Below are 72,089 nucleotides of genomic sequence, written 5' to 3'. Positions count from 1 at the left end.
AAATTTTACAGACTCAAGACTTTATACATTGACCAAACCTGATTTGAACTTAGGGTCTTCTAAAATGTTACAATATCACTCCCTTAGGAACATTCGTCTTCGAACAGAGTCTAACTAGGTTGAAAAGAATGGGAAAAGATCTGCAACCTAATATTGACAGCTAAACACTGAAAACTGATGGAGTGATTGATTCCAAACTAAAACATGAAAATTGAACTGATGTCATGAACATGCATGCAAACTGAGACATGAGAGTAACTGGAATACATGAATCTAAATAGAATACTATGAAGGAACTATTACCTCCCATTAGAACTGAACTAGAAAAAAAGAGGTGGGGGTACTTAGCCATCATATCTGCTTCTGCTTTCTAAGTAGCTCCCTGAACTAACTGATTCCTCCAAAGGACTTTCACTGTAGTGACTTCCTTATTCCTCAACTTACGAACCTGTCGATCAAGAATCTCAATTGGGACCTCTTTGTAAGAGAGGCTTTATTTTACACGAACGCTCTCTAAAGGCAACACTGAAGTTGGATCACTAATGCCTTTCTTCAACAAGGACAGATGAAATACTGGATGCACTGATTCTAGCTTTGTGATAAAATCTAACTCATTAGTCACTTTCCCAAAATGTCTCAGAATCTGGTAAGGGCCTATATATGGGGACTGAGCTTTCCTTTCTTACAGAACCTTATCACCCCTTTATAGGTGATATTTTTAGATAAACCCAATCGTCACCAGCAAATTTAAGCTTCCTTCTCCTCACATTTGCATAGTATTTCTGTCTACTCTGGGTTGTTTTTAATCCTCCTCTAATAGATAGAACTTTTTCCATAGCCTCATGAACTGACCGAGCCCTATCAAAGCCACTTCACCAACCTCAAATCACCCTTCAAGAGACCTACACCTCCTACCATAAAGTGCCTCAAATTGAGCCATCTAAATACTGGAGTGGTAACTGTTATTATAAGCAAACTCAATCAAAGCCAAATGACCATCCCAATTACCTTTAAAGTCGATCACACAAGCTGTCAACATATCTTCCAATGTCTAATAGTCCATTTGTCCTAGCTATCTGTCTATGGGTGGAAATTTGTTCTAAACTTAATGTGATTACCAAGACCTTTTCGAAATGATCGCGAAAAACTGAGAGGTAAACTGAATACTCTTATTTGAGATAATGGATAATGGAACTCCATACAATCTAAACAAGTCCCAAATGTAAAGTCTAGCATAATCCTCGGCTGAATAGGAAGTATTAAAAATGAGGAAATATGTTGCCTTAGTCATTCAGTCTACAACCACCCATGTAGAATTATATTGTCGAACGCGTGTGAGGTAAACCTATGATGAATTCCAAAATCAAATCTTCCCACTTCCAAGTAAGAATACTGATATCTTGAGTCATACCTCCTAGTTTCTAATGCACAACCTTAAATTATTTGCAATTTGGATATTTAGCCCCAAATTCTGCAATATCTTTCTTCATTCTATTCTACCAATAGACTTTCCGCAAATCACGGTGCATTTTAGTGGCTCCTAGGTATATAAAATATTGAGGACTGTGAACTTCTAATAATATCCTTGTCTCAGATCATCATTTGAAATACATAGCCAATTCCAGTAATAAAGCACATCATCTGCCCATTAGGAGAAAGCCTTAAAAACCTTTTTAAGGATTGCTTCCTTCAACTCGACCAAGGTTGGGTCATCATTCTGCTTTTCCTTAACATCCATCACATAAGACGATTCTGAACCATTCTAGATGATAACTTCACTATCTGCTGAATCCACCAAATGAACTCCCAAATGAGTAAGTTTGTGAACATCTTGATCTAACTCTTTCTTCTCATCCTCAGTGTGAGCAACATTGTTCATAAACAACCTACTGAGAGCATCCCCACTAACATTGGCTTTACCAAGATGGTATAAGACACTCATGTCGTAATCCTTCAATAATTCAAGCCATCTCCACTGGCAAAGATCAACTCCCTCTAATTAACCATATGTCGTAGGCTCTTATGATATGTAAATACATCCATGTGAACACTATAAAAATAGTGCCTCCAAATCTTCAAGGCAAACACTACTACTACCAACTTAAGTTCGTGACACGGGTATTTCTTCTCATAAACTTTGAGTTGCGTGGAAATATAAGCTATGACCTTACCATGTTGCATTAACACACAACCTAGAGCAATTCTGGAGGCATCATAACACAACAAAAACCTATCTGAACCCTCTAGTAGAATCAAAAGTGGTGTCATTGTAAGTCGAGTTTTCAATTCTTGAAAACTTTTCTCACAAGCTTTGGACCACTGAAACTTGAATTTCTTCTGAGTCAATCTAGACAAAAGAGAAGCAATGGATGAAAATTGTTTAATAAACTATAGTAACCAGCTAAACCCAAGAAACTCCTGATTTCTAAAGGAGAAAGGGGTCTAGGTCAGTTCTTAACTGCTTCAGTCTCTTGAGGATCAACCTGAATGCCCTCTCTAGAAATTATACGGACAAGAAATTGTCACATCTCGAGCCTACACCTTGGACGTGGCCAGCACTTGGAAACTATTACTAGTCCCAAGGGAACCACTTGGCCTCGCTAACTCACTCAATGGAAGGCTCTAACTCATAAATAAGCTCACAGAAGCACAAAGAAACATTCAACTTAATACTCTTTAGCATAAATTATAAAGCAAAAATATATAATAATGTATGATACTTAACTCAATGTTTTCAAAATATACTCAAGGAAATAAATTGGACATTGTCTACTAGTCTATGAAGCTTCTAGAATACTGACTCTGAGATAGGTACTGAGACAGGCCCACGACTACCTTAAACTAATAATCAATAACTGAAAAGTAAAGACTCAAGAGCATCTCTGAATGCAAAGAGGTCTCACCAAAAGCTGGGTAGGGACTGATCTTCAATAGTGTATTGGTTGAGGATCTTTATCACCTATATGTGCATCATAAAATGATGCAGGTCGAAAAGCGTTAGTACATGGAATGTACGAGTATGTAAAATGGCAAAAGGAAACTTACTAAGGATACTCAACTCAAGAACTCAACTCTGAAAATAGCTCAACTCAAATAGTATGAAATACAATAAGAGACAATGCTTTAAAAGATATTAATGCTACTCAATGTATAAAATATAATAATTTACTTCTTGGGAAGTTTCTCTAACCGACAACCATAACTTATGAGCTACGTGATGACACAACAAATTTTTGTTGTTGCCATAGCCGTCCAATACCTTGCTAAGGTAAGGGACACAAACTCATCTCTGGATCCAATAAAGTTATCTTTTGGGACAATGAAGAGTCGAACGAATGAATGATACGATCCTATTCTACACTGGCTACATAGTTTATGGGGTTTGAGTTGCTCTATACTCTTACCCAAATCGGTGCTCAATACTACTCCCATAATATAATTAATTATGCTCATAATTCAATTGAGTGTATTTACTCAATTAGCTCAATTAGTCTCTTTTGGACTTAGCTCAAAACTCAACTCATCTCTTCTCTTTAAAATAAACATAAACTCAACCAATGAATGTATTTCAAAGAAGCATTTGACTTCTTAAATCAATCCCAAAATAGGTGTTTAAAAATATTCACATCATTTATACACAATAATTCTCATGCTCAAAATAGTGATTAAGAGACTTCTCAACTCATGCTCAAAATGATACATAAAAGACTACTCAAACTCAACTCAACTTCAAAATGATAAATGAAAGGCTTCTCAAATTCAACTCATGCTCAAGCTATGTTTCAATCAAATGATGAAAATAATTACTCATTCTTTAACTCAAATAATGCATAAAATAATAAATATAAAATTCAACTAGGGTTCATGTGAATGCAACCGTGAATCCCAAATCTCAAAACTCAACTCAAGAAACTCATCAATATATATTTGAATATACCCAAGAGCACAATGGAATTTAGATAGAAAACTCAAGAATTAGCATTATTGGAATTAAAAATTCAATCTTGAAACTCAACTTGATTATATAGAGATATAGGGCATGAGGACGAGCATAGTCTATCGTTATGATAGCCTTACATACATGGAATGAAGATTTCCGAAGTGAAAACTAAAGAGTAGGCTTGAAATCCTTGAACCCTAGCTTCTCCTCTTCTCTTTAGTTCTTACTCTCAAAAGTTTTGGGTGTTTAATGAGGAAAACACCCCTCTGGGTACTGATAAAGGACGAATTATAGTCGCAAAAGGTACTTTGTTAAGTTTGAAAAAGGTAAAAAAAGACCAAAACTCCCCTCATTAAAATAAAAGTCAGGCAAAAATAAGCTTTCAGGTCCCCAGATCCAATTTTCTGAATTTTTTCTTTCCCGTGACGCAGAGACATCGTGGACTTTACTGTCTAAAAATTTTCCCAATTCAAAATTACCTTTACAGGTCCGCGTCGTTGACTTGGTCCCCAGTTTGGATTTTCGCAAATATTTTACTTTGGATGGGGACTTGGTCCCAAATTCATTTTTTTCTAGATTTTTCTCTTTGTTCTTGGAATAATCTAAGTTAGAATAGTACGAGGTGTTACAAAAATGCTATTGACCTCGGTCGAAATTCACGCTTGATAAACTTAGCAAACAACCACAAATTCATAATGACCATATCGAGTCCTGAAAGCTATCTTCGGAATATTACATTCTCTGACTCTAAGGTGATGATAGCCTGATCTGAGGTTTATCTTAGAGAAAAAAATGGCGCACTAAAATTGGTCGAGCAAGTAATCAATCCTGGGGATATGATACTTATTCTTGATTGTGACCTTGTTCAACTGGAGGTAATCGATGCACATTCTAAAAGGGACATCTTTATTACGCACAAAGAGAACTAGAGCACCCTATGGAGAGATATTTTGTCTGATGAAACCTTTATCTAAAAGGTCCTTTAACTAATCCTTCAACTCTTTATGCTCAGTTGGAGCCATTCTCTAAGGAGGAATAGACATAGGCTAGGTATCTGGAAGAAGGTCTATGCCAAAGTCAATTTTCCTTTCGGGAGGGACTCCACAAAGATATTTAGGAAATATATCTGAAATTCATTTACTATTGGAACTGAATGAAGGGTTGCGATTTCAGAATTAGAATCCTTAACCCCGACTAGATGCTAGATGCAACTCTTAGAAATCATCTTCCTGGCCTTAAGGTAAGAAAAAAATCGACCTATAGTCGTTGAGGTACTACCCTTCTATTCTATGACTGGATCATTCAGAAACTGAAATTTTACGACTCTCGTTCTACATTCGACTGAGGCATAATAATATTATAAATAGTCCATGCCAAGAATGATATCAAAATCAAGCATGTCTAACTCTACTAGTTCATTTGAGGTAATTTACTAAAAGATAAAGATTGGACAATTTCTGTATACATGTTTACCTAAGAGTGATTTAATAACAAGAGTAGAGACTAAGAAAGGTTCTAACAAGATTTCGAGACTGATATTGAAATTTACTGCAACATAAGGAGTTACAAAGGAGAGTGTAACTCCTGGATCTAACAAAGCATAAATATCAAATTGAAAGACTCGTAATATACTATTGACTACGTCGAGAGAATCCCCCTATTCTTATCGAGTTTGAAGATCATAAAACCTGTCTTGTCATTGTTAGTCACTAGTACTAGATGAGGTACATTGCAGAGTCGGGCGACATGATGAAGTGTTAGGTTGAGTATGCTGGTGAACATCCATGCCCTTACCTATGGATGATGGGCAATCCCTTATTGTGTGACCTATCTTGCCACATTTAAAACATACACCACTACCAGCCATGCACTCTCCCGGATGATTCTTACCACACTTCTGACAGACCAAAAATGTGCAACCATTTGTGACACTATCATGAGAGTCTGGTGCCCTATCCTTGTTGTCTTTCCTGAACTTAGGCATCAGAGCACTAACAGAAGATATGGTCAGGCCTGAATATTTATGACAAAACTGAGAATGAATACCACCTCCTTGTTTCTAATAAGAGTAGTCCACATTATATGTTTGAGCTCTCTTGTAATCCCGAGCTCTTCGTAAGCTTTTCTTCCGCAATCTGTTGAGAATGAGTTATCAAGTGGGAGGTGTCCATCTTATTGATCAACATCACAGTCGTGCTTTTTTTCACCACAATCTCAGAAACACAAGAGACAAACTTACTCATGCAGGCACTAGAGTTGGCCACCATAGTCGAAGCATACTACAAGAGTTGAGTAAACTTCAAAGGGTACTCCTTCACAGTCATGTTACCTTACTTCAAGTTTATGAACTTTTGGACCTCGGCTTTCCTCAACTCTAGCGAAAAAAACAAGTCCAGAAAGGCAGCCTCAAACTTGTCCCAATCAATTGGGCCTGCATCTTTGACCCTATCATCCTTCCATTGTTTGTTCGAAATCTCAGCCATTCCCTTCAATTGATAGGCGACTAAATCAGCACTCTCGACTGGAGTGATACCCATGATCTCAATAATCTTTTGGATGCCCTTATAAACCCATGTGGATCCTCATCCACCTTTGAACCATAAAACTCTAGAGGGTTCATTCGAGTGAAGTACTAGACTCTAGTAGCTACTGTATTTTCATATAGGTTGACTGGGGACACAACCTATCGATTGGTCTTGGCAGTCATAGCTTGGTCTAGAACTTGAAAAATACCCCTAAACTAGACATGAGACACTTGCCCATTCAATAGGTCTGCTTGAGCTAGTGGTGCTTGTTGCTCTTTATTTTTGTTCCTTCTGATATAGGCACTTCTGTTAGGCATGTTGTTGTAAACGTCCAGAGCATGAGTTAGAAGGAGATTATGTAGAGTTGCACTCTATCGTATAACTGAGAGTATGAAATAAGTAAAGTATTTCTTAAAATGTTTCATAGCCTCTTATTCATAGACATGGCACACATCACATCCATGAATAAAACTTTGCTTAATGTGGATTTTAGATACCCTAAGACACTTAAACATAATTCTTTGATACTAAGTTTTTTATGACTTGAGACTACCCTGAGTCGCGACACGGTGCTTAGAGCCACAAGTGACCCCAATCTAACCTCGTGGTATGACCTGCGACTAAGATTAACAAAATCAACAAATGAATATAACTGAAATAAGGGAGATAACATGAATAGGTCTATTTAAACAAAACTAAAATAGGCAAATATCTGAGTAACACAAAAGAGGAATCTGGACCGACTGTTTGAAAAGTCTCTACTAAGACGAGTTGCTAGGACAAATTCCTAGATAACTCCAAATGTCTAAAACTAAAAGTAAATGTTGAAATCAAAGATAGAGGTCGACCCTGAATTGTGAGGACTCACCAACAAGCTAATTATGCTGATCAAAACTCATCCTAAGAGCAGCGTGAATGTTCAACATCGGTTACTACATTATCACACAATATAGATAAAAAGTATGCGATCAGTACTTTGAATGTACTGAGTATGAAAGGTAAAGCATAATAAATGTGGTAATTGTACATGCTAAACTGTAAAGTCATGTTGATGCAAAGATTAAGTAGCTTACATGAAAACTGAATAAAACTGTATTGAAATGACTGAATGCTTGATTATGCAATAGCTGGAAAAAATGACTATGAGAGATACTAAAACTTACATATAACCATGTGATCTACTGCATGGAGTTTGAGTATAATCTCCATCAAAAGAGACCAATGTACTTTACCAAGGTACATAGGTTGATCGGAGCTAATGTGAATCTACTAAGCTAATGTCTATAATGACTAAAGAGCTAGCCTGAATTGATTAAAAGGCCCTTAAAATCCTATGGTGTCATGTAGTTATGGAACCTAGAAATTGCTGCTAAAGGTTCACGAATGCTAAATAAAATTCTTCATCTCTAAATCCGCTGGGTGTTAAGTATAACTCCCATAAAAATATGCAATAACTATAGACAATAATTTGATAATACTGACTTATACTGGTAAATTGAAAATATTGAATAGCTTATGAATCACGATAAACTGATAATAATTGATATTAACTGAAAGACATTTTATATGAAAGTATCTAAAATCATGAAACGTGATAATCTGAAAACATGCTTTCTGAAATAACATAGTTCTAAGTCATGAAAATACTTGTATACTTGGAGGTTCATGAAAAATACCATTGAAAATATAAAATTATATCAAAATCATGCAATTGGAGGCTAATCATGAAAAGAAACTAATTCGCATCAAGAATCCATGGAAATCCTAGGTTTGGAGAATTTATAACTTGAAAATTTGATTTTTTTTGGGACTCAATGAGTAAAAGGGAACTCATTGATGAAATCCTACATACCTGGATTGAAGAACCCTAACTTAAATCCCATGAATGGAGACTTGAAGCTTGGAGCCCTAGCTTTTTCTTGAAAGGAAATTTGAGAGAGAAGAAACTTGATTTGGGACTTTGAGCATGTAAGGGAGGGTTTAAATCACTAAGAATCCTTTATTCATACTTAGAATAGTCCAAAACGACATAGTATAGGAATTAAAAGAGTGAAAAATGACAAAACAATTCTGTTTAAAAAGTTGTTGGCAGATTTAACGAGGGTCATCTATGGACTATAGTTCTATCTATGGACCATAGATCTCTGTTCATAGAAATCAGAGGGAGGACCTGAGTTTATGAAGTTTCAAACTATGAGACCAATCTACGACTTGTATTTTCTTTTACGATAGGAATTGTTTATCTGTAAAAGTCTGGGAAAATTCTGAGTTTCTATTTGGGTTATGAGTCCTAGCAACGATTCGTAAAATCTTCTACGATCCATTAAAACTTCTCGTTCTGTTCAACCAAAAATCCAACTCTCTGAAGTTGATCTATGAACATTGTCTATCACCTCTAAAAGAGTTTATGAGCCGTAAACCTAGCTCGTAAATCTAAGACCTATTTTCCTATTTCTAAAGTATCATCTATGGATCAACTCCACGAGCTGTACTTACATTTACGAACCATAAACCTTGTCCATAAATCCCAAAATTTTATACACTCAAGACCTCCTGCACTAACCAAACTTGATATGAACTTAGAGTGCTCTAGGTGTTACATGTAGGCTCGGGGCGTAACATATGTATAAAATAAATTGTAAAAATTATATATTTGATGTATAAATTGTAAAAATTATATATTTGATAATGGGTTGGTTTGGTCTCGAATTGACTTTTTTAAGTTCAAACCAAACCAACCAGAGTATAGTCAGTTTTTTTCCAATACCAAACCAAGTTTAACTAGACTACTAATCGGGTTTTTTTTCTCGATTTGATTTGATTGGTAGTTTTTTTCAGTTCAATTTTGCTTACCCCTAATTATAACTAAAATAATTTTGTATGTAACTTAACTAAAAAATCAAAGTTTAACTACACTACAATCTAACACTCTATAGGTGTAACTTGTATACACATCCACACAGGCTGACCCAATTTGGGAGTCAGTGACCCAATCCCACAACCCACTGCCCATAGATGTGAAAAATGAAGTCCCAAATCCAATTTCCAAATGTGAAAAAATTGAAATCCCTAGTCTCTCAACTCACCAAAAATTTACCCGATAAACTTGATTCACTAATCAAAAATCTCGAGAAAAATCAATCCAATTCTTAGACAACAAAAGAGAATACATGGGAGAAGGGGAAAATAGAGTTGTAAGTCATTTCTATTGATAACCACCAGTGTTCTGCCTGTAGCTGGTCTAAGACCTGATATTTATCTCGGAATGTCCATTTCTAACCCAATCTTGATTGATTTTGGTGTTTTGAGCTTAAATGAAACTCTGTCTTTGATGCTATTTTCTTTGATCTTTCAATTCTCAATTTTGTTTTTTATATCACTATTATTTTGAGTAGAATAAACAGTAGTGATGCTTTGAATCCTCTTGAAAACCTATCTATGGTGGTCTCGAAATTTTCAGGGCAAATTTCACCCTTTTCTACTTTTATAGAAGAGTGGTAGCGCTGGGTATCAACATGTCTATTTTTAGTCATTAACTATTTAGTTTGAGGACATTTTTGTCATAATAATATTGGCTAATTCAATGTGGCTTCCATTTCCTTACCCACCGCATAGGGTTCTCCATTCAACGTGGCTTCAATTCCACATTATTTTCCTTTTCCTTCTTCATTGATCTTAAAATTGATCTTACAATCTTTAGGCCAGTTATACTCTCATATTAAATTATAGAAGAGTGGGTAGTGCTGGGTATCAACATGCCTGTTTTTAATTATTAAATATTTAGGTTGAGGACATTTTAATCATAATAATATTGGTTAATTCAACGTGGCTTCCATTTCCTTGTCCACCGCATGGGGTTCTCCATTCAACGTGGCTTTAATTCTACACTTTTTTTCCTTTTCCTTCTTCATTGATCTTAAAATTGATCTTACAATCTTTAGGCCAGTTATGCTCTCATCTTTTTTTCTACTATTATAGAAGAGTGGATAGTGCTGGGTATCAACATGTCTGATTTTAGTCATTAAATATTTAGTTTGAGGACATTTTAGTCATAACAATATTGGTTAATTCAACGTGGCTTCCATTCCCTTGCCCACCGCATAGGGTTCTCCATTCAACGTGGCTTTAATTCCACACTTTTTTTCCTTTTCCTTCTTCATTGATCTTAAAATTGATCTTACAATCTTTAGGCCAGTTATACTCTCATATTAAATTATAGAAGAGTGGGTAGTGCTGGGTATCAACATGCCTGTTTTTAATCATTAAATATTTAGGTTGAGGACATTTTAATCATAACAATATTGGTTAATTCAACGTGGCTTCCATTTCCTTGTCCACCGCATGGGGTTCTCCATTCAACGTGGCTTTAATTCTACACTTTTTTTCCTTTTCCTTCTTCATTGATCTTAAAATTGATCTTACAATCTTTAGGCCAGTTATGCTCTCATCTTTTTTTCTACTATTATAGAAGAGTGGGTAGTGCTGGGTATCAACATGTCTGATTTTAGTCATTAAATATTTAGTTTGAGGACATTTTAGTCATAACAATATTGGCTAATTCAATGTGGCTTCCATTCCCTTGCCCACCGCATAGGGTTCTCCATTCAACGTGGCTTCAATTCCACACTTTTTTCCTTTTCCTTCTTCATTGATCTTAAAATTGATCTTACAATTTTTAGGCCAGTTATGCTCTCATTTTTTTTGGCTAAATATTTGTAAAAGATTTTCATCTATATGTTCCACTAAAATCTTTTCATATTTTAGGTTTTCTTGATTTTTGGATATTATTTTCACCCAGGTTCAGGTCTTTCCTATCAAACAAAGAAATTTTTCAGATCGGATCATAGGATTCTGCGGGATATGAACACTTTCTGAGTTTCAAATATATTATCAAATAATCATTTTGTTAAATAGTTAACTTTTGTTAACTTCAAGGACCAAAACCGTATATTTCAAATAAATGAAGGTTAAATGTGCATAGTCAAATAACACAGGTACTAAAGTTGGAATTATGCAATAACACAGGGACTAAAACCTCTATGTCCTCATTTTTTTTATTTTGAAGGATTTTCGCATTTTGTTTTCTTTTAATTTGTTAAATCGGTTCTATGCTAATTTTGAACTATAAATTCTTTGTATTTATAGTTTATACATTTTCTGACTACTATATCCGTTGATTTCTCATATATGCTCTGATAATATTCTTCTATCCCTCACCGACCTCATGATTCTACCATTTTTCTTAATTTTATACTTATACCAATCCCTCTCTTGAATGAGATTTGAAGTAAATCTCATTTTCGAATCAATAACTTTTTATTTTTCGCAAGAGTTGCATGGTATGCTTTATTGTAAGGGAGGCTCAACAGAATGGGTGGCCTAAAGCTAAAATTTAGAAAAAAGAGTTACTCTTATTTTTATTTTTTATATATATACTTTATTTTCATAATTTTTTAAAAAAATATTATGATAGATCACAATTTAATAATTAATTTTTCTTTTTTCAATTGATAGTATAACCGTTCTTTGTAATATTTTGTAGGACAAGAATAAATATATATAAATTATTATATATTACATAACAACACAAATATTTAAATCTCTCTTATTGATTATAGTTTTTTTTGAAAACTTTTTAATATAATTAATTGTTACATGAACTATCAATCGATTTAGCTTTCTTTCTTCCCTCAATTCCTTTTTAATCTTTTATCCGTGTAACAATTATGTAAAAACGTAAAGGAGAAAAGACCATATATGGTTTCTTGATCCAAAATTATCATCAAATTGTTGAATATTCAGTTCATATTCAAAGCAAGAGTATTGGCAAAAAGTTTAAAACTTTTCAGAATATTTAGCTTTTTATTAATTGGGTTTAGCTTCTCCATCAGAAAAAGTTCAATCCAACAGGAAAACAAGAAGAAAATAAGAGATTCAGGTTTGCTTCCTTTCTTGACTTTTAATGTCGAAACCTTGAAAGCAAGGAAGGGCCTTTTTTCATCCATAGTCTCTCGCCTGTCGACTTGAGTCAAGCTAAGATCTACTCTTATTATTTTCATTTTAGTGTTCCCCCAGCTAGAGTTTTCTTATTTTTCCGGTGAGGTTTCCACCGGCGAAGTCTACTATTTCTTCTTCTTCTGTATTTTTTTTGGCGAAGCTCCTTTTCTCTGGCAAGAGTCCAACGAAGATTTTTCGTCACTTTCTCTCTCTCTCTCTCCCGGCGAAGCAGATCTGCCTAGATCTGAACTAGATACACCTACTCTCGGTGGCGTACAATAGATTTTGGTGGCGTATACAAGATTCCGGCAGCGCCTAGACTTTTTCGGCAACGGTCAACATTTTCTAGCACGGTTTGCAGATCCAAGTCCTATCATTCCTCAATTGATTCTTTTTATACTTCTTAACCTACAGACTATTGTTCTTTTGTGCTTGTTGTTATTGATGTTCTTTACCTATTGTTAGTGGTCTTGATTTTCTGTATTTGCTTGCTAGTTAGTGTGCATTGCCTCTATTCGACATTTTTTGTCCTATCTACTTTTATCTCATTACTATATTTTCTTAATTTATTATATTATCTCATTTTATTTGGTTTCGATTCATTAATTTATAGTTCATGTCTTTTTATTGGCTTTGGGGATTGATGGTGGACTAGGGTCATGTCCTCGATTGGGGTCGGAGGTGAAGTAGTAGTGGTAAGAGGGGGGTGGGTCTTCTTAAGTTGAGAGTAGGATCGTGGAATATAGGATCCCTTACGGGGAACTCCATAGAGCTAGTGAAGAGTCTTAAGAGTAGAAAGATTAATATAGCCTGTGTTCAGGAGACTAGATGGGTAGGCACCAAAGCCCGAGATGTGGACAGATTTAAGTTCTGGTGCTCAGTAGGCACTAGGGATAGGAATGGTGTAGGTATTTTAGTCGACGAAGATCTTAGAGAGTGAGTGGTGGAGGTTAAGAGGGTCACTGATAGGTTGATGGCTATTAAGCTAGTTATTGAAAGACGTATGGTGAACATCGTTAGTTCTTATGTGCCTCATATGGGCTTGGATGAGTAAGTCAAAAATCTCTTTGGGGAGGATTTGGATAAGGTAATTAGAGGTATATTGAGCACCAAAAAATTTTCATTGGTAGAGATTTCCATAGGCATATCGATGCATCCTCTAGTGGTTTTGATGATGTTTATGAAGGCTTTGGTTTTGGAGAGAGGAACGGTGGTGGGGTGTCTCTCTTGGACTTTGCTAAAGTTTTTGAGTTGGTAATTTCTAACTCATGTTTTCTAAAAAGAGATAATCACTTGGTTACCTTTCGTAGCTCAGTAGCTAGGACTCAGATTGATTACTTACTCCGTCGAAAGGGCGATAGAGGCCTTTGTAAGGATTGTAAGGTAATCCCGAGTGAAAATATTAACACTCAGCATAGGCTTTTGATTCTGGATTTGGAGTTAAAGAGGGATAGGAAGAAGAAGATTCTTTGTGATCGACCGAGGATTAGATGGAGAGGCCCGACTCCTACTCTTTCCTAGGAGATAGGGGAGAAGTTGCTTGGTTTAGGGTCTTGGAGTAGCAGCAGAGATACAAACACCATATGGGATTAGACTACTGGTTGCATTAGAAAAGTTGCAACCGAGGTTCTAAGGGTGTTGAGAGGAATCTTTGATGGTCGTCAAGGAGATTGGTGGTGGAATAGAGAAGTTCAAGGCAAAATGAAAGGTAAGAAGGTTGCCTATTTGAAGTGGTTGGAGTGTATGGATGAGTATGAGAAGGAGAGACTTAAGGTTAACTATAAGATGGAAAAGACAAAAGCGAAGTCGGCGGTCACGATTACTAGGGGATAAAGGTGGTGATAAGCGATTGTATAGGCTAGTGAAAGCAAGAGAGAGAAGAGCTCGCAACTATCAAGTGATGTGCATCAAGGATGAGGAAGGTGAGATTCTAGTGGACGAATCCTCTATTAAACAAAGGTGTCAAGCTTACTTCCACAAACTCTTAAATGAGAAAGGGGACTGAGACATTATCCTGGCTGATTTGGCACTCTCCCATAGTATTCGGGATTTTGGATACTACAGGTGCAGTAGAGTTGGAGAGGTTAGACGTGCTATTAGTAGGATGTGTAGGGGGAGAACGATTAGTCCTGATGAGATTCCGATGGACTTTTGGAAGAGCATTGACAAGGAATGTATGAAATGGTTGTCTAAGTTATTTAATATTATTTTGAAGACAGCTAAGATGCCTGATAAATTGAGGTGGAGTACAATGGTTCTATTGTACAAGAACAATGGTGATATCCAAAATTATAATAATTACAGGGATATCAAATTATTGAGCCACACTATGAAGCTTTGGGAGAGAGTGGTGGAGGTGAGGATGAGGAAATGAGTGTCCATATCAAAAAACCAATTCAGATTCATGCCGGGATGGTCAACTATTGAAGCAATCCATCTGATGCGAAGACTGGTGGAGAAATATAGGGAGAGTAGGAGGGATCTTCATATAGTGTCCATTGCTATTGAAAAGGACTACGACAAAGTTCTAAGAGATGTCCTTTGGACATGCCTGGAGGTAAAAAGGGTCCTGATGGTATATATTAGGATGATTAAGGACATGTATGATGGAGCAAAGACTCGGGTTAGGATGGTGGGAGAAGACTTAAAGTACTTTCCTTTTGAGATGGGACTTCATTAGGGATCTGTACTAAGCCCATTTCTTTTCGCCTTGGAGATGGATGAGTTGACACATCCTATTCAGGAAGAGGTTCCATGGTATATGCTTTTTGTAGATAACATAGTACTGATTGATGTGACTCGGGAAAAAGTCAATGATAGGTTGGAGGTTTAGATACAAACTCTAGAGTCCAAAGGGTTCAAATTGAGCAGGACCAAAACAGAATACTTGGAGTGCAAATTCAGTGTAGCGATGGATGAATAGGGTATGGAGGTAAGGCTTGCGACTCATCCTATTCTTAAGAGGAATAGCTTTAAATATCTTGGGTCTGTCATCTAGAGTAGTGGAGACATCGATGATGATGTCGCGCATCGTATTAGGGCTGAATGGATGAAATAGAGGCTTGCCTATGGGGTATTGTATGATAAGAAGGTACCACCTAAACTTAAAGGTAAGTTCTACAGAACGGTGGTTAGACCGACGTTGTTATATGGGGTAAAGTACTGGTCAGTCAAAAACTCACATGTTTAGAAAATGCATGGTGTAGAGATGAAGATGTTAAGATGGATGTATGGTCATACTAAAGTGACAAGATCATAAATGAGGTTATTTGGGAGGAGGTGGGAGTGGCTCATATGGCAGACAAGATGAGAGAAGTGAGATTGAGATGGTTTGGACATGTACATATGAGAGGTGTCATTGCACCAGTAAGGAGGGTGCGAGCGGTTGGTTATAGGGGTTACGCGAAGGGGTGGGGATAGACCTAAAAAGTATTAGAGAGAGGTGATTAGACAGAATGTGATGCTGCTTCATATCACCAAGTACATGACCTTAGATAGGCAGGTGTAAAAGTCGCGTATTAGAGTAGAAGGTTAGTAGGGCAAAAAGGTTTTAGGTTGGCCATAGGTCTAGTTGTGCCTTTATGGTGTGGTGCTGATGTTGTTGTTTTTCGATTACCACATTATTTTGCTATTATTATTGTTTGTGTGGTGTAGTATTTACTTTACTCTTTGTTTTAGATGCTAAGCTAATCTATTGTTTTGTCTTACCTGGATCTGATACATTTGAACCGAGGGTCTTTCGGAAACAACCTCTCTACCTCCATGAGGTAGTTGTAAGGTCTGCGTACACTTTACTCTCCACAGATTCCACTAGTGGAATTTCACTGGGTATGTTGTTGTTGTTGTTTTGTTACATATAGCAAAATTATTCTAAAAGTGTTTAAAAATAAAATTAAGACTTCACTTCATTGAATATGCCAACTAGAGTATTATTTTTTTCTTATATAATATTTTGTAATATTTTAAATTATAAAAATCAATATTATAGTGATTGTTACCTTTAGAAGACATTCTAAGTTAAGATATTTAAATTTAATTATTTAATAATCTATTTAGTTTGAGCTTAAAGTGTTTAATTAAACATTTAAAAAAATTGAAGATAATCTTACAAAGTCAATATTAAGAAAAATATGATTGATTTAAATTGAAGTAAATTAGATAAATTAAGAGATAATAAGTGTTTAATCCTAATAAATGATATTAAAGCCAACATCAAAAGAGACATCATTTCAGCCTTACTCAGTGATTTAAAAAAAAGAGAAAGATATCAAATGTCTTTGGAGTTTTTTCTCACTTGTGAAATATTTTATGTATATTTAGTGGCTATATGTGGGGCCCACACTGCCAATTTTATCAGTTCATCAATGGAAAATTTAGATCACAAAAAAAAGGCCATTGACTTTGTAGCTTCATGCACAGTAACTAAATTAATTAGATCCAAGTAGAATATATCTATTGTTGAGTAGAACTAAAAGTATAAATTGTCGTGTTCAATGGTTCTCTTAGGAATACTTGATAAGTAACATAAGAGGAGCAAACTTGAATTATCAAAGCTAAATGTTGATCTCTTTCAAGTTGTATATTCATGTCATGTCCTCCATTCCTTTATTATTGTGTGTACATTCATGTTTATTTCTTCTAATTATTTGTTATATGTTATAGTAGAAAAAATGTTAACTTTAGAGGTATTTTTTTTTGATAAATAGACTCTGCTCTGGAATTAGTTAAAGCCCAGAGAACTATCTCTGCAGTTGACTTCATGTGTTTTCACTTTTCTTGTGGTGTTGTTAATCTACTAAAATTTACTATCTACTAATGTTTTATGATTTATTAGTGAAAATTGTTTGATTTGGAATTTATACTTCTTTACTAAATTTCTTCCTTATATTTATATAACTTCTGCAACAAAAGTGAAAGTTGTGAAGAAGTCACCATATGAATAATGAATCTGAAGAAATTTGGGTGAATTCAATTTTCAGACATCTTATGTATTATTTTTCTGTTTTTTTAGATTGTAAAGTTCAAAATAGAATACAAAAAGCACAACATACCCAATGTAATCTCACAAAATGAGCATCCTTCATGTTAGTTTCAAATATTGTATTGAACATTATACTTATTGGGGATTTTTACAGTGATTGTAATATGAATTTTATGTATTTAAAAGAATATTGCAGTATCATTATTTTATTTATAGACGTTCTTAATAGTGTCTATGTTTCAAAGGTGATATTTTTGTTTTGTTTTTCATCATGTCTACAGCCTGTTGAAGCGGGGAGTCAAGATCTTTCCTACCTGGCCATCGGCTATTCTGCATAATTTCCAATTTCCCATTGAGGATAGCAATTTATAAAACTCTCCACTCCGGCCGTGGAAGGAGAGGAGCTCACAAATTAAGCTAGAGCTCAACTTATTAATTTGTATTAGTCTTATAACAAATGTTGTCTGAATAAATTATGTTTATGTGATAAACTTTCATAATTTAATAAGTACATAGACTAATTTTTTGTGTTGAGCCCATGCTTGCATGGGTTACCACCCTCTAGTTTTATTTAAAAATAATGAATGACAAAAACCAGAAATTATTTAAATTGTTATAAAATAAGCTAACTTAGCAAATTAATAGGAAAAAGAGATAATAAGAGAAAGAGAGAGTTCTCAGAATTTTGTATTCTTATTGTATAACTGCAGTAGCTATTTATAGCCACTGCGAATGAAAGAAGTATACAAGTTGGGGGAGGGGACAAAATTTGGTGGAGGAAAAATGAGAAAGAAAATGAGGAGAAAAGAAAGAAAAAGTAAAAAGCGGAAAGGGACGTCTAAAAAGTGGACATCCACTTTCATAACACTCCCTTGGATGTCCACGTGTAGTGTACCTCATTAAAAAATTTATAAGAAATAATATACATAGTTATCATGAACACCCATAGATCTTGTGCCTCATTAAAACCTTACTAGAAAAAGCTCAGTGGAAAAAAGCCTAGTGAAGGAAAAAGAGTACACACATCTGGTAATACGCCTTGAGTGCTGCCTCATTAAAAACCTTACCAAGAAAACCCAGTGGGACAAAATCTTGGTTAAGAAAAAAAGAGTATAAAGCGTATTTTACTCCCCCTGATGAAAACTTCATTTGATATTTTGTAGATGATGCATTCCAATCTTATATCTTAGCTTCTCAAAAGTTGATGTTGGTAATGCCTTTGAGAATAAATCTGTAAGATTATCACTAGAACGTACATCAATATCACCATTCTTCTGGAGATCATATGTGAAGAATAATTTTGGTGAAATATGTTTCATTCTATCTCCTTTTATGAAGTCATATTTCAATTGAGCTATGTATACGGCATTGTCTTCGAATATAACTGTGGGTACTTTGACATCATTTTCTAGGTCGCATCTTTCTTTAATGAACTGTATCATCGATCTCAACCACATTCTCTACTTGCTTCATGAATTGTTATTATTCCAGCATGATTTGAAGAAGTAGCAATAATAGACTGCTTTGTAGATCGTCATGATATAGCAGTTCCTCCGTGTGTAAATAGATAGCTAATTTGAGATCGAGCTTTATGTGTGTATGATAAATAACCTGCATCTGCATAACCAATAAGGTATGCACAACCTTTGTTAGTATAATACAAATACATATCAATGGTACCTTTTAGGTATCACAAAATATGTTTGATACCGTTCTAATGCCTTTGCGTTAGGGATGAACTATACCTTACCAGCAAATTAACAGAAAATGTTATATCAGGCCTGATTGCGTTAGCAAGGTACATAATTGCACCAATAGCACTAAGATATGGTACTTCAAGACCAAGAAGTTCTTCATCCTCTTCTGGAGGTCAAAATAGATCTTTTTCCACTTCAAGTGATCGAACAACCATTGGAGTACTTAATAGCTGTGTTTTTTCCATGTAAAATCGTTTTAAGATTTTCTTAGTGTAGGCAGATTGGTGGACAAAGACCCCGTCTGCTAAATGTTCAATTTGCAAACCTAGACAAAGTTTTATCTTTCCAAGGTCTTTCATCTCAAATTCTTTATTTAGATATTCAATCGCCTTTTGGACCTCTTCAGGGGTTCCAATGAGATTTATGTCATCAACATGAATGGCGAGTATAACAAACTCTGATTTCGTTTTCTTAATAAAAATATATGGACAAATGACATTATTTATATAACCTTCATTTATCAAGTACTCACTAAGGCGATTATACCACATACACCCATTGTTTCAGACCATATAATAATCTTTACAGTTTTATTGAGTACATCTCCCGAGACTTAGTAAATATTTCAGACAATTTTAATCCCTATAGGATTTTCATGTAAATTTCATTATCAAGTAAACCATAAAGGTAAGCTTTAACTACATTAATTAGATGTATTTTAAGATTTTTATGTACAGATAAACTGATGAGATATCAAAAAGTTATTCTATCCATAACAGGTGAATATGTTTCATCATAGTTGATCCCGGGTCTTTGAGAGAATCCTTGTGCAACAAGGCGTGCCTTGTATCTTACAATTTCATTTCTCTCATTTTATTTTTGCACAAAAACCCATTTATAGCCAACCGGTTTTACACCTTCAGGGGTTTGGACTACAAGTCCAAAAAATCACGTTTAGAAAGTGAGTCTAATTCTGATTGAATTGCCTTTTGCCATTCTGGCCAATCATATCTACGTTGATATTCTTCGACAGAATTAGGCTCAAGACTTTCACTATCTTGTATGAGGTTAATTGCAACATTATATGCAAAAATATTATCCACCGTAATTTTTGATTGATCTAAATTTATCTAATCACTGGTAGAACTTATTGAAAGTTCTTCATTCACTTGAGTCTCTGGTTCATTGATTTCTTCAGGAATATCATGATTACTCAAATCTTGACCTTCTTCGGGGGGGGGGGGGGAATATTTTATAGTATCATTTTTGTTATTCTTTACGCTTAAGAAGGATTTTTTAAATCCAATGGTCTACCACGCTTCAGCCGTGTTTGAGATTCAAAAGTTATGATACTAGTAGATAGTTCTTTTGGGACATCAATCCGGATAGGCACATTCACTGTAGAGATATGTGACTTAGTTATTCATTTTAAATCAGTAAATGCATCTGGCATTTGATTTGCTATGTTCTGTAAGTGGATGATCTTCTGGACCTCCTGCTCCATGTGCGGGTACGTGGATCAAAATGAGATTGTGATGAAACCTTCCACGCAATTTCTCTTACGGGGTCCTTTTTTTCTCTCCTTCTAATGGCAGAAAAATTGTTTAATCAAACTGACAATATGCAAATCGAGCAGTAAATAAGTCTCCTATCAAAGTTCAAGGTAATAAATTATGGAGGGTGAGTCAAACCCAACATATATGCCCAATCTTTGTTGAGGGCCCATCTTTGTACGTTGTGGTGGTGCTACAGGAACGCATACCGCACAACCAAAAATTCGTAGATGACCTATATTTGGCTCATGACCAAATACTAGTTGTGACGGAGAATATTTATTATAATATGTCGATTTGAGATGTACAAGTCCTGCTGCATGTAAGATAACATGAACCCAAACAGTAATTGACAATTTTGTTTTTATTAGTAGAGGTCTGACTATCAATTATAGGCGCTTAATAAATAACTCTGCAAGTCCATTTTGAGTATGAACATGAGCAACAAGATGTTTAATCTTTATCTCAATTGATAAGCAATAATCATCAAAAGGTTGGGTTGTAAATTCCCCAGCATTATCAAGGTGAATAGTCTTAATTGAATAATTTGGAAATTGCGCCCTTAATCTTATTATTTTGTGCTAACATCTTCGCAAACGCCATGTTGCGAGATGATAAGAGGCACAAATGAGACCATCTAGATGATGCATCTATAAGAACTATAAAAATTTAAACAATCTACTAGGTGGATGAATATGTCTACATATATCTCTATGTATACGCTCTAAAAAGCCAGGAGATTCGATTCCAACCTTCAGGGTCGATGGTCTGGCAATTAATGTCTTGATAACAAGCAACGTATGAAAATTCATCATTTGTAAGAATCTTCTAGTTCTTTAACGGATGTCCAATTGAATTTTCAAGAATTCGTTTCATCATTATTAATCCAGGATAACCTATTCGATCATGCCATAAAACAAATGTATTTAGATCAGTAAACTTCTGGTTTACGATCATATGTGCTTCAATTGCACTAATTTTTACATAATATAGGCCAGACGACAAAGTTGGTAATTTTTTCAAAATATATTTCTAGCCTGAGACACTCTTGGTTATATCAAGATATTCAGTATTTATTTCATTTAGTGTCTCAACATGATATTCATTTCTGCGGATATCTTTAAAACTTAACAAGTTTTTTGGAAATTTAAAAGAGAATAGTGCATCGTCTATAACAATCTTTGTCCCCTTAGGCAAAAATATAGTAGCTCTTTCGGAGCCTTCAATCATTTTTGAATTACTAGAAATTATAGTAACATTTTCTTTTTGTCTAAGCAAGTTGGAAAAATATTTCTCGTCTTTAAAAATGGCATGAGTTGTTCCACTATCAATTACACAAATATTCTCGTAATTGATCATTGATCCAAACAAATTTAAGGCATATCCATATTTTTCTTCAAAAAGAAATAAAGTAAATATTATAATTAAAACATGGCTTATTACATAAATTTTATTTATTTACATGGATTAGAAAAATACAAATATATTATTTAGTACACATAAAAAAATTATTTAAATATTATCAGGGTTATCGATAATAATATTTCCTTCAGGAAAATTAAAGAAATCAGCTACATCCAGATGTATAGGCTCAATATTATCTTCAGAGATAAAGTTTATTTCTGGATTATTTTCTGCCCTCTTCAAGGATGCTTGATATAGCTGAACCAGACGTTTTGATGACTGACACATCCGCGATCAGTGCCTCATACCTCCACATCTATGACATATACTTTCTAATTTTTTCTTTGGTAAAACTTCTGGCTTTTCACTCTTCTTTTTGTACTGCTGATCATTTATCGGTGCCAGCCTAGCATCATGATTATAATTTCTTCTTCGACTACGACCACGACCACGACTGAGCCATGACCTCTTTCTCGTTGGTTATGATTTATTTGATTTACTTCAGGGAGTGACAAAGAACCAACGAGCCGACTATCATGATTTTTCATTAATAGTTCGTTGTGACATTCAGCAATAAGAAGGTGAGAAAGTAATTTAGAATATTTTTTAAATCTTTTTTTTGCGATATTGCTGCTGTATGAGCATATTCACGGGTGAAAATATGAAGTATATTTTTTCAAGTTTGTCTTGTTCAGTGATTTGTTCTCCGCATAAATTTAACTGAGCTATAATTCTAAACAAGACAAAATTATATTCAGTTATATTTTTGAAATCTATTAATCTCAGATTTAGCCAATCATGACGTGCCTGTGGAAGGATGACCAACTTCAGGTGGTCATATCTTTCTTTTAGATTCTTCCACAATTTAATGAGATCTTTTAATATAAGGTACTGTAATTTTAATCCCTCGTCAAGATGGTGGCGGAGAAATATCATGGCTTTGACACGGTCTTGACTAGATGCCGTATTGTCATCTTTGATGGTGTCTGCCAGACCCATCGATTCTAGATGTATTTCGGCATCTAGTGCCCATGATGAGTAGCCTTTTCCAGATATGTCAAGAGCAACAAATTCAAGTTTAGAAATATTAGACATTTTAAGAAAATAAAATTATTACCCCTTTTGTTACCTTCTTAAAAATATAGCTCAAAGCGATGAATGTTCATATTGATAACATGTTATAAAATAAACTAATTTAACAAATTAATAAAAAAAAAGATAATAAGACAAAGAAAGAAAGAGTTTCCAGAATTCTGTATTGAAAGAAGTAGACAAGTTGAGGAAGGGGACAAATTTTGGTGGAGGAAAAAGGAGAAAGAAAATGAGAAGAAAAGAAAGAAAGGTTTGACTGCATCAAGCTCTAAAGCCGGGTATTCTGTATCAGTTCGGCTAGATCAAAGACTGCCGTAAGTTGCATCTTGAGTCTTAAGAATTGGGTCCCTTAGCCCCCGGATTGGTGTGCAAGCAAAAGAAGAATAAAAAAGAGCGGCCTCTGACTTATTAAGAAGCATATAAACGACATACTAAATAGAAGCACGTAGACTCAAAAGAAGGGAGAGGGACATTTTCGAAAGGCTAAAAAATTTGACGTATACGGTGAGTATGTGTGCGGGGAAAGGGACGTCCACTCGTGGACATCCACTTTGATAATACATAAATTAGACACTCAAGTCCCCAATATTTAACAAATTTGTGATCAGCAACCACAATAGACAAAAGCTTCTAATTATCTCCACCCTGAATTTCTCCTGCAGAACAAGGATCGCCATGGGAGAGAATTCGAGCAGGAAGAAGAAAAGAAAACAAGAAGAATCAGTCACTTCGTCGTCTGAATCATCTTCCCAATCTGACTACGAAATTGATAGCTCCTCCGAGGATGAAAAACGGCGGAAGCGTCGGCACAGACGGCGTCGCGAGGAGGAGAGGAGTCGGAGGAGCGATAAGCATAGGGAGAGGACGAAGAGAGAAAGGAAGCATATGAAGAGGCGGAAGCATAGAGGCAGCAGCAGCAGTAGGAGATCGAGACGAGAGGGCAAGAGGAAATATTCAGATTCTGATGAGTCGGACTCCAGTTCCGGGTCGGACTGTGATGATTCCCAGCTTGAGCGGCCAAGGGAGAGTCCTGAGAATGTGGTCAAAGGCATATTACAGGAGTTCCCTACTGTAGCTAGTGATTTGGAACAGGTACTACATTTTAATTGTTCCTTTTCTAGTTAGCTAATTAACTGTAGTTGTTGTTTTACTGTTGTTGTTATTGCTACTTCTTTTCCTGTTGTTATTGCTACTCATTTTCCCCATGGTGTGATAATGGAAGAAAATACAATAAAAATTAGTTTATCAAAAAAAATATCATCATCAAATTTTATAGTTAAATAGTTAATATACATAAATTCTTGGAAGTTGTAAAGACCAAATTTTGTTCTTAACTTGATGTGTATCAAGTCACTTTTGAAGCTTCCATTGTTTGAGCAACTTAACCAATTTTTGATCCTGAAGAACCAATTTTTGATCCTGAAGCAGACATAATGTACTTTTTGAATAGAAGATGTATATATTTTGAAACTACAAGAAAAGTACTACTAGAGTACTAGTGCATTTTAGATTCTTAATGGTAAGACCTTTTCCTTTGATTCTTGGTAAGGGAAAATTGAAAAAGAATTTGAGACGAGGGAGTAGAAAGTAAGCAAACGGCTCCGTCTCTTATCAAGTATTTATCTTTAGGGTCGTGGTAAATAAATAAATGGTTTCACCAGAAATGCAATTTTAATTGATGGAATTGAATAATATGGTTGGATGGAACTCTTTGTTTTATTTTTAGAAGAGAGGTATGTGTTAAAACATGCATGAAGTTGCAAGGAACAAAAAGTATGAGATGTTGTTAACAAAATGCTCATCAAAATTCATAAAGATGAAACACAAAGTCAGAACAACTCCCTTTCCACTTGCCGGAGTTCCATTTAGGAGCTGGCCTTTTCTATATCTTCATAGCAGTAGCTATCACATTATTTCGAGGACCTTACAAAGTGAACTAATTAATGAAGAACTAGAATTTGTTCCCTCCATAATATTCTATCTAAAGGTGATCCCCTGCAGGCCTGTAATATCATAGTTTTCGTCAAAAAAATCCCTTTTCTACTTCGTTTTAGTGATTATATACATGAACTATTTGTTTTTGTAGGCATATTGGAATACTTGTGTCCATGAGCATTCCAATATGTATAGAAGATTGGGTGTCATTCATAGTGATCATATTATGTTGTAGAGTCTCTACTTTTTGTGTATTGATTGTATACGGGAGATTTTACCATTATTAAAAAAGTTATTTACCTTATCAAAAAAACTTGTGTCCCTGCCCTACACTTTCTTTTTCCTTTGGTCTTTTATCAGTGCACACATGGTGTTCTAGGATTTTAAACCATAATAATTTTATCTTCAAGTTTATATTGACATATCCATTATGAGCCAAATTCAGCTAACATGTTCTGTAAATTCAATACAGCTTTTACAAATGATTGATGATGGACAAGCTGTAGATATAAGGGGTTTATCTGAAAAATTGTTGGTCAAGCGTCTGCGAAAGCTGTTCCTCTCCTTAAACCTTAAGGAAATAGGTGATCATGTCTTTCTGTTACCATCAAAAGCATTTCCTACTTTGGAGACTGTAGGACCCTTAATCCACTCCCAAGTGCAACTTCAAAGTCAGGAGTTTCATCGGAATGATGAGCAGTCCAAGCCATTGGATTCAGGAGTTGGACAGGAAAATTGTAATGTCAATTTGAGTTTGCCAACTGATAATGCTACCACTTACAATGCTAATTTAAGCTTTCCTGCCGAAGAAGATACTGGCCCCCCAAAAAGGTATGTTGATCTCACCCTCCATCTCCGTTTAGCCTCTCAGCATCATGTTATGGTTGACCATATAAGCATGCTAACATCCCTTGGCTGTTTCGACTTCACATAAATGGAACACAGAAGATGGGTGACAGGGGGGTCTAAGGAAATATATGTGGTGATTGACGAAGTGCAGCAAACTTGTAGCTGGAAACAACGATGAGAGACCTAGCAGGGAAGAGGAGGATTCAGAGTATGATGAAGAATATGAGACAATGGAAAAAAAAGGACTTTGTAGGGCAATCCTATAATGAAAACTGAGGAAGGAATGTTCTTTAGGCAAATAATAGAGCATAATCAATTTAATGAATATTGAAGATATTAGGGACCACAATCAATTTCTCTTTAAGGGGTATTCATTGCACATGGGTTCTATTTTTGGATAGGGTTTTGATCTTCAAAGTTGGATGGAATCAAGGGTTTGATCACATTCGAACACATGATTACACTCAATGGAAGGTAACCAAGTGGGGCAAATAGGAAAGAATGTTTGGCTGCGGTGTGATTACTCGTGATGGAAAAAATTTCAGACTGACCAAGCCATTAGTAATTTCTTTTTTTGTGAACTCCATCTTTATAAAATGGAGTCCTTCCTACACAATCATGAAATTAATAATTAGACATACATTTAGTTTTGGTACTCTACCGGTATGTAATTAAGTCCTCGTTTGTTTTGATTAAGATTAAGACGTCTAAATCTGAATGTCCATCTGAATATTAAGATGTGCATTAGATTTAGAGGTTTGAATTTGAATACACATCTGAATATTAAGATGTTGCATTAAGATCTGAATACTAAATAGTTAAGACAGTTTGTTTTCTCAACATCTAAATGTACAAAATTCGTCTTTATTTAAAAAATAATAAATATAAAATTCAAATAAAATACTATATTAATCTAATATTATATCAGTAAATTTTTTTAAAATTTTATATGACAATTGGTGGTGGTGATGAATAACGATGGTGATTGTGTGTCAATTTGGGATAGTAACAACATATCCAGTGAAATCCCACTAAGTGGGATTTGGAGAGGGGAGAATGTACGGCTGTACGCAGAATTTACCACTACCTTATGGAGATAGAGAGGTTGTTATCGAAAGACCTTCGGCTCAAGTACATCAAACCCAAGTAAAGAAGAAGAAAACACGAAAGAGAGCATAGTCATCAATAAGAAAAAGTACTGCAAAGTCTACAAGATAGAAACGCCAACAACAAAAAAATAGTGTGATAATCGAAAACATAATAAACAACATACGACAAGAACTACAAGGGTTTAACAATCACTAACAAGCCTAAACCTTCGCAAGGCAAAACAACCTACTGTACTTATGCCCTAATATGCGACCTCCACTCCTTCCTATCTAGAGTCATGTCATTAGTAATATGAAGTTGCGCCATGTCCTGTCTAATCAACTTCTTTCCAATTTGGGATAGTGTTGACTGATAATGGAGGTTGTGGGTATTATCATATGGTATAGTGGTTGACAATAGTGATTAAGCGTGGTTGGTGGCTGTAGTGGCTGATAATTAGTAGTGAAATGATATTTAAAGCTATTGGTGGTTGTGAATGATGATGGCGGTTAGGTATATATAATACTGACTAATGGTAGTAATTATTGATAGTGATTAGTGGATGTAATAATGGTTGGTGGTGATGATTGCAAATGATAGCTCATGGTGATGACAATTGATTTTGGTGATTGACGGTAGTGGTGATTGTGGTTGGGCTGAGGATGGTAGTTGTGGATCGTATGTGGTGGTGATTGACGGTAATGGTAGTTGGTGGCTGAAATGATAGTTGTGGGTGGTGGGTGAAAGTAGATGGAGTAGGGGTGAACTGTCTACGAGAACGTTTCCGCCTCCAAATTTGTTACATTACATACATAGAAGTCCATAACCCCCCGACAAAACACAAGAGGAAAAAGGATTACAGTTCTCCTTCTTTTACTTAAGAAAATAAAAGGCGGTGATGATGGTTGAGTAGTGGTTTCTTCATTTTATTTTCTGGTATCTTCTATTATCAAGACCTCATTCTAGTCCTAAGTTGACTTACTTTCATTTGATCTCCTTTGCCCTTGTGCAGGGTGATTGGTCCTGCAATGCCTTCTGCAGAACTACTTGCTGCCGCGGCTAAGTTGACTGAAGCACAAGCAGAGCTGAGGTAATCCTCTATTCTCCATTACAATTTATTGCCTGACTTAGATATGTACTTGTGGACTTGGTTTTTTTTACACTACCTGGCTCTAATTGTATTGCTGAACAGTAACTTTAACTGTATTTGGAATGTGCTCAAGGTAGTAGATAATTTGATTCTTTACTTCGCCTAATCAACTAGACCGTTCTACATCAGTGATAACAATGCGTCACATCGGATGCATTTAACTCTATGTTACTCGGACTCGGGTGTAGGTATCAGATATGGTGTAGATTTAGAGGTTGGATTCTTCATCACATAATTTTTAGGATTCCGGGGGAATGGATCCGAATGCGGATACAGGTGTTGGGATATGTCTAATAAATGTATCTTACAACATATAAGAATCCGTTTGGATTGAATTAAAAAAAGTAGCTTTTAAAAAGTACTATAGAAGTACTTTTAAAAGTGCTTAAACTGATTTTAAAAATAAGCAATTATGTGTTTGGATAAAAGTGTTACAACTGAAAAGAAGTATTGATGTGTTTGGTACATAAGTGTTGTTAAGCAGTTATTTTTAATCAAAATGTCTGAAATACCCTTAAAGTTAATATTATAAAAAGTTGATTATTTTACGATTTTTATTTGTAAAAAAAATATAAAATAAAATTAATTTATATTTTAATTCAAACTTATTATTTAAGTTAATTTTATATGCACAACTTATTTATAATTTTAAAAATATATAATTTGGTTAGGAAAGTTGCAAGGCAGAGATATATTCCAAAAAGAAAACAAAACAATCCAAAATCAAGTTGATACACAATCCGAAAATAACACAATCTAAAATGCATAAATAAAGAGAAAAAAATAGAGATCGAGAGAGAAGGGAGGATAACTCACTTCAATGTTGATAACTCCGTGAAATTTTCATGAAAAAGAAGAGAAAATCAAGAAGAAACGTTGGAGAGGGAAAGAACAGAGCCGCAACTCTTCACAGAGAGAAACATTGAGAGGAAAAGAAAAGATCTTTAGGGTTTTATTTCATAAGGGTAGATTTAGGATTATTTAAAAAAACTAGAGGTAGAAAAGTAATAGTATTAGTCAAACTTGAATGGCTTTTAAGCCAAAAAATAAAAAGTTGGGGGAGTGCTACTTTTAGCTTTAGCTTTTTTAAAGCTATTTAAAACTTATTTTAAGCTATTTTCAAGTTTGCCAAACACTTCCAAAAGCTGAAAATAGCTTAAAAGCATGTTTGACCAGCTTTTAAGCTAATCCAAACACCCTCTAAGTATATATACCGATTAATTAAAGTTACTGAACTAAAACTAATAAATTTAATTCCATATTAACCCCTAATATTTTATTCATAAGATATCTCGCGTTATAGCTAAGCATTTGGCATTCTCATACCTTATATATAACTCTTTTCTCTCTCTCTATATTACATAAACCCAAAAATTAAACCAAATACCCAATTAATCTATATTTCTATTTTCTCGTTCATAGATTTAGTCAAAGCACCAGAGGTAAGTTGACCCAATCCGGTGTGGGTCCCACACCCACTCCCACTCCCATGTCATGTTGACATGGGTGCGACAGGGACTTTGAAGCAGTGTTGTCAAAGGTGCGCTTGAGCCTCGCGTGTTGAGCGCTTTGCCTCGCTTTATGTACGCTTCAGTGTCGTCATCAAGGTTCTAAGGCATATTTTTCCTTGCCAATGAGCCTTTTCTGAAGAGGTGACACTAAACAATTGATATTTCACTCTATCTTAATCTTTTTCCAATTTCTTCGTTCATAAATTTGTCATCCATGTTTATAATTATTAGTCTTGGACTAAACATATATATATATATATATTTTTTTTTCTCCATTTGTGTCTTTTTTCATTAAAGCCCACACTTTATTTGCACTTTGCGCTTAAAGCCCCAATAGACCTTGGAGCTTTTTTGTGCTTTTCGCCTTTAGTAACACTGCTTTGAAGAGTCCGAGCAACTCAGATTTAGGCTTCTCCCTTCAGAAAATCTTTGGTTTAGAGATGGAAAAACAGATTGGTTTTGACACATTAAGAGCCCGTTTGGATGAGATTTAAGTTGGTTTTGACCAACTTAAAGTCCCTTTTTAGCTTTTGGACGTGTTTGCCTAATGCTAACTTTAAGCCATAAAGTTCTTAAAGTCAGTCAAAAATGAAAAGTTAGGATTCCTAACTTTTTTTTTCTAAGTGTTTAAAGTCATTTTCTTTGACCATGAAAATTACTTTTATATCCCTTATATTTTAACTAAATTCCCAAACTACCCTTTTTATTCTTTTAACCCTAAAATTCACATCATTTTCCTCATTTAAGCACTTTTATCCAAACACTCAACTGCTTATTTATAAAAATAACTTTCAGCACTTCAAAATTTTAAAAGCACTTCATACATAAAAGTTACTTTTTTTAAGCCCATCCAAACGGGCTCTAACACAAAAGGTACTATGAGCTTCTTGGATGATCTCACGGTCTGATCAGCCTCTTTATGTTGTTTCTACCAGTACTTCTTGCTCTCAGAAGTTTTATAGTTATCCCTTCCACACTTAAGAAGCGTCAAATAACAGTTCTAGGATGTCATGTATGTTATACCAGACTAAAGTGAACTGCACTAAGTGTCTCTGACAAATGTTTCCAGGGATGTTGAGCTGGAAGAAGATACTGAATTGTTTATAGGACCTCCACCTCCTGCTTTGGTGACTGAGGTAGAATCAGCAAACGAGGCTGAGCGTTTTGAAGAGGTTCTTCCTTCATTCTCTTCTCTTCCCCATTGGTCTATCTGTTGTCTGTTTCTATGTATCTTTCTCCTTAAAAATCATACTTGTGTGATCTTTCTTAGTATCTTCAATCTGTCATAATTCACTTGAATTTTGATTTGATTTTTAGTTTTATGATTATTTGACACTCCTTTTAGTTTAACCAAACCAAATGGAACTAAACCTCTAGAATTATAGATACCTTGAATCAACCCCCATGTGGTGTTTATATGGTACCGTAATTTGTATTTTCTTTTGAAAGGAGTGGAATCATTCTTTCTTTTCAAAAACCGACAGTTTTTATTTTGTCTGTTTGCTTGTTCCTCTCTCTCCCTCTCAGTTATCAATATTAGAAATTTGAATTGCTAAAAGTAATAGAACCTTGTGTTTTATTTTCTCGTCTCCACTTCACAACTTCTCTTGGTCTTCCACTCTTCTTTTTCCCATGCTGCTTTTTCTCTCTGTTCTGCTGTCAACTTCTAGTAGTGTTTGGTGTTCTAAATATATGACATTTACTGAAGCCTGCCTTTGTCACAATTGTTACACTGTTAATTGTGGGTCTGGGTTTGCTTCATGTTCATTTGGTTAAGGTGACTTGAGACTCTTCTTTTATATGTAACTCTTGGTTGACAAATCTTAATTGTGTATAACAAGTACTTTTACTTGGTCAGGTTACAAGAATCACAGGAGCAGATGCAGACAACTCATATGATGTTTTGGGTGTGAACAGAAATATGTTGAGTGATAACATGAAGAAAAGGTAAATTGCTTGCTTGTTTGTGAAGAGCTATAGCATTATTTTTTAGATTAGATTAGCGTCTGCAGGTTAGAATTTAATCCCTAAAATTATTGATTCCCGATGTTACAAATTGTCTGCAAACGGCTTCAATTTCTTGAACTTGGTCTGGTAGATGAGCTAAGAGTCTATTTGGATTGGCTTTTGGCTTTGGACTTATAAGCCAAAAGCCACAAGTAAGAAATTCTAACTTTTGGCTTTTGACTTATTTTTATCATTTTAGCTTCAAACCAAATGCTTATAAGTTCTTTTTAAAATTATTTAGCTTAAAACCAAATGCTTATAAACACTTTTTAAAATTAGCCCGACACTCCAAAAGTGCTTAAAAGCTATTTTGGCTTAACAACACTAAAAATAAGCCAATCCAAACAGGCTCTAAGTTGCTCTAGGCTTCCTTTTTTCCTGTAAATAATGCTTGATTGAATTTCTGAACCTGACTAATGTTGGTGCTTAAATATAGTGAACCTAGTCAGAGGCACATCTCCTATCTCCTAGAGAAGTGGCTGAACAGCTGCGAGCTCCTAGTTCCCTGGAGGATGATAGTAATAATGCTCCCTGATGGCATGTCATATGTTGCTTTCTTACTAGAAATGACACAAGTAATGAGTGATGGTAGAAGTGCAGCGATCTTTTGGTCTTGCACAATATTGATCTGAGTATCTAGTGATTTGAGGGCTCAATGATGAAACGGAATCTGAAATTTGAAGTCTATCTATAGATGTTTTGTATCACCAGCTCTTATGAATCACTGTGTAAATACTGAATATAGAGTCACAGAATACTATGGAGATGTTTGGAGGTTAAAGGTGTACCTGTGGCGTACATTAGGGTGATCAAGGACATGTATGAGAATGTCAAAACCAGGGTAAGGACAGTAGGAGGGGACTCAGAGCACTTCCCAGTTGTGATGGGGTTGCACCAAGGATCAACTCTTAGTCCGTTTTTATTTGCCTTGGTGATGAATGGATTGACGCGACAAATTCAAGGTGAGGTGCCATGGTGTATGCTTTTCGCGGACGACATAGTCCTGATCGATGAGACTCGTAGCGGAGTTAATGCTAAGCTGGAGGATTGGAGACATACCTTAGAGTCTAAAGGGTTTAAGCTGAGTAGGACCAAGACAGAGTACTTAGAGTGCAAGTTCAGTGATACACCTCAGGAGGTTGGCGCGGAAGTTAGGCTTGGTGACCAGGCCCTCCAAAAGAAAAGTAATTTCAAGTACCTTGGGTCTATCATGCAAGGCAGCGGGGAGATTGACGATGATGTCACACATCGTATTAGGGAAGGGTGGATGAAATGGAGGCTCGCTTCAGGTGTGTTATGTGACAAGAAGGTGCCACCACAACTTAAAGGGCAAGTTCTACAAAGTGGTGGTTAGACCGGCTATGTTATATGGGGCGGAGTGTTGGCCAGTTAAGGTCTCTCACGTTCAAAAGATGAAAGTTGCCGAGATGAGAATGTTGAGATGGATGTGTGGGCATACCAGGAGCGACAGGATTAGAAATGAGGCTATTCGAGACAAGCTAGGAGTGGCCTCGGTGGAAGACACGATGCGGAAAATGCGACTGAGATGGTTTAGGCATGTGAAGAGGAGAGACACAGATGCCCCATTGCGGAGGAGAGACACAGATGCCCCATTGCGGAGGAGTGAGAGGTTGGCCCTGGATGGTTTCAGAAGAGGTAGGGGTAGGCCGAAGAAATATTGGAGAGAGGTGATTAGACATGACATGGCGCAGTTACAACTTACCGAGGACATGACCTTAGATAGGAGGGTGTGAAGGACCCATATTAGGGTAGAGGGATAGTACATAGTCTCGTTATTCTTCCTTATTAGTAGGCGCATTAGCGCACTATAATTTCTTGTGCTTTGATTTCTGTTATTATCTATTTTATCTGTGTCACTTTTGTTATTTGCTTTTCCATATCCCTTTGAACTTCTTAGCCTTATCTGACCTCTTTTTATGCTTCTATTGAGCTGAGAGTCTCTCGGAAACAGCCGTCCTACGTTGTGGGATTCCACTGAGTTGTTGTTGTAATAAAAAATTACATTAAATTACACTTTTGAATGTTATCACTGAATGTTAAATTTAAGTTGCATATCTCTGTGTATTGGTATTGTCTAATATGCAAAATACTTCTTTTGCTTTTAAGTTGATTCAAATCATAGTAATTGTTTATAATATGTCATTCTAAAATAAAATTAAGTATATCTTGAAAATTGTCACGGGGGGGTGTCTTCCGATACTAGATGTTCATGATTACTGAAATATTCAAGCATGTTTGTTTTCATATTTGTTTATAGATTATTTGGAGATATGTTATACTACATCTATAATTTGCGATTTTTTATATTCATAGTATGTCAAGTTGCTTTCATTTGAATTTGTTAAGCATTTTCCCTTCATGTACTTCTAGTTGGGGAGGAGTTGAATGGATGTCTCCTACTCATTATATGATTTTTGGATTATATATCCAGCTGTTCCCTGAGATAACTGTATATTTTGATGATTATATACACGGTTGTGGCGCGGCACACATTTATATTATCACCATAAAGAGGAACTTTACCCACAAGTTGCTCACTTGAATCAGCGGAAGTATTGTTTCTTTCTTCCTTGTGCTGATGGTGTAACTACTCCTGTTGGTATGTGAACCATAGATGTGGATTAGTCAATAGTCTACTGTTAACTTGTAGCTGCTTCTGTCAGTCATGCTGCTAAATGCACCTTTAAATTCCGTCCTCATTTATTTGTTATTTTGGTGTATGTTTTAGGTACTGGAAGTTGTCTCTTATGGTGCATCCTGATAAGTGCACTCATCCTGAAGCTCACCAAGCATTCATCAAGCTGAACAAAGCCTTTAAAGATTTGCAAGATCCAGATAAAGTGAGTAATTAAGTGATACCATCATTTATTTTCCTCACGATTTTTGTTATGTGAAGAGAAGCTTTTTTAAGGTCTGGCTTAAAACCCTGTGTTGATTTTCTAATAGCAAGGCTAAATGCAGATTTCTTTCATTTATTTCTTATTATCAGACGTCAAATGGACATTTTTTCTGCGCCTGCAAGGGTAACTGCAGCTAGTCATTTAGGTGTAGATATTGTCCCATATATTTTGGTTCCAGATGTTGAAAATTTCCAAAAATTGTAGTTGGTTAGTGTTGAATCTTTTTGAGTAACCTAGTTAATTTTGAGGATGGACCATTATGAAATAATGGCCCTTATCAAATTTCCCTTAGTGTTCCTTAGGATAGCTAAGTTGGATTTGCTATATGCTGTGTGAATCAATTATTTTGGTGTCGTTTTTCTTTCTTTCTCTCCTGGCATACATTTCTTTGCTTGAGATAAGAGATAAATGATTTTGTGCTTTCATTAATATTTGAAAAAATTCTTTAAGTGCATCATCTCAATTTTGTGCCTAGAAATTTTGGTGTGATTGGCACAATTTTGCAATTAACATCAGTGTCGTTTTCTGTTTACTAATATGTGACTTTGTCGGCTTAACATTTTACTTTGGAGTTGGTAGATTCTTAAATTTTGGTTTAAACAATGAAATGGAGAAGCTTATTAAGAAAAAATAGAATAGAGAGAGAAAAAACTAGGAAATACAGAAGTGAAGACTTCTGCCTACTCGAAAAGTTGAAAAAATCATCAAGACTTGCTTTCATTTTTACTTATAAGCAAACTACTGGAAGTTTTGAAGGCTGAAGATCATATACCTTGTTTCACAAGTTAAGCATTTAGTTTATCAAACTATGTCAGAAGTCAACAAAGATGAAGTGGTTCCTTATTTCCCCCATGCAATCTTTATTATTTATTCAAGGTACCATTATATGTTTTTCACATATGTATTCCCTCCATGCAATCTTGAATCTTTTACATTTACAAGTGACACTCAAACATGGCTTCATCTTCTCTTCTGGTTTTAGAAGGAAATGAAGAAAGCTAAAGTTTATTTGGCTTCCTTGTTCTCCACAGAAAACAAATCAGGCACTGACTTATGCTCTTATCTTTTGATAGAAATTAAAATGCTTAGGAAGACGATCATAGTTTTGCAGGGAACTTTGAAAACTGTATTAGAGAACATTCCTCTGTTTGATTGGATCAGTTGTAGGGTTTTCCCCCTAGGGACAGTAGTTCTAGATGTATATGTTACTTTATCACTGTCACCTCACTTTGTTTATTCATAGTCTAAAAGAATTATCATTGAGAAAAATCAGCAGGATATCATATAACCATTCAGAATTAACACATTGAAAATTTGACTTGCTAGCAAACTAAGAGAACATTCACAGTACTACAATGCTTTGGTTTGGGTTTTCCAAATGTTGTTTTCATTTAATTTATCAAGATGTTTTCTTTTGTAGAGGAAAGTGTTGGATGAGAAAATAAAGCGCAAGGAAGAACAAGAGGAAATTAAGGTACATTTTTTTGTGTCCCATGGGGTATGAAGATAACTCAAAGCACTCTTGACTACGAATCTGTTAGCCCAATATTTGCTTTTGTAGGCAGATTTGCAGGCTATGTGTGAAGCTGCCCAATGGAGACGTCTGCAAGGTTGGCCCATTTTGCTAAAACACGGTTTATCATTCATTTTATTCTACTATCTTGCTCAAATTTTATGTGATTGGTACCTAATTTTTTATTCAACTTCTCTATTGCTTAATTGTTTTTTGTGAATTCCATTTATATTGATTAGACTCTTGCCGCACCCACGTCAATCCGAGACGATTTGGGTGTGGATGTGTGAGATGGAATTAACACAAGGAAATCAAAAAGTAGAAATAGAATAAGAAAGAAAGGAAGAATTCCGGTAAAGGAAGCAAGTAGTCAACCCAAGCAAGTATACTTGAACCCACTAATTAGCATTCAATTACTAGAATAAAATAGAGGAAAAGAAATTGAACTCAACGTCTGTACTTACAAGAAGAATTCGAGAGAGGTTCAATTGAAAAGGAATGAGTAAATTCCTTAAAGGGAGGCTCTGTCAAGGGAGCTCTTCATCAAGCAGTTTGCCTTACTATACCTTTCATGATTTTATAATCCCCAGAGTACTCTTCTCTCACTAAAAGCCTAACTCCACTTTCTGTTACTTTTTCCATGCATCGTTGCTTGGACTTCACTATGGTGCGTGTGACCAGACAATAGAAATTCTATTTGCAGCGCAAACAATAATCTTTTGTAGGTGTGTAAGGTTTGCGTACACCCCACCATCCCCAAATCCAACTTGTGGGATCACACTGGGTATGTTGTTGTTGTTGATCTCCCATTGAGATGTGATATATGTTATGGTTAGCTAAAATTAGTAGTCTTTTCACCATAAACTTTTACCATTACTGATACCCGCTGGATTTGAACTACAAATTTAGGGTTTACTTTGTAGTTTAATGGTTGTAATTTTTATATGAATACTTTTGCACTAATTAAAGTGTATATATATATATGTGTGTGTGTGTGTGTGTGTTTGTGTGTGTGTGTTTATTTTTACATACTTTAGTCAAATAATTAATTGTATGTTATTTAAATAAATCATTTATTTTTATTACAATTATTTTTGTCTAATCAATTACCAATACCAACCAATGGAAATGAGAAACAATTCAATTTTTATTTGAATTATTTTAAAATTAAAATGTTGCAACAATAAGCTCATCTTTTGTGTTAATAGCTTTAAGGGAATTTCAACTATCTTTTACCAAACTTATCAACAGTTTATTTTCAGTTTCAGGACTTCTATCCAAACTCGTTACTGCTTATTCATAAATTTATATCCGACACTTAGAAAATGTCTTTCAACATTTGGTGCTTAAAAGCTACTTAAATTCAGCTAATCTAAACGGACTCTAGCACTCAATATTAATTGGTGTCTATCTTGAGATTGCTGTGAACGTACTGCATGGGTCATATTTAGTGGTGTAAAAGGCTAGTTAAATTCCATAATGTTTTTCCTGTCGAATAGCTTAACCTTTTAAATGAGGTGATACACAAAATTCGACGTAGTAGTGGAGCAAGTTCACTGGCCAGAAAACAAAATTCCACATCTTTGCCCCACAAGTAAGGGGCTTGTTATAAACAATTTAATAGTTAAAAAATTATCGTCTCTAGCTTAAACTTCTAGGTAAAGATGGTTCATAGAGTTAAGCATATAGGTCTTGTTTGTGCCATAGAAGTGTTTATCTTTGACATATTGGCATATCTTATTCTCAGGATTTCATTCAGATTGCATCTTCCAATATTTACTTCGAAGATAGTTTATAGATCATGCATTAGTTCAATATGCCTTCAGGTGCGAATAACAGAAGATCCTCACATTAGTGAAAGAAAGTCGTCCTTTTTTTTTTGTAAAAAAAATGGTAAGAGCTATAGATGTCAAAAACCACCACTGAGTAAGTGTTGTGATTACATCCGTAAATCAAGAACAGAAGAGAAGAAAAGAGAAAAAGGAGCAAAGAGGAATCCCCGGCTATACTATACAAAAGATTCTGAAAGTAAGTCATCCTGTAACTTGTGTTAATATCTCGAAGGAGGTATAGACCAGATAGAAGCTGATAATTACAGTTCTGAGATGTTACTGTGGCAGTAGGCCTTAAGAGATTTTCTTTTCTCATATTGTAACCCTACAGATGTTAGTTAATTTCTATGGTGAATGGCTCTGTGATTTCTGCTCCATGAAGGAAAGTCCAACTTACATTTACGCAGATCCCAGTTGTGATTTTATCCCACATAGTATATAGATTGATGAGCTAAATAGTGTTTCTGTTATTACTTTCTGCTCCAGCAGTGTTTTTGTAGAAGTAAAGAACCTAAGTATTCTTCTCTTTCCTATAGTATTACATTCTGGGTATGTGATTGTTTCCTTTGTCATGCTCCGCACCTTTGAAGGAGATATGGTTCCATCCATCATTTGTGGTACTAGATAGTCCATTACTGATGAATAAAGCACAAGAAGTGTATCTGTAGGTTCGGCCGCGTTATCAATCCATTTCAGGAATCCTGATTATTTATGTACCTCTACAACCATGCTTCTTGTTAAGATATGCAGTTAACTTTAGAGTAGACTGACACAATTGATTATAGATAGGGCAGACACATGCAGATGTGAGTTAGGAAGAGATAGAGATGATAGTGTCGATGCAATTAATGTTGAATTTAGTAATGCATCGTTTAGCTTAATTTTCATGCTTGGCCTTTCACATTATGGTTGTTTATCTATTTATTTGCTTTACTAGAGAGTTCATGTCCTCCACTATAATATCTCGTCTTTCTAGCTTATTTACCTTGGAGATTTGTCTGAACTTCCAATCCCAGTAAATCTGCCGTCCTGCTTTTGGTGGAGTCAATTCTTTGTTACACAGTTCTAGATTTTTGTCGTCTTCCTTTATGGAGCACTTTTCTGTCCCTTTTTGGGGAAAGAGGGAGGGGGGAGGCTGGAGAGACTGCTGCAGCTGCTACATGTACCACTAGATTTACATGGTTAAGGTTCATTGTGTTATAACTAATAAGAAACTCACTATTAGTTGAGTTGTCTCTTGAGGATTCTCATGTTGCATGGATCGCCGAACAAAATAGTTATGAAGTCGTCAAGATCCAAGATCTATATATTGTGTCATATTGTCGGTGGCTTATTCGGTTCCACATTTATAAAGAATTACAATGGTATAAAACTAGTAAATGATATGGTCCTTTGCAAAATGATTTATTGGTAAGAAAAAATTTGATGGAGAGTATTGTTAGTTTCAAATTAAATTATTCATTTCCTCCTTGTGGCAAATTTATCTTACACGAAGTAGTGACCTTGGGGCTTAACGCACGTAGTCAACAGTTTATGTATACCCTTTAACAACTTGATAACATAAACACTCTTATCACCTTATATTTGGATACTTTTTATACTATGATTTTTCTTGAGCCGAGGGCTATGCTTCTCGAACTCTTCAAAAATATCAATGGGTGCGTGTGGATTCTCAAATGTAGTGTATTTTTGGAGAATCTGACACGTTGCGGCATCAAAAGTGAAGAGTCCGCGCAACTTGGCCGAGGGTCTACCAAAAACAATTTCTCTACCTCCCAAGGTAGGGGTAAGGTCTGGGTACATTCTACCCTTTCCAGACCCACTTGTTGTATTACACTGGGTATGTTGTTGTTATTCTTATACTATGGTTACAATTTCAAACTCCAACTAAGTACTCCCTCTGTATTTATTTATGTGATTTAATTTGATTGGGCATGGAATTTAAGAAAGAAATGAGAACTTTTGAAACTTGTAGTCTTAAACATGTCATAATATTTGTGTTGCTATAAGACTTTTGAAACTTGTGGTTTTAAACATGCCATACCATTTGGGTGGCTAAAAAAGCTTGTCATTGAAAGTAAAATGTGAAGTTTTAGTTATAATCTATCCATATTTAGATAGAGGTTGTTCTTTTTGGAATAGATTTAGAAGGAAATATCACATTAACTGGAACAACCGGAGTAATATATTATGGCTCAATATGTTCTTTTTTTTTGGGATAAGTTGTGGTCCAGTATGTTTATAACATTTGATTTGACGAGGAAGAATTTCTTTTCTATTGGAATTACTATTGGCTTCAGGTATCTCCATGGAAGGTGATGATCTGCTGTTAGCAGAGATGGAGGTCAAAGTTGCACCAAAAAGAGATGAATGGATGACAACACTGCCTCCTGAAAGAAAAGTAAGGTCTTCTTTCTTCCACTCAGTTTGATGAATATCCTTTTCCTGCTTTTCCTTAAGATTTGACAGATCAAACTTGGTTCTATTTTTAGATGTTCAGGCCAAGATGCATAATTGCTCATCTAATTTTTTCTACTCCAGCTGGCTCAATCGATGCATTTGACATATTACAAAAAAAGGGCAGCCCGGTGCACTAAGGCTCCCGCTATGCGCAGGGTCCGGGGAAGGGCCTGACCACAAGGGTCTATTGTACGCAGCCTTACCTTGCATTTCTGCCAGAGGCTGTTTCCAAGGCTTGAACAATTAGTATTAAATATAGGTTATTGGAAACCCAGGAATGGTATCATAATAATGTTTTTCCAGCTAAGAAAGAGATCAAAGTACGAAATTAAGGGTTAATATACACTCGTAAAAAAAGAAGAGAATGGATTTCAAACTGGGTTAGTGGAATGTAGTGGACAGGCCAAGACAAGTTACTGTCTAAATGTTGGGGATTTATTGATAGTGTATATACACACACAGAAGTAGCTAGCTATACCTCCCGCTAGGTTGGGATTGAGGTGCAGTTGGTTGATCCAATATTGGTTGGCTATTTCCGATTTATTTTCTAACTGCCAGTCTAAGCTTGAAGTCAAACCTGATGTGTCTGGCTTCTCGCTACATACCTGTTCTTAATTCTTGTCCCTCCCTACGCTCCCTAGCTCTTTAGCTCTTCCATAAATTTTGGTCTGTCTGGGACATAGTCAACCATAATTTCAAACTCCTTTTGACCGACTGGTTCCTCTGTCATCATCACCTATTGGACTCCTAAATGGCCTATATTATTATTCAGCACCATATCCTAGTATAAAGCTGAACTAATTAATCCTGTGAAAGTTGAACTGCCATTGTCATGTTCAGCTTCTTCATGAGACTAAGCTTTTGTGCTGGTTGTCAAACTTAACAAGAATTGTGTCTTTTACTTTAAAACTTCCTCCAAACAACCACATATAAGTCAAGCATTGGTATATTTGCGCCTAAATTTCTTTAGCCATCTCTTCTTACAATAGCTGCCCAATCAAGCACTCACATATTCAAAAGATGCATGTTGCAAGATGCGGATGTTGCGATAGATGTGTGGGCATACGAGAGGCGATAAGATTAGGAATGAGGTTATATGAGAGAAGGTGGGAGTGACCTCTGTGGCGGACAAGATGAGGGAAGCGAGACTAAGAAGGTTTGAGCTTGTGTAGAGGAGGTATGCTGACGCCCAGTGAGGTGAGAGAGGCTGGTTGTTGGGGATTCACAAAGGAGTAGAGGTAGGCCGAAGATGTTTTGGGGAGAGGTGATTAGACAAGATATGACACAATTTCATATTACCGAGGACATGACTCTAGATAGGAAGGAGTGGAAGTCGTGGATAGATAGGAAGGAGTGGAGGTTGCGGATTATGGTAGATGGATAGGGGGCTGGAGAGTGTCTTGCCTTGCTAAGGTTTAGGCTTGTTAGTATCTATCATAATACTAGTCGTACCCTTGTAGTTCTTTCCATAGCCCATATGTTGTTATTGTGTATGATTATCAATATTTTACTGCTGTTAGCATTTTTTTTTCGTGTAGACTTTGCACTGTTTTTAAATTAATGACTATGCTTTCTTCATTGTTTTCTTTTATTTGATGCACTTAAGCCGAGGGTCTTTGGAAAACAACCTCTCTATCTTCACGAGGTAGTGGTAAGATTTGCGTACACTATACCCTCCCTAGACCCTACGTTGTAGGATTTCACTGGGTTTGTTGTTGTTGTTGTTCTTTCAATAAGCTTTTTATTCGTCTGCCCTCCAGTGCTGCCTGGAAATATTTTGGACCCATCATTAGCATGCTTCTCACCTTTATGGGTTCAGTGACCATGAAATAACCCAAAACCATATCTTAATTGCTGAAAAGGAATTGATATTGAACAAGAATCTAATAGAAGAAAGTTCAAATCTAATGGGAAGCTATGGCTGTGGGGAGTTCGTTCAATGGCAGCATCAGCTTCTTTCCCAAACGAATTCCAGTATTTTATTCGCTACCCTGAAGTAACAAGAAATAGTAATTCTATGAAAATAAGAATATATGTAAACATACACATATAAATTCTGGAATACATGTATGTTATTCATGCACTATATAGTGGTGGTCCAAAAGACAGTCGACATGAAATCCTTGTCTAATTTCTGAATGAGAAACTGCTTCCGTGATGAAGTGTTTTTCCTTTCTTTTACTTCGTGAAACTCTGCATGATGTATTCCATGACTGGTTGTTTGCTCAGGCTGGCGTCGTGAGCATGCACTCAACGACGAGCTTTAGCAAGAGCTCGAAAGAAGGCCGTGGTGATACCAGTGCCTGGACAGACACCCCATCAGATCGAGCTCAGAAAGCCAAAATGAAGTATGTTCATTCTCTCTTATTTAGATCTTTTGGATATGATATTAGATGTCTCGGTTTAATTATGTTGCATTTTCAGTTATTTGGAAGCCTTCAATGAGGCTTCAGCACTTGCTTCTAAAGAACAGCAAGAAAAGAGTAGATCAAGTGTTGATGCTGAACTGGTGGAACAGTATAATAAAGCGAGACGATCAAAATCTATGGTAGAAAAGCACCAAGAGACTGCTCGGACCAAGTCAAAGAAAAAATCTAAGCAGGAATCAGTGAAAGAAGAATGGCAAGGAAATCATCCATGGAAACCTTGGGATCGTGAGAAGGATTTGACAGCCGGAAGGCAAAATGCTAAGCTTGATGCTGCGGACATGTCTCAGGGTCTCACTTCCAGGTTTTCTTCTGGATCCTTCCAAAGGAACTTCCTCTAGAAGAGTTGTGGTCATCTTTGATATTTGATTTGTATTGGCCCTTAATATATTTTAGCTTGAAAGAGATATCCTGAACGTGCATCCTCAAGTAGATCCATCAATTTTTCTTGAAGAGGTGTATGTGTAACCATTGAGCTGCAGCTGATAAGTTGCAGAATAAAATTGTTGTTTTGAGTTTTCTTATTTCTCTTTAAAGCATCGAATCTTATCTTTGCGCATACCAGTTCAGAAAAGCCTCATACCCTTCACCGCTTCACTCAATCAAAATCTGTTGATTGAAGTTGATATTTTATTTTTATTGAGTAAAATGCAACTTAGATTAAAAACAAGAATTTGGTTCAGTACACAAAGGAAGTGATTGTGATAACTCAGTCCACAGTAGTCTTGACCAAAAGCAATAATAAAGCATGATTTGGAGGGGAGTTCCGAAATACAATATCTTGAACAGTGTTATACCTCGCGGTATTTAGAGCCACATTCAAAACCAGGGCACACTTTAAGTTTACTAGTACAGTGTACACGCCATGTGCATGATCAAAGCGTCTATCTTATTTTACAATAAGTACTATAGAAAAAAATGGACTTAGCTACGAATTTTTATGAATTTTGTCGCGTAATTACAATGTTATTAACCAAAAATTTTTCTTCATGTTTTCTAATACAAAATAGATGATAAATTAAGTAAAGATCTTAGGATTTCAAATAATTTTTTGGCGGCTTCATCGCATTGTTATTATCTAATTCTATCAAACATGTTTATGAAGTTTCTTTGCGAGGAATTGTCGGCTCAAGTCCTATCTAGAATTGACAATTCTTAATCCAAAATATATTAGCAAATTTTAATCCGTTGGTTGGGAATTGACAAGTTATTTCGAGATTACTTATTCCCGGATAAGTTATCCTGGATAAGTTATTTTTAAATTACTTATTCCCGAATAAGTTAAACTGGATGAGTTATCCACCATGTATATGGGATAACTTATCTAATCACTAAAGTATAAATGGTAGGATAAGGATTATCTAATACCTCACCAAATGCAAGATAAAATAATGACAAAATTACACCTGTTGACAACTTATAATATTTGTTTACCACTTTTCTAGTCCAATTTTACAAAAGAAAAAATTACACCAGGTGACATTCCATAACATTTGTTTATTACTTTTTTGGCCCAATTTTACAAAATCACCCAAAATGGTCCGATTCGGATAAAAGGGCCATATTGATGTAATTAAGCTACGATTTATTGCTATTTAGCCACGGTTAAATAACATTATTAAATCGTGGCTAAATAACACTATTAATTTTTTTTTTGCTCTTTTTGAAAAAAAATAAATTTTACCTTTTCTAGTTGTTTCACCTTTTTTTTGGTGGAAAAATGAATATTTATAATGTTTTATTATTTTTGCTTATTTTTTATTAATTTATATGGGTGAGAATGGATGATAGTCAAATAAATATCGATACGGTACATAATTGTTTATATAATTCGATACACGATTATACACATTTATGCAATATTGATATATTACATATACACTACATAATTATTTGTACATTATGTATACATGTTTATATACCATTAATACGATATTGATACATGTTTATAAATGATTTATACAATATTGATACATTACATATACACTACAACCTATTTATACAATATCGATAAATTGCATTGTAACTACATAAATATTTATATAAATATCGAAACATTATATATACACCTACATAATTATTTATACATCATATATATTTGTTCATACACTATTTATACAATATCCATATATGTTTATACACTATCTATGCAACATTGATACATTACATATACACTACTTAACTATTAGTTATTAAAACATAAAAAAAGTCAATTTTTTTGCCAGGGTCAAATCATAGCAAAACATAAAAAATAAAAGTAAACCGTGACTAATAAAAAGTAAAAATAACGTTATTGATAAACCGTAGCTAGGCAGCGAATTTGGTTATATTTCATCTTATTATTGGCTATTTTTTTGGTAAACTAATAAATTTTTTGTTCATATTTAAAATTATCCCTTTTATATACATAATATAGGCCGTAGCTTCTTAATAGTTTTTTATGTATACATTAACTATATTACAATGGGATGAAGCCGTGGTATACATTCCTTTATTTTACTACTCTATTATTTATGTAACGTGTTGAAGGTGTTTTCTTGAGCCGAGGGTCTCTCGGAAACAGCCGTCCTACCTTGGTAGGAGTCAGATCTGTGTACACATTACCCTCCCCAGACCACACGTTGTGAAATTTCACTGGGTTGTTGTTGTTGAAGGTGTTTCCTTCTGACATCTTTGAGACCTTGTAAAAGGAAAGTTATAACTCAAACAATTGATGGAGCTTCAAGTGATAAAAACTCTTAAAAGAAGAGGGGGCTTTTATACAGTGGAAAAGAGTTAGAGGGTCTGTCTATTTCAATTAGGAAGAGGAATAGACAAGAGCACTTGAATCTCTCTCTCTACAAGACGTCCAAGACAGCACTAGGTTTCTACTACTATTCAACAACCAAACCCAAGAATATATGGGGAAAATCAAGCATTATTACCAACAGGTACTTAATATTCTTACTTATTTCTTGACCCAATATAGCAAAAGACCAAAAAAATGTTCTACATTAATGTTACTTGGAATATAATCAACTTCTATAAGAGAAAAAGAATTCCGTATTCTATCAAATTATCTAAAAATAACTATAGGTAATTGTTCATCAAAAATGAAATTAGTAACAACACATGATAATTAGTACATCAAAAATGTTCCTTCCTCATGATCCTCTCTTACTAGAGAAGGAAAAATATATATTATAGTAAATATAAAGTGGAAGAACCCAATTTTTAAATGAACAAATTCAAACTTGAATAGAGACTTTCTTTTCTTGAGAAAAAATACGATACACTATCTGCTACAATAACTTAGCTCTCGTTTGACCATAGATATTGAAGTTGAAATTTGAAACTTCAAAATTTGAGTTTTTGAACTTGTGATGTTTGAAACTTAAAGTTGTATTTGGACATATATTTTACTTGAAAAAAAATTAAGATTTTATGAGTGAAAGTGAAATTTCTCCCAAAAAATGGTATGACCTAGCTTTAGGAACTTATAAGAAATTGGAAGGTAAATTTTCAGAATAAAAACCAAAAAAAGTCTCTTAAAAATCTCCTCAAAGGGGTTTTCAAAACTCAATATGGGAGAAAATGTTGAACCCCGAAATTCAGTCCAAACCCCCCCTCAAGTATCGGAAAAGCGGGCTAAGGGTCGCTTTCGCGACACCTGATCAGTTTTGCGATGCCAAGGGCCCCTCACTTTCGTGATCGGGTCTTCACCAAGGCGAAGGTTTCTTTTGTGACCAACCCATCGCGATTGCGGGGCCTGCAGACACCAGAACACCACAAAGCTTAGTAAATACAAAAACTCTGATGGACTTTTGGAATTCGTTCAGAACCACGTGCATACAAACCATATATGCCATCCTACTAAATTCGACGTTCCCGACTCAATGAAACCATTGAAACAAAAATCTGAGTTCCCCTTGACCCGAAACCCATTTAGTCGCAACTAAACAAACTTAAGGCTCAAAAATACCAAATCAAGCTCAGGACCTTTAAAAATTCAAGCAAGACCTCTTCTAGGCCTAAAATCATCTCTCAAATCCAATTGAATTGTTGGAAATTCGATCTAACTTAAGACCTCAAATCCACGAAATAACTCAAAATCTGAAACCGACAACTCTCTTCGACCAAATTTCACATTTCGAAGCTAATGAAATCGATAGAATTCCATTCCGAGATTCAAAACTTTAAAAGACACCGCAAAATACTTTTAACAATTTAAGCCTTTCAAAACTCTAAGTAGAGAATTTGACTATATTTCATCTTATTATTGGCTAATTTTTTTGGTAAACTAAGAAATTTTTGGTTCATATTTAAAATTATCCCTTTTATATATACATAATATAGGTTGTAGCTTATTAATATTTTTTTTATGTATACATTAACTACATTACAATGGGATGAATCCGTTGTATACATTCCTTTATTTTACTACTCTATTATTTATGTAACATGTTGAAGGTGTTTCCTTCTGACATCTTTGAGACATTGTAAAAGAAAAGTTATAACTCAAACAATTGGTTGAGCTTCAAGTGATAACAATTCTTAGAAGAGGGGGCTTTTATACGGTGTAAAAGAGTTGAGAGTCTATTTATTTCAATTAGGAAGCGGAATAGACAAGAGCACTTGGAACCCTCTCTCTACAAGGTATCCAAGACAACAAGACAACAACAAGTTTCTACTACTATTCAACAACCAAACCCTAAAAGATATAAGGAAAATTAACCACTATTACCAACATGTATGATGCAATAATGGACTCGGAAGCTTAGGAAGATTGTATTGAGCGCTGGAGGGGTCATACCTAGCCGTTAAACTGGTTAGGTTTTCATTTATGGAGGGTAGTTTCATATTGTTTAGTTTAGCCCAATATATTTCAAAAGTCATTTTCCCTTATTATAAAAATTACCCAATATGTTAGAGGATTGGACATTTTAGGTTCAATAATGGGCATTTATATTTTTGTACTACCTCCGAGGAATGCCTGGGCTATTTAAGCACTGTAATAGTTCTTTTTGCAGCTTATACAGAGAATTGTTTAGCTAAATAGAGAATAGCTTGTCCTTTACTCTTTTTCTTTTCTCTTTCCTTTCTTAGTTTCTTTACTGTTTTATTTCTTTCATTAGCTTAGTTGCATCATTACTTAATTAATTCATACATCCATCAAACCCTATCTGTTAAGTTGTACTGAGTGCTTGAGGGGTCATACCTAGCCATTAAGTTGGTTAGGTTTTCATATAAGAAGGGTAGTTTCATATTGTTCAATTTAGCCCACTAGGTTTTTAAAGTCATTTTTCCTTATTGTTAGAATTGCCTAATATGTTTGGGGATTGGACACTTTAGGTTCAATACTGGGCATTCATGTTTTCGTAATACCTCCAAGGAATGCCTCAGATATTTAAGCAATGTAATAGTCCTTTTTGCAGCTTATGAAGAGAATTGTTTAGCTAAATAGAGAATAGCTTGTTCTTTACTCTTTTTCTTTTCTCTTTCCTTTATTTTCTTAGTTTCTTTACTGTTTTATTGCTTTCATTAGCTTAGTTGCATCATTTGGTATTAGATCACTTTCTTGAGCTCTGTGGGTACACAAAAATAGTGAATAAAGTTAGAGAAATCAAATACATGCTTGACAGGATAACAATGGAGTTAGCCTACTTCTCTGTCAGGTAGAATCAAATAGAGGAGAAACATGAGAAGTATTTTGCTAAGCTGAAAGAGTCGTTAGATGCTGTAAAGAAAAGTGATAAAGGGAAGAATATGAAGATACTGAAGGGGCAGGTGAAATGTCCGATATTCATTCCTTACTCATATAGAAAGGTGGCAGTCTCAATCTAGCAGTGTGGTCCTTCTACACTCCTTCTGTCCAACCCATGGCTTGGGTCTCTGTATCTCATACATGAGGAGTTACAACCATGGTTACCCCTATTGGTTATCAACTGGGAATGGGGACTTTGCCTCAGTTCTAGTCACCCATAGAGGGATCTATGCATCCTAATCCTGCCATGGGAGGTGGCTCTACAGGACAAATGGGAGCTGGGACTTCAACATCCTTTCAGATGTCCACTGGAGCCCCAACACAGATGCAATATGAAGGATTCCAAGGCCAACCACCAATGGAAATACCTAGAGGAGGAGGACCTTAACCTCCTGTCTATAGTCACTTCTTCAACCCTATGGCTAAGTTGTCCAAAATAGAGTTTCCCAGGTTCAATGGAACAAATCTTAGATCGTGGATCTACAAGGTAGATCAATTTATTTCTTTAGATAAAATACCCCCAAATCAGAAGGTGAGAGTGGCTTTATTACACTTTGATGGTTTGGCCATAGAGTGACACTTAGAATACATAAGGAGTAGGTAACACCTACCTTATCCAACTTGGGATGAATACATGTATGCCCTCATGGTCAGATTTAGAACTGAGTTTGAAAATCTTATGGCTGATCTGATGTTGGTCAAATAAACTAGATCTATTAAGGACTATTAGAATGAGTTTGATAAGATCATGACTAGGCTTACAATCCTACCGAAATATGCCATTAATAGGTTCATTACTGGAATTAAGCCTGAGATAGGCTATACTGTCAAGAACCACTAACCATTTTCACTTCTTCAAGCCTATCATCTATCCAGAAACACTAAGGTTCAAGTTAATTCTCAACTTAAGCTTACTAGAGCATCCTATTTTACTGGTGGGTCTCAATATAGAGGAAACATATACAACCCTTCTCCTAGGAAAACTGGTCCCAAAAAATATTTTGGGCATGGTAAGAAGGAAGTTTCTCTGAATCTTAACTGGAACAACAACAGAAGGCTGACTTCTACTGAAATGAATGAAAAGAGACAAAAGGGTTTATGTTTTTTTTGTGAGGAGAAATTCTTCCCTGGGAACAAGTGTGGGGAAACAAATATTTATACTTGTTGGAAGTAGATAAAGAGGAAGAAATCCTTGAAGAAGAAGTAGTGGAGATACCTGACCCTAAGCCAGGAAGGAAATACGAGCAAGAAAAGGTTTGTGAAATTTTAGTCTATGTTCTACAGGTATTACCATCTTCCATAATCTAAGGGTGGAAGGGTATTACCAACAAAGACCTTTGCATATATTGATTGATCTAGAAAGTTCACACAACTTCATGGATAAAGGACTAGCAAGGGAACTCCAAGGAAACATTTAAACTATCAGAACTCATTCCATTAATGTGGCTGATCGACATGATAGGCAAACCAAAGAGCATGTGTAAAACATTTGATGGATGGTGGAGAAACTGTCTTACATAGATGATTTCTTATTGATACCTCTCAGATCCCGTGACATAATTTAGGGGTACAATGCTTGCTTCCTTTGGGAGATATTAAGCTGAACTTTTAAGATTTAACTTTAGGATATATCTACCAAGGTAAGAAATGTGTGTTGAAGGGTCATATGGAAAAGGTAAGAACTGTGGAGGCTAAAAGGTTGGGAAAAATTGCAAAGGGAGGTGTACAACTATTTATGATCAAAATAATGCCAATGGAGAAAGAATGGGAATTGGGAGCAGCTACCCCCCATGAAATTATATCCCTTACTCAGGGGTATCCTTAGTTGTTTGTTGAGCCAAAGGGGTTACCACCTTCAAGATGTCCATTTGATCACAAGATACCATTAAAGGTAGGAAGAAACCCTGTAAACTTGAGGCTTTATAGATACTCATCTTCACAGAAGGATGTAATTGAGAAGTTGATAGGAGGCATACTGGACCAAGGCATTATGTAGCCTAGCTTTAGCCCTTATGCTTCACTAGTGGTTTTGGTTGGCAAAAAAGATGAAAGTTGGAGACTATCTGTGGATTACAGGGGCCTCAACAAGGTGACAATTAAAGACAAATTTCCTATCCTAATCATAGAAGATTTGTTACAAGAATTGGGAGGCTCAAAGATCAACTCTAAAATAGATCTTAGAGCAGGTTATCATCAGATAAGGATGTCCAATGAAGACATTGCCAAAAATGTTTTTAGAACACATGAAGGTCACTATGAGTATTTAGTGATTCCATTTGGTCTTTCCAATGCTCCATCATCTTTTCAAAGTCTAATGAATCATGTTTTCAGAGACCATTTGAGGAAATTCATATTGGTTTTTTTGAGAATTTATCTAAAAGTTTAATTCATCTTAGGATAACATTTAACTTACTAATGAAGCACAATCTCTGTGTGGGACAGGCTAAGTGTTCATTTGGGGTTAGTAGAGTGGAGTACTTAGGGCATGTGATATCTGCTGAAGTAGTATCTACTGATCCTTAGAAGGTTGTTGCAGTTAAAGAATGGCCTAAACCCAAAAATGTGAAAGATCTAAGGGGATTCTTGAGATTAGTAGGGTACTACAGGAGGTTCATCAAATATTATGAAATAATCAGAAAGCCACTAACTGGCTTATTAAAAAAGGATAGGTTTCAATGGTCTACTCAAGCCATGGATGAACTGAAAGAGGCACTAACTTCAGCACTTGTCCTTGCTATACCTAATAATTATGTTGTTTTTATTGTAGAAACAAATGCTTGTGACTATGAAATTTGAGCTGTTCTAATGCAAGAAGCTCACCCCATTTCTTATCTCGGCAAAGGACTTTTTTATAAGACATCAAGGGTTATCTATGTATGACAAAGAGTTGTTGGCTCTAGTTCTAGCTGTTACTATATAGGCTCAGTATTTGATGGGCCAGAAATTCATTGTGAGAATTGATCAAAAGGCTCTAAAGTTTTTATTGGATAAAAAACTCCATATAGGGTCTCAAATGAAATGGATTGCCAAGATGATGCAATTCCACTTTGAGATAGAGTACAAAAGTGAAGGGAGAATAAGGCAGCAAATTCCTTATCTAGAGTGCAAATAGGTAAGGTAGAATTAATGATGTTACTCATGGGGACATTAAGTTGTTTCAAAAAATCAAATACAGTTGGGGGAAGGATCCTATTACCAAAGCCATCCTAGTCAAGGTAGTATCTCAAGAGAAAGGACATAAGGAATTCACATGTGTGAATCAACAACTAAGGAGGAAGGGTAAGTTGGTGGTAGGGGATGAAACAAATTTGAAGATGGAGATCCTACTCATTTAGGATGAAAAGCCCGTAGGAGGACACTCACGAATTAAGAACACTTGCAAAAGGATCTTAAATGTTTTTTACTGGAAGGGACTCAAGAAATATGTATATGTTTGAGTCAGTGTGCAACCTGTCAGAGGATAAAATATGATAGTGCTACTTATCCAGGCCTTCTCCAACCATTAAAAATACTCGCTGCTACTTAGAGTAGCATAAGCATGGACATCATAGGTGGTTTGCCAAAATCCAAGGGTAAGATAACTATATTAGTAGTGATTGACAGACTTACAAAGTATGAGCATTTCCTCAGTATTAGCCATCATTACATAACCACTTCTGTAGCTCAAATTTATTGGATCAGGACTATAAACTCCATGGAATGCCTGAAAACATCATTAGTGATAGGGATCCTATATTCATGAGCAAAGTCTGGCAGGAACTAATTGCAATGCAAGGGGTTAAATTGAGCACCTCTACTGCTTACCATCCTTAAACTGATGGCCAAACAAAAGTGCTCAATAGAACAATGGAGGCATATATGAGATATTTTTGTGCTGATAGTCAGAAGGATTGGGCCAACTATTTGTGCCTAAAAGAGTGGTGGTATAACACCACCTTTCACTAAGCAATCCAAACAACTCCTTTTGAGGCTCTTTATGGGTAGCCACCACCTCTCTACATTTTATATGTTCCTAGGGATTCATAGATGAGGAGGTGGATAGAAGTTTGATTACTAAGGAATTCAAAGGGGAGATATTCAAATTCCACATAGACAGGGCTCAACAAAGAATGGTTTCTATGGCCAATCAACACAGAACTGATAGGCAGTTTGAAGAGGGAGATTGGGTATACCTAAAGATCCAACCTTATAGGCAACTCACTATCTCCAACTAGGCCTTTTTGAAGCTGTCAGTTAAATACTATGGCCCTTATTAGATATTGCAAATGATTGGTCCAGTTGCCTACAACTTGTCTCTACCATCCCACATAGTTGTCCACCATATATTTCATGTATCTCAACTGAAGACTTGCCATGCAGTTCCAATATATTTTTATCATACTCCAATTGTTGATGTGTCATCTCCTAACCGTGTGCAGTCTCAGGAAATTCTAGAAAGAAGGATGATAAAAAGGGAAAACAAGGTCATTCCTCAAGTTCTAATTCACTGGGAACAAATGTTAAGAGATGATGCAACTTAGGAAGACTAATATACCATGAAGCTGAGATTCCCTCAGTTCCTTTCTTGAGAACAAGAAGGTTTTTAAGAAATGAGGAATGATGTAAGAATGGCCTCGAAAGCTTAGAAAGATTGTACTGAGTGCTTAAAGGGTGTACCTAGCCGTTAAGTTGGTTAGGTTTTCATTTAAGAAGGGTAATTGTATATTGTTCAGTTTAGCCTAATAGGTTTTTAAAGTCATTTTCCCTTATTGTGAGAATTTCCCAATATATTTGAGGATTGGACACTTTAGGTTCAATACTGGGCATTTATGTTTTTGTACTGCCTCCAAGGAATGCCTTGGCTATTTAAGCACTGTAATAATCCTTTTTGTTGCTTACGTAGAGAATTGTTTAGCTAAATAGAAAATAGCTTGTCCTTTACTCCTTTTCTTTTCTCTTTCCTTTGTTTTCTTAGTTTCTTTATTGTTTTATTTCTTTCATTAACTTAGTTGCATCATTACTTAATTAATTCATGCATCCATCAAACCCTATCTAGTACAATTTACTGTTATACCTATACTATTCTTACTTATCTCTTGACTCATCTTATATAACAAATTTAGATTAATGAATGAGTCACACTACTTGCACCCTCAACGTAGCAAAAGACCAAAAAATATGCTACATTAATTTTACTTGCAATATAATTATCTTCTATAAGAGAAAAAGAATTTTGTATTCTATCAAATTATCTAAAAAATAACTATATATAATTGTTCATCCAAAATAAAATTAGTAATTGCACACGATAATTAAACCAAAAATGTTCCTTCCTCATGATCCTCTCTTACCAGAGAAGGAAAAATATATTATAGTAAATATAAAGTGGAAGAACTCAATTTTCAAATGAACAAATTCAAACTTGAATAGAGACTGTATTTTTTTGAGAAAAAATATGATACACTAGTTGCTATAATAACTTAACTCTCGTCTGACCATAGATATTGAAGTTAAAATTTGAAACTTTAAAATTTGAGTTTTTGAACTTGTGATATTTGAAAGTTGAACAAATTCAAACTTGGATAGAGACTTTATTTTCTTGAGAAAAAATACGATACACTAGCTGCTATAATAACTTAACTCTCGTGTGAAGATAAATATTGAAGTTGAAATTTGAAACTTCAAAATTTGAGTTTTTGAACTTGTGATATTTGAAAATTGAAGTTGTATTTGGAAATGCATTTTACTTAAAAAACATTTAAGGTTTTATGAGTGGAAGTAAAATTTCTCCCAAAAATGGTATGAGCTAGCTTTTGGAATTGTAAGAAATTTGAAGGTAAATTTTCAAAATGATTTACCGCAAAAGGTCTCTTCAAAATTGACTCAAAGGGTTTTTCAAAACCCAATATGGGATAACTTAAAATGGGGTTAAACTCCAAAATTCAGTCCAAACACCCACTCAAGTATCATAAAAGTGGGCTAAGGGTCACTTTCGCGACACCTGCTAAAGAGACACCTCATACAATACCCCGAGTATGTAAAAGTTAGAATATGATATAATGAGGAAATTAGTTGGCCTTGGTGGATTCATTGATGGGTCAAGGATGATTTTAATTAAGGGCATTATAGGATTTTCTCTATTTTTAGTAGAGAATATACCTAGACAGTTTTTGTAGCACCCCCAAAATTTTTACTAAGATTCGAACCCTTCTTCGTGTACGTGTAGGATCGAACTCGACTATTGTGAAGTGTATGAATGAGTTAGGATAAGTTCCTAAGAAATTGAAGAGTGTTAGAGGTGATTTAGGGTCATAAGGGATCCCTAGAACCAAGCTAAGTCCAAAGAATTTGTCTTGGCTAAGTTTTTCGATGAGTTTGTATAAGGGTCGACTTCCAATTACCATATTTTTTTGAATGTGATGATATGGGTGGCCATGACCTGTTAAATTAAAGGTCTTTGAGTCTTATTTCCAACGCCGCTAAGATTGTAATTTTTGGAGTTTGGAGTCAAACGTTATGACTATCTTAAGACGGACTAGCACTGTAGGAATTTCAGGCCTGGGCTATAACTGCAGAAAACCTGGGCTTGGCGCCGCAGTAGAGCGATGCACTACTATAGCGCCAAGAAAAAGCCTCAGTAGTTTGGTACTTGGCGCGATGCGCCACCATTAGATGTGCAGGGTTTCTAAGCCCATTTTCCAGAACCAAGAAAATTTAGGCTTGACGCTGCAAGGGCGCGACGCGCCAGGAACAAGCCTCAGTAGTTTGGTCCTTAGCACGATGCGACACTATCAGATGTGCAGGTTTTAAGCCTATATTCGACTTGGCGCTGCAGTGGCGCGGCGCACCACTATAGCTCAAGGAGGATTTTAGCCCATTTTTCCAGATTTTTGAGAAAGGGCAAATTGGACATTTTCCCAAATTATATATATACATTAGCCTTAGGACGTTTTGGACCATTATTTTCAGTCCCTTTCTCTCTCTAAAAGCCCTAGAAAATCCACTCTATTCTCCTCCAAATCCATCTCCAACAAGGATTGCCTTCAAGAACTTCAAGGATTTAAGTCTTCCATTGAAGACTCAACATCAAGGTTTCTTCAAAGTCTTCACCAAGGTATGTAAGTCTACTCAAAGCATGGGTTGAGTCCACCCATGTTCCCTACACCTTCTTTGAGGTTGAATGTTCATAAAAATGGAGTTTTTTGATAGGCTTATGTCCAAATGAGTCTTTTCATCTATTATCTTAATTTTGTTATGTTGATATTGTGGAGTTAAGAAAGTGATGTGCTACATGTTGGTATGATTTTATTGATATGAGTGTTTAAACATATTTTGTTGGTTTTTCTTAACTATGTTGATCTCTTTAAATATGTTAATTTTCTTAAATATGTTGATTACCCTAAATTGTTGATTTAGAACCTTGGAGTCTTCATGAGTCCCAAAAAGATTTGCTAAATGAATAGAGGAATGATTGGATAGGATTGTATGATGTTATAAATGCATTTTTTTAAATTTAATTTGAAAGACACGATTGAGATTGATCGGATATTATGATTGGAGGAGGTTAGATTGTGATAGAATTGATGATTTGACAAAGTTCCAAATGAGACTTGTCGATATGATTTGATTGAGTTGATTGGATGGAGTTTTATGTTCACTGAGTCTTGGGAGGAGTATCGAGCACCAAATTGGGTAAGAGTAAGTAATAACTCAAATCTAATAACTACATCGCCAAACGTAGGAGGGGATTAAACCATTAAAGTCGGATGCTTCCCCAAAATTATTATCCTAACATGATAGGACTTGGTTGGATTGGATCCATGATTGATTGATTCGTTCATACCCTGGCAAGGTATGAACGGACGTGGAAACAACGTTGGCTTGTTATACTATCACTGGATCATAAGTGATGATTGTCAGATAAGAGAAACTCCCATATAGGTCTTGATAGCATTCTGAGTCGGATTGGGTCAAGTTGTATATGATTGGTCCCGTCTAAACCATATTCTTCTTTAGACTTAGGACACTTGATTGAGTTGTTCTTCTTTTCGAGTTGATTTGATTCTTCCTTGATGTTTGGTTCCTTTGGCCATTTTGCATACTCGTATATTCCGTGTACCGATGCCATTTGGCCTGCATCATTTCATGATGTAGAGACAGGTACTAGAGATCATCAACCGACGCACCATTAAAGATCTATTCACTTCCAGCTAGTTGGTGAGTCCTCCTAGTTTCCGGAGGATACTGAGATTATCTTTATAGCTTTGTTTTGTTTCCTTTTTTTTGATTGTTGGTAGCCATAGACTTGTCATTGGCACCTCCTGGATTTTTGATAGAGGCTTCATATATTAGAGTGTGGAAGGGTTGAATTGGTCATCTTGACTAGTTTTATTCTAGCTAATTATTGATTGGGTATTTGTTTGGACTTTGGCCCTAAATTATGAATAGTATTCTTATGATTGAGTCTTCTGCTGATAAAATGTGAGTGAATGAAAGTGTGACTGGACCAGGTGGTTCACTTGAAGGCCAGAAATGGCTTTCGAGTGCCGGTCACGTCTAGGGTATCCTCCCGGGGCGTGACAAATATGGTATTAGAGCATAGAGTTCAAGAGTCCTAGGGAGTCTATGAAGCCGTATCTAGTAGAGTCTTGCTTATGGGTGTGTTGTGCACCATATTTATAATCAGGAGGCTATAAGACATTAAGAATTGTTTCACTTCTTTCATACTCTGAACTCGTGCGATAGAGTTAAACTCTATAAGACTTCCTTTCTAATTCGTGCATTTATACATTGCAGACAATGCCTCCTAAGTGTAATGCTAGCCAGAGAAATATCGATAACACAGAGATTCCACAGTCAAAAATGCGCCCATTGAGGAATAGGGGCCGACCTGCAAGGTATGCTGAGGCACCTCAAGTGTCTACTACTCCACTTGCACCAACTTCGGAGGCAGATTTTTGAGGAGAGATTACCATGCTCACTCAATTAGTGGCTTCCCGCAATAGTAATCAGAGTTTACCAACTCTTAGCTCTAGTTCCCAAGAGTCGTCTGCTGCCACAAGAATTAGAGACTTTCTGAGAATGAATCCGCCGGTATTCACGAGTTTTAAGGTTGATGAAGACCCCCAAAATTTTATTAATGAGATGTGGAAGATCCTAAAAACTATGCATACTATAGAGATCGAAGGGGTTGAGTTGGTGTCTTATCAGCTCAAAGATGTGTCAAACATCTGGTATAACCAGTGGGAATAAAGTAGAGGTGAAGATGCTGAGCCCACTATTTGGGATGAATTTGAGGGAGCCTTTCTTGACCACTTCTTTCCTAAAGAATTGAGGGAAGCGAAAGTGGAAAAGTTTTTGAACCTAAAACGAGAGGGTATGACCATTAAAAGTACAGTCTGAAGTTCATCCAGCTGTCCAGATATGCTCTAGAGATGATCCCAGATATAAGGTCAAAGCTAAGGAAATTTGTCTCCAGATTGGGAAGATATGTGAAGAAGGAGTGCAAAGTGGCATTGTTGATCTCTGACATGGATATTTCAAGATTAATGGTGTATGCTCAATAGGTAGAGGATGAGAAGAGGAAAAACAGGGAGGAGCATCTGAGCAAGAAGGAAAAATCAGCTGGACATGAGAATGAACAGAGGCAGAACAAGGGCAACAGGTCCTTCTTCTAGAAGAGGTCTTCCAACTATGCCTCGTCCATCGTAAGTGCACCTATGCCGCATAACAGGTATGATCGGCAGGGACAGAGTCACCAGAATTTTAGATCCCAGGGTTATCAATCCCAGGCTAGCGAAGGTCGAGGTTCGAAAGGGAAGCCACCATGCGGCAAGTGCGGTAAGCTCCACTTGGGAGAGTGTAGAGAGGGGGATAAGGGTTGTTATAAATATGGCCAGGTAGGCCATTTTCAGAGGGAGTGTCTAACATGGGGTAACAGGGCCTAGTATTCTACCACCACACCACCAGCTAGGGGTAATTAGAGGGGTACTACTCCAGGTATGAGTGGAAATACAAACCATCTATATGCCATGGGTAGTCGCCAAGATCAAGAGAACTCCCCAAATATCGTGATGGGTATGATTCAAGTCTCTTCTCTTGACTGTTATGTTTTGATGGATCTGGGTGCCACACTATCTTTTGTGACTCCTTACATGGCTAGTAAATTTAATAAGATTCTTGAATGTCTTCTTGAGCCTTTCAGTGTAGCTACTCCTGTCGGTGATTCTGTCTTAGCTGAGAGAGTCTATAGAGATTGCACTGTGTCAATCCATCACAAGGATACCTTGGCCGACTTAGTTGAGTTGGACATGGTCGATTTTGATATGAACCTTGGCATGGACTAGCTTTATGTCTGTTATGCCTCTATTGATTGTAGGACTCAGATTGTCAAGTTCAAATATCTGAATGAGGCTGTCATAGAGTGGAAGGGTAGTCCTGTTGTGCCTAAGGGTAAGTTTATTTCCTACCTTAGGGCCAGAAAAATAATCTCAAAAGGGTGTATTTATCACATCATCTGAGTGAAAGATGATAATGTTGAGTCTCCATCCCTTGAATCGGTCCCGATTGTCAACGAGTTTCCTGAAGTCTTTCCTAAAGATCTGCCCGGAGTCCCTCCTAATAGGGAGATCGACTTTGGGATCAATGTCTTTCCTGGTACCCAGCAAATATCTATCGCTCTATATAGAATGGCTCCTACTGAGTTGAAAGGGTTGAAGGAACAACTAAAGGACTTGTTAGATAAGGGATTCATTAGACCAAGTATCTCACCATGGGGTGCTCCCATCCTATTCGTGCAAAAGAAAGATGGGTCCCTTAGAATATGTATTGATTACAGGCAACTAAATAAGGTCACCAAAAAGAACAAATACCCTCTCCTCAGAATTAATGATTTATTTGATCAACTTCAGGGTTCCACTTATTTCTCAAGGATAGACCAAAGATCGGGTTACCATCAGTTGAAGGTGAAGGGGTGTGACATCCCAAGGACAGCTTTTCGGACCCGTTATGGCCATTTTGAGTTCTTGGTTATGTCCTTTGGGTTGACTAATGCCCTTGCAGCTTTTATGGATCTCATGAATCAAGTATTTAAGCCATATCTTGATATGTTTGTGATTGTATTCATTGATGATATTTTGGTTTACTCCAAGAATGAGGAGGAGCACATCTATCATCTTAGAGTCATCTTGCAAACTTTGAAAGACTAGGTATTATATGCAAAGTTCTCCAAATGTGAATTTTGGCTTGCATCAGTGGCATTTCTTGGCCATATTATATCTAGAGATGGTATTCAGGTTGATGCTCAGAAGATTGAGGTAGTGAAAAATTGGCCCAGACCCACATCCCCAACATATATAAGAAGCTTCTTAGGTTTGGCTGGATATTATCAAAGGTTTGTAGAGGGATTCTCATCCATATCATCACCATTGACCAAGATGACCCAAAAGAAGGTCATGTTCCAATGGTCCGATGCTTGCGAGGAGAGTTTCTAGAAATTAAAGACCAAACTGACCACTGCTCCTGTTCTAACTTTGCCCGATGGAACAAAGGATTTTGTGGTCTATTATGATACGTCTAGAGTTGGTTTGGGCTGTGTGTTGATGCAGAGGGGAAAAGTGATAGCCTATGCTTCAAGACAACTTAAGATTTATGAGAGAAATTACCCAACTCATGACCTTGAGATGGCAGCTGTGGTATTTTCTCTTAAAATTTGGCGCCACTACTTGTATGGACTGCATGTTGATGTGTTCACTGATCATAAGAGTTTGCAATACGTCTTCAGCTAAAAGGAACTCAACCTGAGATAAAGGAGATGGTTGAAGCTACTCAAGGACTATGAAATGAGCATCCTCTACTATCCAGGTAAAGCTAATGTTGTTGTTGATGCTCTTAGCAGGTTGTCTATGGGTAGCATTGCCCATATAGAGGAGGGGAGGAAAGAATTGGCTAAAAAGGTGCATAGACTAGCTCGATTGGGAGTTCGGCTTAAAGAGAATAATGAAGGCGGAGTTAATGTTCAGAATGGGTCTGCATCCTCACTCGTGGCAGAGGTAAAAGAGAAGCAAGACCAAGATCCCATCCTTCTCCAATTAAAGGAAGTTGTTCACAAGCAAAAGGTGATGGTTTTTACCAAAGAGGGAGATGGTGTGTTGAGGTACCAAAATAGATTATGTGTCCCAGATGTTGATGACGTTCGAGGAAGGATTATGGCCGAAGCGTATAGTTCTAGATTATCTATTCATCCTGGCTCTACAAAGATGTATCATGACTTGAGAGAAGTTTATTGGTGGAGTGGAATGAAAAGAGATATCGCGGAATTTGTTTCCAAGTGCCCAAATTTCCAACAGGTTAAAGTTGAGCATCAAAGTCCATGTGGGTTAGCTCAAAACATAGAAATTCTGAAATGGAAGTAGGAGATGATCAATATAGACTTTATTATAGGTTTGTCAAGGTCCCGAAAGCAACATAATTTGATTTGGGTGATTGTGGATAGAATGACGAAATCTTCTCACTTCTTGGCAGTTAAGACTACTGACATCGCAAAAGATTATGAAAAATTATATATTTAGGAGATCGTCAGATTACATGGAGTCCCCTTGTCTATCATCTCAGATAGAAGAGCTCAATTCACTTCCCAATTTTAGAGATCCTTTCAGAAGGGACTGGGTTCAAAGTTGAATCTTAGTACGGTCTTTCATCCCCAGACAGATAGCCAAGCAGAGCGCACCATCCAAACATTGGAAGATATGTTGAGGGCATGTGTACTTGACTTCAAAGGAAATTGGAATTATCACTTACCTCTCATAGAGTTTGCATACAATAATAGTTATCATGCAAGTATTCAAATGGCTCCCTATGAAGCTTTGTATGGGAGGAGGTGTAGATCACCAATTAGGTGGATTGAAGTTGGTGAAGTTGAGTTGATTGGGCCCAATTTTGTACACCAAGCTATGGAAAAGGTGAGAGTTATTCAAGATAGGCTAAAGACAGCCCAAAGTTGCCAAAAATCTTACACCGATGTGAGGAGGAGAGACTTAGAGTTTGAGGTGGATGATTGGGTGTACTTGAAAGTGTCACTCATGAAGGGTGTCATGAGGTTTGGAAGGAAGGGGAAGCTTAGTCCTCGATACATTGTTCCTTACCAGATTATGAGGCGGATTGGGAGTATCGCTTATAAGTTGGAGTTACCCTTGAAGCTAGCCTCTATTCAGTTGGTATTTCACATCTTGATGTTGAAGAAGTGCTTGGGATATCCCTCATTAGTAGTCCCCATTGATAGTATTGGAGATAAGGATAGCTTGTCCTATGAAGAAGTTCCAGTCCAAATTCTGGATCGCCAAATTCACAAATTGAGGAACAAAGAGATTGCCTCAGTTAAAGTCTTATGGAGAAATCAATTTGTTGAGGAAGACATATGGGAAGCGGAGGAAGATATGAAAGATAAATATCTGCACCTATTCGTGCCCATCAATGAGAATGTTGAAGGTAACGTCTATTTTCTTGACTTGAATTCGTTTGTGCATTTTGAGTTCGGATAGTAAATTATTTAAGAATTTGATTGGTTGAATAACTAAATTCTAATTATGATTTATACCTCGATTCCATCCTTGGGTTGCTCGTTATTCGAGGATGAATGATCCCAAGGGGGAGATAATGTAGCACCCCCAAAATTTTTACTAAGATTCAAACCCTTCTTCATATATATGTAGGATCGAACTTGACTATTGTGGAGTGTATACATGAGTTAGGATAAGTTCCTAAGAAATTAAAGAGTGTTAGAGGTGATTTAGGGTCATAAGGGATCCCTAGAACCAAGCTAAGTCCAAAGAATTCATCTTGGCTAAGTTTTCTGATGAGTTTGTATAAGGGTCGACTTCCAATGACCATATCTTTTTGAATGTGACAATCTGGGTGGCCCATGACCTATTAAATTAAAGGTCTTTGAGTCTTCTTTCCAACGCCGCCAAGATTGTAATTTTTGGAGTTCGGAGTCAAAAGTTATGACTATCTTAAGACGGACTAGCACTGCAGGAATTTTAGGCGTAGGCTATAACTGCAGAAAACCTGGGCTTGGCGCCGCAGTGGCGCGCCGCACCACTATAGCACCAGGAATAAGCCTCAGTAGTTTGGTCCTTGGCGCGATACGCCACTATTAGATATACAGGGTTTTTAAGCCCATTTTCCAAAACTCAGGAAATTTAGGCTTGGCGCTGCAAGGGCGCGACGCGCCACTATAGCGCCAGGAACAAGACTCAGAAGTTTGGTCCTTGGTGCGATGCGCCACTATCAGATGTGCAGGTTTTAAGCCTATATTCGACTTGGCGCTACAGTGGCGCGGCGCACCACTATAACGCCAAGAGGATTTTAGCCCGTTTTTCCAGATTTTTTAGGAAGGGCAAATTGGACATTTTCCCAAATTATATATATACATTAGACTTGGGACGTTTTGGACCATTATTTTCAGTTCTTTTCTCTCTCTAAAAGCCCTAGAAAATCCACTCTCTTCTCCTCCAAATCCATCTCCAACAAGGATTGACTTCAAGAACTTCAAGGATTCAAGTCTTCCATTGAAGACCCAACATCAAGGTTTCTTCAAAGTCTTCACCAAGGTATGTAAGGCTACTCAAAGCATGGGTTGAGTCCACCCATGTGCCATACACCTTCTTTAAGGTTGAATGTTCACAAAAATAGAGTTTCTTGATATGCTTATGTCCAAATGAGTCTTTTCATATATTATCTTAATTTTTGTTATGTTGATATTGTGGAGTTAAGAAAGTGATATGCTACATGTTGGTATGATTTGATTGATATGAGTGTTTAAACATATTTTGTTGGTTTTTCTTAACTATGTTGATCTCTTTAAATATGTTAATTTTCTTAAATATGTTGATTACCCTAAATTGTTGATTTAGAACCTTGGAGTCTTGATGAGTCCCGAAAAAATTTGCTAAATGAATAGAGGAATGATTGGATAGGATTGTATGATGTTGTAAATGCATTTTTTTAAAATTTCATTTAAAAGACACGATTGAGATTGACCGGATAATATGATTGGAGGAGGTTAGATTGTGATAGAATTGATGATTTGACAAGGTTCCAAATGAGACTTGTCGATATGATTTAATTGAGTTGATTGGATGGAGTTTTATGAGAACTGAGTCTTGGGAGGAGTATCGAGCATCGAATTGGGTAAGAGTAAGTAATAACTCAAATCCAATAACTACGTCGCCAAATGTAGGAGGGGATTAAACCGTTAAAGTCGGATGCTTCCTCAAAATTATTGTCCTGACATGATAGGACTTGGTTGGATTGGAACCATAATTGGTTGATTCGTTTATACCCTAGCAAGGTATGAACGGACGTGAAAATAACATCGGCTTGTTGTACTATCACTGGCTCATAAGTGATGGTTGTCGGATAAGAGAAACTCCCATATAGGTCTTGATAGCACTCTGAGTTGGATTGGGTTGAGTTGTATGTGATTGGTCTCGTCTAAACCATATTCTTGTTTAGACTTAGGACACTTGATTGAGTTATTCTTCTTTCCGAGTTGATTTGATTCTTCCTTGATGTTTGGTTCCTTTGTCCATTTTACATACTCGTACATTCCATGTACTGACGCCATTTGGCCTACATTGTTTCATGATGCAGAGATAGGTACTAGAGATCTTCAACCAATGCACCGTTGAAGATCTATTCACTTCCATCTAGTTAGTGAGTTCTCCCAGTTTCCGGAGGATACCGAGATTATCTTTATAGCTTTGTTTTGTTTCCTTTATTTTTATTGTTGGTATCCATGGACTTATCATTGGCACCTCCTGGATTGTTAATAGAGGCTTCATAGACTAGAGTGTGCAAGGGTTGAATTGTTCGTCTTGACTAGTTTTATTCTAGCAAATTATTGATTGGGTATTTGTTTGGCCTTTGGCCCTTAATTATGAATAGTATTCTTATGATTGAGTCTTCTGCTGATAGAATATGAATGAGTGAAAGTGTGACTGGACCAGGTAGTTCGCTTGAAGGCCAGAAATAGCTTTCGAGTGCCTGTCACATCTAGGGTACCCTCTTAGGGCATGACAGTTTTGAAACTAGATTCCTATCCTATTTAATCCCAATGCTCTAAATTTCTCCTCATTCATTCAAAATTCATCCATCACAATATCCTCTCTCTACAAAAGGCTCAAATACATCCGTTGAAGAAAAAGCAAGGATTTTCCCTAAATTCTTTATTAATCTTTAAGTTTTCTTCAAGATTCTTCAAAATTCTCATTCAAGGTATGTGAGTTTCATCCATGTTACCTTTCACCCATGGAGTTGAGAGGATTTCTTAAATCTTCCATTTCAATTACATCTTTGAATCTTCTCAATTTCAATTGCATGGATTATGATGTATCTTGTGAATTCAAATCTATTTTTAGCATAAATTTATAAATATTTGCTTGTGATTTGTAGATTCTTCATATATAATCACTATATTTCTATTTAGGGCGTAAGATCTCATTATGGGGGATGAATACTCTTGAAAAATACTGAAAAATCTGGAAATTCATCAGGGAAACAATGGGGCAGCGCGACACCAATGCACTAGGAACAACCCCCTAGTACTTTAGGAGCTGGGGTGATGTGCCAACAGTGCACCATCACCCAGTAAACCATAAAATGGATCCAGTGAATATGATTTATGTTTTGTGCGTAAATCACATTCCTTTATGATTTAATTTTCTAACTAAGCATGAATTACCACCTAATTGTATGACTTTCATAAAGTATTACCTAGACATAAGAATTATGCCAATGTCAAGTATGAATTTATGAATGTCTTAGGGTTCCTTCAACTTTGATTTCCGTTGATCTAATTCGATATGATTATGCATGATTCAAGTCAATTGCATGATATTTAGATGATTCCATATAGATTCATGAACAAGGCTATATTTTCCAAAGATAAGCTTCATTTTATGATTATGTACTTGCAAGGCTTTTAAGCAAGTTATATGAAAGGTATAAATTGAGTTTAATGACGAAGTTTGAGTTAAGTATGAATGATAGTGGAGGATCTCTCACCTAGTTAATGATAAATGAGCTATCTTATGATTGTGTTTTCATGAAGAGTGGATGGGTAATAGATATGACCCCTCCCACATAATGTTTACTTTATGACTTTTGATTTTCCTATTCTTGTGAGAGTACAACCTAGCACCGAGTTGGACTAGGGGCGAATACCCATGTTCCAAAACTACTTGCCACCGTAGGTAATAAAGTATTTGAGGTGAATACCTAAATCTCTATGCATTGAGTACCCAAAATATCAAGCTTGGAGGTGAGTAATCGCTTAGTGGATACACTTATGCATTAGGGAGCCTATCTTGACAAGTAGCTTTCCCCTATCCTCCGATATATGGATAAACATCGGGACTTCATGGTGTAGCTCACATGGTTTCATGTCGTTTATGGTCTCTCTCACAAAGTAAAGTATGTTCTCTCACTCATGGTTTTGTGACTCTCACTTTGATTTAAGATTCTTACTACTACTTATGAACTTACAAGCTCTTTTATGCTTTCTCATTATGAATTATGATTAACCATACATTATACAAGTTCTCTTTATAAGATTGTCTTATGGTTTTAAATGACATTAGCCTTACTCATGATTCACTATCATATATATATGGTTTACTTATTAGGTGCTCTAACCTTGATCATTACATCATTGCTTTATTGTCATGCATTGCATTGCTCACATACTTAGTACATTCAAAGTACTAACACATACTCTTTTATTTTCCTATATTTTCTTATAATGTAGGGTTTGGGGATCACCCTACATACTCTCGTGGCTAGATAGAAGACTTGTTCACTCGATTTGGTAAGTCCTCATGCTTCAAAGACTACCTATCGAGCTTATACATCCTTATTATCTATAGACTTTGTTATTATTTTGAGACATTCCTTTTCTTGTTTTCTGTGAGGTAGTGGCTTGTTCTATGCCCTCACCTATATTAGTATGATAGAGGCATGTTTAGACATAGAGTTGATGTAGTTCATTTTGGACATATATGACTTGGGATTTTATTTTCATTTCTAGACTTCATTATTGATATTGTTCTTTCGTTTGCTGTCGTTATGTTTTACATACCTTATGAATGCAATATATGCTAAGGGGCTTGGTTGGGGTCCTTCAGGTTCCTGATCGCCGTGTCACGACTAGGCCCTAGTCTGGGTCATGACAAACTTGGTATTAGAGCATAGGGTTCAAGTGTCCTAGGGTCTCTAGTATGCAGCGTCAAGTAGAGTCTTGTTCATCAGTGTGAATCATGCCACATCTATGAATAGGAGGCTATGAGACATTTTAGGAAAAACTTTATTTCTTTCATAATTTATGTCGTGTGATAGAGTGTACGATAAAACTTCCTCTCTAAATGATTATTCTTTGCGGTTTTAGAAAATGACTCCAAGAAGAGTACCTTTGACAAGAGGGATAAATCCTAATGGAGACCAAGATCCTCCGGTTCCTCAAGAAAATGGTCATTTGCCCGACCAAGTGACAAATGCGGAGTTCCGGGCGGCTTTCCAAGTGCTTGCTTAAGCTATGATGGAACAAGTGAACAGTGAGGTAGTATCTCTCGTGAACCTAATTATGGGAACAACAACGATAAGGGTTTATGACTTTATAAAAATGAATCCTTCGGACTTTTGGGGTGACAAGGTTGATGAGAATCCCCAAGAGTTCATTGATGAGGTTTATAATATAGTGAGTATTATGGGGGTGGCTTTGGAGGAGAAGGTAGAGTTAGCGACCTACCGACTAAAGGGTATTGCTCAATATTGGTACAATCAATAGAAGACAAAAAGGGGTTAAGAAGGTCCCATAGGTTGGGAGGATTTCAAAGTTGATTTTCTTGATTACTTCTTTCCTTTAGAGTTGAGAAAGGTGAAGGTGATGGAGTTTATCAACTTGAAACAAAGGAGTATGATTTTGAGAGAGTATGCCCTCAAGTTCATGAAGTTGTCCAAGTATGCTCCGACTTTGGTGTCCGACCCTCGAGCCTGAATGAGTAAGTTTATATTGGGGGTTTCAGATTTGGTTGTTAAAGAGTGTAAGATGGCCATGTTAACAAAGGAAATGGATATCTCTACACTCATGACTCATATTGAGCAAATTGAAGAGGAAAAGCTTAATGAGGGTACTAAGATGACTAAGAAGTCATGGATTAAGGATAGATCATCTTTTAAGAGTCCTTCGATACCTAATTATCACAAAGATAGGGTGCCTAACCCTAGGTAGCAAGGTGACAATGTTAGTGGTCAAACGTTTCCCGCATGCCAAAAGTGTGTAAGGTACCATCCGGGAGATTGTTTAGCGGATTTGGTTGTATGTTTTGGTTGAGGTGTGACGAATAATAAGTTGAGACCTTTTCCATAGGTTTATAAGAATGATAAGGATATTCATTGATGATATCAACCCTATCCCTCTATGGGTCCCCAAGCTTAGAATGGCACTTCATCCGATAAGTGTGAATTCCCTTTTTGAAATGGTAATGATTGGTATGGATTGGGTTCATTTGCCATGATCTACTTTATGACCCAAGTGCTTGAGTGGTGGTATCGGTAGAAGTAATAGTTTTCATTACCATTCTTATGCCTCCTTGTGTTTTAGCCTTTCCATGTCATTTCATATGCATGCATGCTCATGAAGTCAATTTTAAGTTACGTTCTAAGTTGAATTTACAGACCTCATGTTTATTGCATTATGATGTGTCATTTCATTCATGTTGGGTTGCTAGTCCTCTTTCCACGCCCCATTCTATGCTAGTTGAATCTCATTCGAGGATGAATATTATCAAGGGAGAGATATTGTACTGCCCCTTGTATGTGAAAGTTCGAATATGATATAATGAGGAAATTAATTGACCTTAGTGGATTCATTGATGGGTCAAGGATGATTTTAATTAAGGGCATTATATACTTTTCCCTATTTTTAGTAGAGAATGAACCTAGACCTTTTTGGGACTAGATTCCTAACCTATTTAATCTTGAACGCTCTAAATTTCTCCTCATTCTTTCACAATTCGCCCATCACAAAGTCCTGTCTCTACAAAAGGCTCCTAAGACCTCCATTGAAGACCAAGCAAGGATTTTCCACAAATTCTCCATTAATCTTCAAATTTTCTTCAAAATTCTCATTCAAGGTATGTGAGTTTTCATCCATGGGTATCTTTCACCCATTGATTTCAAAGGATTTCTTAAATATTCAATGAATTTAAATTACATCTTGGAATCTTCTAAATTTCAATTTCAATTGTATGGACTATGATATATCCTATGAATTCAAATCTATTTTTGGCATAAATTGGTAAATAATTGCTTGGGATTGGTAGATTCTTTATATATAATCACTAGATTGCTATTTAAGGCATTGGATATCATTATGGGGGATGAACACTCTTGAAAAATATGAAAATTTTGGAAATTCATCGGGGAAACACTTGGGCGGTGCGCCACCAACACGCTAGGAACAACCCCCAGTAGTTTAGGTGTTGGGGCGACACGCTAGCAGTGTGCCATCATCCAATAAGCCATAAAATTCATTCGGCAAATATGATTATGTTTTTTGTATAAATTGCATTCACCAAATGCGATTTATGTGTTAGAAAAAATATTTTAATTGATCTTTACCTCTCATCAACTACTCTTCCAAGTGCATGAATTAAGATTTCTTTATGATTTAATTTCTCAACTAATCATGAATTACCACCTAATTGCATCACTTCCATAAAGTATTACCTAGACACATGGATTATGCCAATGTCAAGTATAAATTTATGAATGTCTTAGGGTTCCTTCAGCTATGATTTCCATTGACTTAGTTCGATATGATTATGCATGATTCAAGTCAATTACATGATTTTTATATGATTCCATATAGATTCATACACAAGGCTATATTTTCCAAAGATAAGGTTCATGTTATGATTATGTACTTGCAAGGGTTTTAAGCAATTTATATGAAAGGTATAAATTGAGTTTGATGATGAAGTTCAAGTTAAGTATGAATGATCGTGGAGGATCTCTCACCTAGTTAATGATTAAGGAGTTATCTTGTGATTGTGTTTTTATTACGAGTGCACGAGTAATAGATATGGCCCCTCCCATATGTGGTTGACTTTATGACTTTTGATTTTCCTATTCTTGTGAGAGTACTACCTAGCACCGAGTTAGACTAAGGGCGAATACCCATGTCCCAAAACTATGTGCCACCCTAGGTAATGGAGAATTTGAGGCGAATACCCAAATCTCTAAAAGGTGAGTACCTAAAATATCAAGGCTTGGAGGTGAGTATCTGAGTCTAAGAACTATGGGTGAGTACCCGGTTCACACAATCGCTTAGTGGATCCACTTATGCATTAGGGAGACTACCTTGGCAAGTAACTTCCCCCTTTCCTCTTATGTATGGGTAAACATCGTGACTCCATGGTTTAGCTCACATGGTTTCATGTTTGTTATGGTCCCTCTCAGAAATTAAAGTATGTTCAATCACTCATGGTTTTGTTACTCTCACTTTGATTTAAGATCCTTACTACTACTTATGAACTTACAAGCTCTTCTATGATTTCTCATTATGACTTATGATTATCCATGCATTGCACAAGTTCTCTTTATAAGATTGCGTTATGGTTTTAAATGACATTAGCCTTACTTATGATTCACTATCACGTATAAATAATTTACTTATTAGGTGTTCTAACTTTGATCATTACTATATTGGTTTTTTGTCATGCATTGCTTTGCTTACATACTTACTACATTCAAGGAACTAACACATACTCTTTTGTTTTCTTATATTTTCTTATAATGTAGGGCTTGGAGATCACCCTACACACACTCGTGGATAGATAAAAGATTTTCACTTGATTTGGTAAGTCCTCATGCTTCGTGGATTACCTATCGAGCTTATAATTCCTTATTATCTCTAGACTTTGTTGTTATTTTGAGACATTTCTTTTCTTTTTTTTAGGTGAGCTAGTGGCTTGTTCTATGCCTCCACCTATAGTAGTATGATAAAGGCATGTTTAGACATAGAATTGATGTAGTAAGTTTTGGACATATGAATTGGGATTTCGCTTTCATTCCTAGACTTCCATTATTAAGATTGTTCTTCCATTTGCTTTTTTATGTTTTACGTACCTTATGAATGCAATGTATGCTAAGGGGCTTGGTTAGGGTCCTTCGGGTTCCCGATCGCCGTGTCATGGCTAGGATCTATTCTAGGTTGTGACACCTGATCACTTTTGAGATCCCCAATAAGGAAGGACCCCTCGCTTTCGTGATCAGGTCTTTCCTAAAGCGAAGGTTGCTTTCGGGATCAACCCATCTCAATCGCGGAGCCTGCAAACCCCAGATCACAAAAAAGCTTAGCAAATACAAAAACTCTGAATGGACTTTTGGGATTCATTCGGAACCTCGTGCACACAAACCATATATGCCACCCTACTAAATTCGATATTCCAGATTTAATAAAACCATTGAAACAAGAATCTGAGTTCCCCTTGACCCGGGATCCATTTAGTTGCAATTAAACCAACTTAAGGCTCAAAAATACTAAACCAAGCTAAGGACCTTTGAAAATTAAACCAAGACATCTTCTAGGCCTAATATCATCCCTCAAATCCAACAAAACTGTTAGAAATCTGATACAAGCAATCCAAACCCTGAATGTTGGCCAGAGTTAATTCAAGGCTAAAATCTTAATAATTTCCAACTTAAGACCTTAAATCCACAAAATAATTTAAAATTTGAAACCGACAACTCTTGTAGATTCTCTTTAAAATTTTCACATTTCACAACCTTTTACTCAAAACTTAAAATGAATTTCGCAAGCTAGTCAAAAATGAATTGGGATCATTATCAAGAGGGGTAAAATGATAATTTCACACAAATTTTAAAAACTGACCAATCAAGTCATTACAGAAATGACCATTTTCATTTACCATTTTCATGCTTATTATGTGATGAGGAAATTGTTAGTGTGGTCCTCGGTGTGATTGGGTGAGATTTTTCTAAATTTTAGCCTATTGAGTTGAGTTGTATTGAGATAGTTGACGTTGATCAATATTATGAGATCCGAGCATCGGATAGTGATTCTTTTTGCTCCATTGCATCAAAACATTGAGTTTTGTCTAGTATGGTTGTTGGTTAGAGATTCAATATCTTAGATTGTATTTTGGGTGTTTCGGCGAGAGGTTCGAAGTTTAGGCCTAAAGAGAGGTCCTAGAGGGTATTTCGGTCATAACAACCTTTTTTCACTGGCGATTCTATTGAGTCCGAATATCAATTTTAGTGGCTTAGAATATTCACTTTATTTCTATCGGATCCCGAATGAATTTCAAGTGTCTGCTCAGAGACTTTGAGTTTGTGCTTTAACTAGTTTCTGATGTTTGGTGCAAGGGGACCGCGATCACTGGTCCCTAGCTCATTCGCAAAGTGT

At 36.1% G+C, this 72,089-nt stretch overlaps 1 protein-coding gene across 1 annotated transcript; it reads left to right on the top strand.

Annotated features, from left to right (window-relative positions):
• The first annotated feature begins 23,760 nt into the window (after positions 1 to 23,760).
• Positions 23,761 to 43,441, top strand: LOC129902219 (uncharacterized). The gene is made up of 11 exons (XM_055977321.1): positions 23,761 to 24,281; positions 25,597 to 25,955; positions 28,075 to 28,152; positions 30,793 to 30,895; positions 31,582 to 31,670; positions 34,480 to 34,591; positions 36,072 to 36,125; positions 36,213 to 36,261; positions 40,297 to 40,397; positions 42,686 to 42,804; positions 42,881 to 43,441. Exons 1-11 carry the CDS (start codon positions 23,865 to 23,867, stop codon positions 43,221 to 43,223), a joined length of 1,824 nt encoding a protein of 607 aa, XP_055833296.1. The 5' UTR covers positions 23,761 to 23,864; the 3' UTR covers positions 43,224 to 43,441.
• Positions 43,442 to 72,089: the final 28,648 nt, after the last annotated feature.

Source organism: Solanum dulcamara, chromosome 9 (genome assembly GCF_947179165.1).
Source record: "Solanum dulcamara chromosome 9, daSolDulc1.2, whole genome shotgun sequence".
NCBI classification, from domain to species: Eukaryota; Viridiplantae; Streptophyta; class Magnoliopsida; order Solanales; family Solanaceae; genus Solanum; species Solanum dulcamara.
This window is presented reverse-complemented; position numbering and strand designations above follow the sequence as displayed.

Coding starts and splice junctions, on each gene's coding strand:
- LOC129902219 (XM_055977321.1), top strand. CDS start 23,865: ATGGGAGAGAATTCGAGCAGGAAGAAGAAAAGAAAACAAGAAGAATCA. Junction 25,956..28,074: donor GATACTGGCCCCCCAAAAAG/GTATGTTGATCT, acceptor GCCCTTGTGCAG/GGTGATTGGTCCTGCAATGC. Junction 28,153..30,792: donor GAAGCACAAGCAGAGCTGAG/GTAATCCTCTAT, acceptor AAATGTTTCCAG/GGATGTTGAGCTGGAAGAAG.